This window comes from Telopea speciosissima, chromosome 5 (assembly GCF_018873765.1).
Source record: "Telopea speciosissima isolate NSW1024214 ecotype Mountain lineage chromosome 5, Tspe_v1, whole genome shotgun sequence".
Classification (NCBI taxonomy): domain Eukaryota; kingdom Viridiplantae; phylum Streptophyta; class Magnoliopsida; order Proteales; family Proteaceae; genus Telopea; species Telopea speciosissima.
In genome coordinates, this window is record NC_057920.1 from 58,411,228 (window position 1) to 58,483,139 (window position 71,912).

General features: G+C 37.8%; 5 protein-coding genes and 1 long non-coding RNA gene across 10 annotated transcripts; 4 read left to right on the plus strand and 2 right to left on the minus strand.

Moving 5' to 3' along the window:
- The first annotated feature begins 243 nt into the window (after positions 1-243).
- On the plus strand, positions 244-4,902 carry LOC122660953. Its single transcript, XM_043856218.1, has 3 exons — positions 244-260; positions 2,153-2,387; positions 4,378-4,902. Exons 2-3 carry the CDS (start codon positions 2,160-2,162, stop codon positions 4,489-4,491), a joined length of 342 nt encoding a protein of 113 aa, XP_043712153.1. The 5' UTR covers positions 244-260; positions 2,153-2,159; the 3' UTR covers positions 4,492-4,902.
- Positions 4,903-14,761: 9,859 nt separating this feature from the next.
- Positions 14,762-15,382, plus strand: LOC122663142. Its single transcript, XM_043858843.1, has 2 exons — positions 14,762-15,134; positions 15,225-15,382. Exons 1-2 carry the CDS (start codon positions 14,762-14,764, stop codon positions 15,365-15,367), a joined length of 516 nt encoding a protein of 171 aa, XP_043714778.1. The 3' UTR covers positions 15,368-15,382.
- An 8,570-nt stretch (positions 15,383-23,952) lies between these two features.
- On the plus strand, positions 23,953-34,650 carry LOC122662487 (serine/threonine-protein kinase tricornered-like). Of its 5 annotated transcripts, none has more exons than XM_043858139.1 (13): positions 23,955-24,263; positions 24,864-25,038; positions 27,205-27,288; positions 27,549-27,790; positions 28,392-28,614; positions 28,785-28,864; positions 28,952-29,036; positions 29,139-29,270; positions 29,706-29,823; positions 30,171-30,214; positions 31,268-31,346; positions 33,101-33,157; positions 34,428-34,650. In XM_043858139.1, exons 1-13 carry the CDS (start codon positions 24,028-24,030, stop codon positions 34,475-34,477), a joined length of 1,605 nt encoding a protein of 534 aa, XP_043714074.1. In that variant the 5' UTR covers positions 23,955-24,027; the 3' UTR covers positions 34,478-34,650. The 5 variants fall into 5 exon arrangements, with proteins under 5 accessions (XP_043714075.1, XP_043714076.1, XP_043714074.1 ...); XM_043858138.1 differs by having other exon boundaries at positions 23,958-24,263; positions 28,392-28,620; XM_043858137.1 differs by having other exon boundaries at positions 23,958-24,263; positions 28,392-28,620; positions 29,706-29,819; positions 30,167-30,214.
- Positions 34,651-36,495: 1,845 nt separating this feature from the next.
- Positions 36,496-37,644, minus strand: LOC122663143 (mitogen-activated protein kinase kinase kinase 20-like). The gene is made up of 2 exons (XM_043858844.1): positions 36,751-37,644; positions 36,496-36,669 (listed from the first exon to the last, which is right to left on the minus strand). Exons 1-2 carry the CDS (start codon positions 37,642-37,644, stop codon positions 36,496-36,498), a joined length of 1,068 nt encoding a protein of 355 aa, XP_043714779.1.
- Positions 37,645-48,032: 10,388 nt separating this feature from the next.
- On the plus strand, positions 48,033-50,487 carry LOC122663144 (NAC transcription factor NAM-B2-like). Its single transcript, XM_043858845.1, has 4 exons — positions 48,033-48,249; positions 48,351-48,622; positions 49,666-49,908; positions 50,047-50,487. Exons 1-4 carry the CDS (start codon positions 48,033-48,035, stop codon positions 50,485-50,487), a joined length of 1,173 nt encoding a protein of 390 aa, XP_043714780.1.
- A 1,199-nt stretch (positions 50,488-51,686) lies between these two features.
- Positions 51,687-52,479, minus strand: LOC122662699. Its single transcript, XR_006333079.1, has 2 exons — positions 52,342-52,479; positions 51,687-51,748 (listed from the first exon to the last, which is right to left on the minus strand). It is a non-coding gene; the product is annotated as an uncharacterized LOC122662699 (long non-coding RNA).
- Positions 52,480-71,912: the final 19,433 nt, after the last annotated feature.

A 71,912-nucleotide genomic window follows, 5' to 3' on the forward strand; every position in this document is an offset into this window, starting at 1 on the left:
TTTTGTCGAAGAACTGCGTTCCCAGAACGGAATCGTTACCAAAAACATGGCCTAATTGAGAGCAAAATTGTTACCAATCAGGTAACAAATAACAATCTGAGTCACTCCTCACCTCGAGTTGAATCCTCTGTGATATGTATCGCAGGGAATACTTCACGGCCCGCTCGCCTCACCCCAAGCAAAACCCTAACGTCTAGCTCTCCCATCTCGGCCTATACATTGTCTGCTACGGTTGTTGACCATATAGCCCTGCCCAGTTGGTATGTTATCTCTCTCTCTCTCTTAATAGAGATAATAGTAATGGTTGGATTTCCTTTATATACACTTTACTATCAGTTAATTTGGATAACCGAAAGAGGCTCCCTGTTTCTAAGGTTCTCGATTACATGGTTGCTGTTATTCTAATTGTTTTCTCTTGTATCGGAAATACGAATTCCATTTCAACTCATGTTCTTTTAGGAATTCACATCTCAAATCTACGGTTTGAATTTTAACTCATCGACCAACCACAAATTAATTTAATGCCTTGGGAGCTGCTCTGATTGGGATATTCTATGACCACATCTGTGTATATGTATGTTCTGAGCTCTCACGCATCGCAGTTCTAATTTTGAAATGACCCCTTTCATCTCATAACTTACTATTCTTTTTTGAAGTTTCAGTTTGTTTGGACTTCCTTTGATGCTTTTTTCCTCTCTCCCATGAATTGAATACTGACAATTGTGGCTAGCGAGACAGGTGTTCTAGTTGTTTTCTGTTGGGGTTTCCCTGTATCTACATATATATAAGTATAAATGTAAACTGCTCACATGAAAGGCATGTGTTTCCTGTTCGATGATTTGACTAAATGAGGCCCTTGCAACGGGAATGAGATCAACCTTCAGTCTTTGTTTAACCCCATTTCTCAATCATGTGGTATTGTAAGCTTATGTTATAATGTTAGCTACATAACTAGTATTTGATTACTTATCTTGTTTCCTCTCAACCTAATATGCTTGGCAGAGATGGTTTGGTTTATCACATTTTAGAAATTCTTATGTTATAAATTACTTGCAAGATGAGATAGCTTGCATGTGATGATTATTAAGTTTCATGTTCTGTTAAAAACTTAACATTCTCTTAGAATACAGATTAGCTCCATCAGAAATAGACTATTGGGTTATTTAATCTGATATAGATTAACTGTATCTGTTTTGTCTTCTGCACTGTGGCAGTGCAAAAACTGTTGGTGAACCAGATGAAGTATCATAAGGATTTATATTTTTGCTCTAATATGTACTTTCTTTCCCTTAGTTAATATCCTCATGGAGTTTTTCTATCCTGAAGGGATGTGCGTACATAATGAGCTGAATTTTCCATACTGAGTTGGAGGACGTGGTTCACAAGTTACAGGGGGCCAAGTGGTTTTGCCCTTTGACTTAAAAGAGGTATTGGAATGTCTCTCGGCACACTTGGGCATCCATCAAACACCCACCTACATTGACAAAGGAGATGCTCAATGCCATTTGTCAAATGGTTGATTTTGATTTCCACTTTCCAATCAATGTGTAAAGAAAAATTAGCCCTTGTCACTATTTGGCCCTATCTTAGCCTATTCTTCTTTTTTCTAATAACTCTAGCCTTTGCTGCTAGTTGCTCAATCCCACATGATGTACAACAGTATGAGATCATGAACTCACTTTATGGTTGTAGCATCTTACATGAGACTCCCCCACTCCCCCAATTTCCCCCCCAACATTTGTTGACAAATGGAGATCTTTCTGTTTTTCTTCCCCCCTCCAGAAACCAATTTGGATTTTAAACATAATTTATAAAACAAAATACAGGTAAACTGTTTTTACTGTTTGGAAATGGAAACGGTGTGAAGAGTATCAAAATGAGGCCTTATTGTTTTTTGCTGAGCAATTTGAGATCCAAAAACTGAGGATTTCTGCTTTGCAGGCAGTAATAAACTAATAATACTTATTTTTAGTGAACTCTGCCAGGTTTGTCGTCCCAGCATTCTTGACAGTGAACCCACAATGTTTATTGATTTAGGGTTCTATTTCCTTTCATTAAAAATTCTATTGTCTTCCTCCTTAGTTCAAAGAAGAGTTGGAGAAAGTTGTCTCTCATGATGCATCCCTGGATGAAATTTTTTCTATTGCAGTAGGGAAAAAATGGGAGGAATGGGCTCTGAAGTCATGCAAGCTGCCAAGGTGTATCGCCAACTTCTCAAATCTGTGGACAAACACATTGGTAAGGAAGAATACAAAAGACATTTCAGAGATTTCATAGCTCAAGAATTCCGGAAGAGCTCTGAATTGTCTGATCCATTGGCTGCTCAACAAAAAATAAAGCTGGCTCGTGATTACACTTATCTGCTCAACAGTGTGCACCATCAAATGGTGTGTTTCTTATATGTCCTCTTCTTGACTGGAAGTATAGGAACTCTATCAATGCAATTTCTCAATTAGTTATTTTTGGAATCAAATACATTTCTTGAAAGGTTTTTTTTCTTTTGATACAGATGTCTATTCCAACTGTAATCTTTAATATGCTATACATATATAATCAGTTTTATTTCGAAGATTTTCTTTTTTTGTTGGGGGGGGGGGGGGTGTCATGTCATGATGCCATAGCAAAAGAGGTTTCTAACTGTCATGTGATTCACGTAACCCATTGTCAAGATCCTGCTCACTGTTATGCCCTATTATCATTCTTATAGAGTCTGATCTTCGGAAGAATCCACCCACTTGAATATCATAAAAAATCCCTTTCTTCCCTTTTTTGTTGTTTTTGAGAGCAACTGGTTCATCCTTCTTTGTCATTCTTCTTCTGGGTGACTTCGCTTCAACAGTAATGATGGTGATCCTAACAGGATGGGTGGAAGGCCTCAATAAGGTTGGACTCGGAGCCTAGGGAATGTCTTTTGTGGGGGAGATTCTAGTGGCAATAGATGAGGGAAGATGGAGTAGCTGGGAATGGGAGAAGAAAAGATGGAATCTTTTACCCCCTCCCCTCCCCCAAGGGAGAGAGAGAGAGAGAGAGAGAGAGTTTTTACTCTTATGGACATTTTGGAGGGAAAACCATTACTTTTGAATTCAAGATTCTGACTGATATGGGATTCTTCCCACCACATCCGTCCTTGTGTCTCGGATATACAAAGCGAGTGCACTGGAAAAGAACGGTGTTATGTGCCTAATGGGCCCACTATAGTGTATGGGCACTAGATTGGGCCAGCCTAGTATGGGATAGGTTAAAGGGCTTGATTTAACGTGCTCCATCACCGGAGCTTTTGGCGTATTGGTCAAGTACCTAACATTTGGTATCGTAGTGGGCACCGGTCAAGGGTTCGAGTCACGGAAAGGGCTACCTAGGAGAAGGGCTACCTCGGAGTAGAGTGAAAGCCGTTAAGAAAGGGCTACTCGCCGCCAGGCAAAAACCTTGGAGCAGAGTGAAGCCGCTTGAAAAGGGCTACCTACCGCCGAGTGAAAGCTACCTAGAGTGAGAGCCGCCGAGACGGCGACTTGCGAAGCGTGGTGGTCTCATTATGTGCCTAATGGGCCCACTATAGTGTATGGGCACTAGATTGGGCCAGCCTAGTATGGGATAGGTTAAAGGGCTTGATTTAACGCTGCTCCATCACCGGAGCTTTTGGCGTATTGGTCAAGTACCTAACATTTGGTATCAAAGTGGGCACCAGGTCAAGGGTTCGAGTCACGGAAAGGGCTACCTAGGAGAAGGGCTACCCGGAGTAGAGTGAAAGCCGTTAAGAAAGGGCTACTGCCGCCGCCGGCAAAAACCTTGGAGAGCGAGTGAAGCCGCTTGAAAAGGGCTACCTACCGCCGCAGTGAAAGCTACCTAGAGTGAGAGCCGCCGAGGACGACGGCCGCGGAAGCGTGGTGGTCATTATGTGCCTAATGGGCCCACTATAGTGTATGGGCACTAGATTGGGCCAGCCTAGTATGGGATAGGTTAAAGGGCTTGATTTAACGCGTTCCATCGCTTCGGAGCTTTTGGCGTATTGGTCAAGTACCTAACAAACGGAACTGGGTTGATCTATTTTATGAATAATATACTATTAATTTTGGATGTACCTTAGCATCAATCAATGGAAGACTGAGCTATAGCCTATGTGTGTATGCTAGTTTGAGTGGCCCCTGAAGATAGTGCACCCCTGGCTGCTAGAGCATTTCCTTGGTAGGGATCTTCTGCTTATGTTGTATTACTATGTTAACTTCTTTCCTCCTGATGTTGTCCTTGTTATGCTTTCTAGTTCCTTGTATCTTACATTTTTGTGCTGGTAACTTACTTTTTTGTTACAGATGAAATGACATCATAATATTCTCAGTTCCAACTTAAACCTTATGCTTGGATTGCTAAATGATTGTGTAGGACTTGCTATTCTCGTACAATATTGCTGTGGATAGAACAGATGAGATGAAAAGAATACTGGGGAAATCTGCTGCAAGTGTTGGTCTAAGGCTTCCTGATGTCTATCAACCTTGATGGTTGCACGGTTTCATGGTCCTCAGGTGCTTTTGGTTAAGAATTGTCTCTCCTATGTATTTTGTTTTGAATTCTTGTGGAGCAGTTGTTCTTTGTTTTTTGTTGGACATGTTCATTTGACGTTGAGGCTTATACTGGTCATTGGTCTACCGGATTAGAGAATAAAGTATACAAAGTACACAACTACTCATGCAAAGAGACTTTCTTATGTTCATGAGCATTTGCATCTGCGGATATTTGTGATGTAATATTGTTACATTAATATCTGTTAGAATTATTCATTTTCGCTCCATTTGGTTGAAAGGGAAAATAAAGGGAAGGGAAGTGAAATTTTCAAATATAAAAAGGAAAATTCTGTAATCATAACCCACATAATTGTATAAACTTCTTAAATTTTTTACCATATTTAGTGATGATACTTTTTAGATGTGATTTTTATTTTTATTTTCAAATCCAAGGGATTTGGATGCAAAGTAAGTGAAATCTAAGTCATTCTTATCTACTTTGGTGGTAATACATGAATCCCTTGAAATATTACAAATTTGAAACTAGTATTGTTTTGCCTTTATTTATTTATTCACCTTGTCCATCGATTGGGAAATCCTCTCACATGGTGGACTAGGATTGTGACTCACCAGGACCCACATGTTAGGATTGTGACCCCACTGAGTTCTACTATTAGGTTCAGTTTGGGTCTTTAGAATCAAAGCTGCCATGAATCATAGGAATCAAGATCTACTTGAAATAGGTAGATTTTTCAACTCCCACAACGAAAATTCGGTTGTTGTGAATAACGTATTAAAGTCACTTTGTCCATTTGATCATAATTTTTCGTATTATTTATGTAAGTATTAGTATTCGCATTGTTCTCAGTAAAAATGATTATATGTTTGGTTTTCCTTGAACGAATCGGATCCTCTGATGATTCTTCCTGATCCATCTCTTGCTCAAAATCGTCGATTAATTTGTATGACCATCGAGGAACCCTTTTACGGATTTCTTTCATTCCAATAGATTTTTTTTCCGTTGATTTTTTGGATCAATTCTAACAGCATCAAATAAAAAGCTAAAAAATTTAGTTTGATTTTCTAAATCATTTATTTCTTGTTCTGCTAATAAAGAAAGTTCTGAGAAATATTTACCATTCGAAAAGAGGATGAAATTTGCCTATTTGTTGTTGGGATCTCAATTGCTAGCAAAAACTAGATTGAATACTGATTTGCTAAGCGAATATTTGAAACTCATGGGAGTTGAAAGTTGAAACTCCATTGATCCACCCTACTGCTTAAGGTATTCATTTTTCTTCTACACTATCATTATATCAGATGCATTTCATGACTAGATCTGACTATTATTTTCTGCTCATTATATCAAATCTCCATTTTGTATCTCTGCATGAGACCATTGATGATCTTGACTAGCCAGGCTCAAGCATCCATAATTCTACAGTCAGATCTTCCATCTATCTTTTAGAGGTGAATGCTACAGTGACTTACTGGAAGACCATTACATTTTCAGAATATGAAAAACATGAAATTTGATTAAGCTATTAAGATTGTTGTAATGGTCAGCTATCATGATTCATGTACATAATAGAGAAAACTGAACCATGGAACAAGCAGTGAAAACCAAGTACAGTTTAACAGAATGCAGTCTACCAAGATAAGAGGTTTAAGGCTGTGACATATAAAGTGGTGAATACAGTTTACAGTATCAGTATCTTATAGGCCGTATACTTATTTGTATCGCTGATACCCGATATCGATATGATACAGACCAGGAGTATCGGCCAAAAAGTGGGGTTTGTTTTTTGCATTTACATTCGATATTGGTATAAGACTGATACCTACAATCTTGAGTGTACTTACTTGTTGAAACAGAGAAAGTGACTGTTTAGAAGAAGGAAACTTGAAGACAGGAGAGAAGCAAGCTTTGAATTACACTAGAAGGGAGTGGGTTATTAGAGAGGCTTAATAGTGGCATTAGTGATTAAGCACCTCATCTTGTACCCTTATATTGAATTCAGCCCAAAAGGACTTTATAGCATGGCTAAGTAAAACCCTCCTAGCCATTTCTTTAGTTAAAAGTTATAAAAAAAAAATTAATTACAGATATTTTGCAATTAGTTGAGATGGATTACCAAACTTTAACAAGTGGTAATTCAAATAAATATCATTCATGTTCATGTGGCTGAAATTAAAAGAATGGTGAAGAAAGCTAATTGACCAACCAAAAAGAAACTTTCCTACTTGGATATCTTTGGTTAGCATTTATGATTGGTTTGACAGGTAACGATCCCTGGATTAGCATTTTCCATTCTTTGTTAGGTAGGTTTTCATTTTCTTTTGATTTGATCGTATATGTCTGATGGCTCCCACATTGCACTATGACCTTAAATCTAGTGGATGTGGCATATGTTATCTTGGCTTTCTGTTTTTTATTTTTTGGGGACCATTAAATTATTTTTTTTTTGTTAAGATTTGGACCATTGTTTATTAAAACATATTTTAAACTTTTTTTTTTCTTTAATCCTTTTCCTGTTTTCCTTGACCTCAATGGAAAAAAGCCCCCCTAAGACAGCAAAAGTTTTAAACATGTTTAAAACGGATATGTCGTTTTTTGAGTGAAAAAAATTGTCACTTCATAAAAAAATGTAAATTTTGATTTCTAAAAAAAAAGAATTTAATATTATATAAGCTTATAGTCTAAAAATCAAATATTAATGTTTACTTATGTGTATATAGTTTTTTTTTTTGGTCTATTATTTTTCAAATCTAAACGTTTAAAATCTGGGTAACCCATTTTTCCTTTTTTTACTGTTTTCGAAATGTTTGACCATATTTTTTTACCATCTTATTCGAATTTTGGACTGTTTTAAAGACATAGAAGTAGACAAAGTTTTTTGCCGTTTCCTTTTCAACTAACTATGGTCAGGTTTCTAGATATCTGATTTTGGAATTATTTTTAATAAAGGGGCTTTTGGTGGTAAGCGATATATAGAAAAATATGTTATAACCAAATTATTAAAAAATAAACCCCTCATATCTAACAATAGAATCAAGTTAGTTCCATGATTTATAATTAATAAACATAAGGGAAAAGGGAAAAAGAATGTTGCTTGATTGTGTGGATGTGTACATACACAGGAGCGAGACCGTCTAACTCCTCTTGAAATAAAAAATCCATCTATGATGCTGCCCTTGCATATGCTCTCATTGGCCCTTGTGCTGGTGTAAGGGTTGCACGATCAAACATCGATCTTTTTACCTAAACATAATATCTTTAACTTTATTAGTTAGTTTCACGATTTATAACTAATAAACATAATATATTTGAGGACGGACCTTGGTGCAATAGTAAGGTTGCTCCATTGTGACCAAATGGCAGTAGGTTTGAATCAAGAAGCCTCTCCACGAAGTAGGGGTAAGATTGCATATGTTATGACCCTCCCAAGACCTTGATCGAAGCCCCGTGCACTGGGTACACCTTTCTTTTAAACATAATATATTTAACTAGTAAGTTTTGAAGTAAGTTTCTACATTTTATTGATTATAAGAGGGAATTTAATGTATATTTGTTGGCACAATTTTTTTTCGTTTTCTTGTACCCACTTCCTCTCCCCCCCCCCCCTCCCACCCCTCTTGGGGAGAAGGAGGATAAGTCTAGTAATAGGAAAATAGAAAGTAGGCATCAAAAGAGAATATTAACCCGTACTAATCTTGCAAGCATTCATATGAACCTCTGGACAAATAAAATCCCATATTTGAATTTTATAAGCTACTTTGCCCATTATTAGCTTATTGTTTCTCTCCCTCCTTATATTTGAAGTCACAAGTGTTGGGGTATGATGGTTACTGAAAGGGGGGGGGGGGTGGTTGAGGGTCAATCAGTGGATTTAAAAAACCTTTTTCTCCATAGGTTCACGTATTGATGTCTCTCTCACTCAGTCATAGTCTCATAGTGCTGCCCAAAGCTGTTTCTATGTTGGAAGCCTCTCATTGCTGCTTAGAGCTGGCTCAGTCCATCACTATGCTGTTGGCACTACCTAATAGACATTCACTATTGTATGTTATCCCTCAACCAATCACACACAATCGTTTGCACATCCGCACTGCAACCACCAAGTGATCAAGTCTATCAGACTGTGCACACTCACTCTACATACATAGCACTTCAATATTCAATACAAGCACACATCACAATACACAAGATATATGTGTTTCAAAAAGTTGCCTACAGGCATAGAGTAATGGTCACATTGACCTCACATCTATTCATCACTATTTTATGAGTGCACCCACAACCAAGGGACGCATCCCAAGTTTTCACCCTTGATATATAAAGGCAAGGTCTTCATCCGTTTACCCAAAATCTATCTAGGAGGCCGCACCCACGACAAAGCTATGTAAGTAGCAATAGCTACCAAGGAACACCTATCCCTATGTTCGTCACCCACTGAACACCAATACAAAATTATTATGAGTTTATAGATGAAACCCCCTTCTAGCCTAGGTATTTGACAGTAGAAAACCTAGGGCTAGCATATGTATATGGATACAAAAAAATACACTTGAGACAAGCTATGAAAAATACTCACAACCCGGCTCAAATCAATTCCTGGTATCCGGAGAGATCCCTATATGGCTTCCTTGACAATGTAATCCTTCTCCTCCTCCTCTCCTTCTACTTTTCTTATTTCCTCTCTCTTCTTCTTCCTTTTCTTTTTTCCTCTAGGGTTTTCTTGTTCTCTTCTGTGGTATACACCTCTCTATATCAACATCAATGCACAACCACCATTCTCTAAGAACTTCAATGGAGCATCAAATCCCTCATGAATGGAAGGTGGATGAGGTTGGATGCAAGAAACTTCCTCTCTTTTCTTCTCTTTTTTTTTCCTTCTTGGAAGACATCTCAAACTGAGCCCTAAAATCCCTTTTAAGAACCCAATTCATGAGTTACTATTCACCAGAACTGGCTCGCCGCTTTGCTGATCCAGCCTGCTGAATGATGATTCAAATTGTGCTAGATGCTCTTACAAAGAATCCAAATGGAATGCTTGATATCCGGCTTGCCGCTTTAATGAATCGGCTAGCTGGCTCGCCGCTGTGATGAATTGGCTAGTTGGCTCGTCTATGAAGAGATGGACCTCTGTCAAAGGAAAGAAGACTCAAAGGGCTTCATTTCATATGAAAACATCTTTAACCTAGGTGGAGTGCATGATTCCCAAAATTGCTTTCAACGTGATTGATATGCAATCATTGCTATCTTCAATTATTGTGCTATGCCTGAAGATCATGCCATAACTTACCATTCCGATATCGGTTTGTCTTGATTTGAATTTTTCCAAAAAGACGAGTCAGAGATATTCACTTCTCATGTTTTTAGATTCTCCATATTCTGACTAGAAGACATCTCAAAAATTTCATGAAACTACTGCACCAACAGCAAAAGGCCTAGCTACGATGCTCATGTGGCCTTTTGTGCCCTGGTTGCCATCAAGCCAGACTTGCCAACTTGGCTTCCACCTCACCACATGCAACATATGACCTTGTACAATTCCAGTACATTGCCACAACATCAGTATTAGTCATTAACACTTGGATTCCCCCATTTTGTTCCTTTTCTGAGCAATGATATGAAAACTTCCATATCTTCTTCATCTGACCTCAGAATGAGATGATTCTAGTTCCATTGGAGGAGGACTCAAAGCACTAAAACTTTCCAATATATGTCATCTTTCAAACTTTAGTTATTTGACATGCCCAAGTTGACTCCAAACTTGACCTCTCCACAGCAACCTGTTAACTCACCATGGGAAGTTGCATGTACATTGTCCCCAATGCTGCTAAATGCTGCCAACTACTGAATAACATTGTAGTATACTGCCACTTGTCATCATGCATTGCCACATAAGTTATGAACCCTCTGAATCACTGCCATACTGCCACATGTCCTGAACTCACTACCAGTATACTATTTGCATTGTCAAGCAACTGTCTGCCACTACCAACACTACTAGAACACTTGTGATCCTGTCATATCACTTGTGATGCCTTGTCACAACAGTACACAGCCATGTGTTAACAACAACCACATGCCATGTGTTGATAACAATGACAACCATACACTAACAATAAGAACATAGGATTAGTTTCGTCTTTATATTTGTGGGAGGAAACCAATTACCACAGAAGATGCATTGTGTTGACAACAACCAACACACATGCAATGTGTTGATAACAATGACAACCATACACTAACAATAAGAACATAGGATTAGGTTTTACCTTTATATTTGTGGGAGGAAACCAACTACCACACAATGAAGTGAAAAAAACTTTAAAACGAAATCCTTTGTCTAGATTAATCGATTGAGCAACTTTCCTCCATATTAAGGTTTCCTGAACCTTCTCAAGTCACGCCACAATAGTTCTCTAAGAATATGGTTTGCAAATAGAATTGGAAATCGTGAATGCCAGTGTTGTTGGAACTAGCACATATGCATTGGCCAGATATTCCTTAATTCAACGGAATGCCTATTGATATTTTTCATTCTAGTCATTTGGCTGATCTTTCTTATGAAACTTGAATATTTGTTCACATACCACTATTAACTGAGCTAATTATCCTAAGAAATCCCTTTATCTCTTTCTTAGTATTTAGGGATGGTAGGTCTTTGTCTGCTTTTATCTGAGTACGATCCACTTCTATTCCTCTTTTATTGGCCATAAATCTTAGGAGCATTAAAGGTACGTGCTTATTACAGACAGTGTGGTTCATGATTAAACGAGTACTCTTCCTCATCTAGAATATACCCATCGATCGAATTCCAGGTGATAGAAGCAGGAGAGTTGGTAGTAATAGATCACAAGGTAGGCCAGGGTATCATCAACATACTGATTCTTAGTTGTTAGAGGTAAGTGAAGTTTATCTTCTCGAATTTCTTTTCAAGCCCCTCGTTATAGGCGTGGTGGTAAGGCCTCAACCCCTTTATCTTCCATTTACCCTGAGTTTGACAGATAATATGTAGGGAATCACCATACACCTTGAGGCATTTCACCAAATCCAAAATAAAGGACTATATCTATTATAACTATTATGACAATATAATATAGTAGAATCACTAGCACAAAATCAAAATAGATTTTCCCTGAAGTCTATTGATGAACCAATCCAATAAATCTACTACTAACAAGTTCCTATACAATTTCTGATTTTATAGAATCTGGAAGCATTAAGCACAAGCAAGATACAAATTATTCCCTTGGTTAGTAAGGGAGTCTTACTAATGAAACATGTAGGAATGGTAAGACCTATTGTTTCTTCTGGTGCTCTTCATAAGCAAAAAACATAAAAATATACAATCAAAATAGATAACTACCTTCATCTCCCATTTGATCTAATCCTTGGTGCCTCGTAATTTTTCCTCTAAAACAATAAGGAGACAACCATGCAAATAGAGAGCCCAACTCTATCTCTAGTTGTGAAAACTTTGAGATCATACACTCATACCTTTGGACACACAATTGCCTATAAAAATATAAATACAAATTAAATAAAAATAAAAAATTTATTTTGGATTTAATGGACATAATATCCAATAATACTAAACTAAATAAAATTTCTTTCATGAAAACAAAGAATTCTACGAAGTTCCCTTACCCTTGGTAAACGATTAATAACTCCCAACATTGAAAATAACTAGATGAAATTACTTAAAAGCTAAGTTTGTCACATTTATAAAAAATAAATGAGGAGAAAACAAATCCAATATATTCTCCTCTTCAACCTATTCTTTTGTTAATTGAAGGAGAGATTTATCTGATCTTGTAATTTCGTCGAGGTTCATGCCTTACCGACGTTCATGTGGATTTGAAGAATTCTGTATTAGTCCTAAGGTTTGAGTATTAGGTGATACATATCGGTTTTACTAGTCGTCGTTGCTCTCGATATTGTACCAATACCACATTGGTGACTAGGTACAAAGGGTAAAATAATCATAAAACCCATATTTTAAAGAATGTTAGAGGCAAATTTGTTCAATACATGCAACCGATTGATGCTGATACTGTATCAATATCATATCGATTTTATAGGTGGCTGATACCCGATCTGATTCTGTGCCCTAAAACCATGATTAGTCCAAGTAGTCCAAGTTCCACAATCCCTGCTTTCGTAATTTTTCTTGGGGTAATAGTGTAATACCATGCTTTCGTAATTTTACTGGATAAGCATGGGGCATTTTGTAGCAATCTTGAAAGCATCAGTAGAAAATTCTCTTTTTGATTCCAGGAATCTTCGAAAGTTCTCTTTTTGATTCCTCGAATCTTAAAAGCCAGCTGACGCCAGCTAGACCCGAGTTGGCTCGACGCCACGTTAGTTGGCTTAATATCTTTGCTGAATTGGCTTTGCCCGCAAACCTCGCTTACGTATGCTGCAATCCAACAACTTTGTTTTTAGAGATCGAATCTAAAAACTTTTTTACACTCTTATGCAAGTTTTCACAAAAACAAAAAGGAATCGGTCAATGCCGATTCCAATGCCAATTTGAATGGGTAAGAATCAGTCAAAATCGGCCAGGAACGTAGCAGCATGGGTGATAGAGATCTCTCTTTAAAAAGATAGTCTTCACGTGGCGGTGTACACGTAGCTCCATAGTGGAGTGGCTACCAGGCGATAGACCTATCGGACTTGGTAAAAAAGCACGTGAAAGAAGGACCAACGATGATCCTATCATAAAAGAGAAGGAGGAGGAGGAAGTGGGTTAAAGGCGCTTGGTTTGAAGCAAAGAAATTTTGAGTTCATGCCACGATGATCTATATGGATGAGTAAGTCTTGTTGATACATTCTTGTGAGAATGCAGAAGAAAAACTTTTGAACAGGAAAATTGGGTTACATAATTATTCGCCCGTACCAGACGATTAGGATGCCTAGGGGGCCCTCTTTGAGAATTGGGTGTTCAATCTCTTCGATGAAGGAATCTCTCCAATCTACTCCAAAAATGTCTGGGAAGCACTCCACTGTCAAGGTCCCCCTCTCCCCTTGCAATTCCGATGCCTTGCTCACAGCTTTTATTGCATAGGGCTGGCACTACTAATTAAGGCCAATTCACTAATCCGATTCTCGATTCTTAAAACCGTACTCAATGAGACCTAAAGATTCTTACACATTGCCGAACGTTTAAGATCTTGGAATCGAAAATAAGATCAGTTCTCATCAATCTAATTCAAATTCACCGGGAGTCATGGTTTGCGGTATCACAAGCATATCAACTTTGGTATTACAAGTCATAGATCTCGATACTGTATCAGTGAAATGATACGGACAAGGGGTATGACAGTAAAAAAGAAAACCCATTTTTAAAGAAAAATCAGGGTAAACTTATCTTATACGCTCGATTCGTACCGATACTATATCAGTATCTTATCGGTTTTGCAGGTACCCAATACCCAATCTGATACCATGCACTAAAACCATGTCTGGACTCTGAAGTCAATTGAAAATCCTAGGAAATTATGAACGAAAAATAAAAAGCAAATTTTGTTTCCAAAATCTATGATTTTTTCAAAATTTTGATTCAACAAACTTGGGAATTTTTTTTTAGTATAAATTGGGTAATTCACCTTACTGTATTCAGATTCCTCATAGTATAGCCTAGTTGATGTTACATGCTATAATACCTTTGTAAAGGGTAGATACCCCCTCAATCTTCTAAAAGGCCAAATTGACCCTTGAGATAGGATCTTATGTGACCTAGGATTTGATTGGTGAAACAAAAATTATTGTGGACCCGATCTTTCTTAGTGGAGAAGAGATAGTGCATCATCATCATCATCAAAACCATCACAATCACTATCATGATCATCAATTATGGTCATGATGGGCATGAGACCTAATGAGACGGGAGTGGCGGGAGAGCGGCGGCACCAATTAGGATTAATAGTATCCTTCCATCACTTCTATACTTCCAAAGGGAAAAATAGAAGAAAGAAACTGAAAACTATTATAAAAGGCAAAGAGATAAGGACAGTTCACGATGACGCGGACCAACCAAAACCATCCGAACGAACCGGGTCCATCAATTTTCCTTACATCCTCACCGTAGATTTCCACACCATCACCACAACCTAACCATACATAAAAGGCACTCATATTGCTTCTCTAAAGAGAACCACAACGGTGCAGAGCCCCAAAGACATCGGGAGAGGTCAAGCGACCTCGCTCAGCCCATCGCTTCCCCCTTGTAGAGGGGTGGAGGGGGTTGGAGCGGATGGGGGATTTGTTTATGGCGGCGCCACCAGCAGCACCACCGTCGGTACTAGCACCGCTTTATAAACAACGATCGTGGTCTGCTGATACCTATCGTGATGAGGCTTGGTTGAAAAGGAAAGGTAATCATAAGAGGAAACGAAGCAAAAGTGTCACTAACGACGACCTTGACGACCTTAAGGCATGTATTGAATTGGGTTTCGGATTCGATTCTCCAGATTTAGATCGCAAGCTTTCCAATACTTTACCAGCTTTAAGTCTATATCATGCCGTCAACAAGCAATACAGCGATAGCATTCTCAAGTCTTTACCTTCGACTCCTTCATCAGAGACATCATCTCCCCCTGGAAGTCCTCTCACCTTCATCAGCCCAGGTAAGCAAAATTATTGAATCAAACTTTTCAACCTTCCATGGATTGTTTATCTTCTTTCTCATGTTTCATGGTTTTTTCACTGATTTGAAGGTGATGATCCTCAGTTGGTTAAGACAAGATTAAGGCAGTGGGCACAGGTCGTTGCATGTTCGGTGCGGCAATCTTCTTTGATTTCATCAGGTGAACCAACCTGGTCTTCCACCGATTCTCTCAATGGATTGAACAAAGAATGACGGAAAAAAAATATTTGAAAAAAAAAGGAAGGAGAGATGAAGCCTTGACTTTATTTGGTTATTTACATTTCATATGTTTTGATAGTAAATTTCCAGATTAACTTTTGCAGTTGTATATAAAGGTAATTAATTATCTTATGTAAAATCTGTGTAATTAGGGATGTAAACGGATCGGATTCGGTTCGGATAGTGCTATATCCGCATCCGCATCCGCATCCGATTAGCTTTCGGATGGATTCGGATAGTGCTAAACGGAACGGATACGGATTAGATATTTTATCCGTTTACATGTAAATATAGTTTTTCGGATAGCTATACCTTATACTTATCCGCATCTGTTCAGCTTTTGTACGGATTCGAATAATGCTAAACGGATACGGACATGAATACGAAAACGGGTTTTGACTATTCATTTACACCCTTATGTGTAATGTGCTTTCAGCCTTTCAAAGATTAAAAAAAATAATAAAAAACAGATTTTAAGATTACTATAATTCTACTGATTGGATGATGAGAAATAGGGGGAAAGACAAAAAAAAAAAAAAATACCAAAAAAGGTAACCTCTTAAGTTTCTTTCTTTGAGTACTTTATTGCTTGTCGTCTAAGATGTCATGGCCTCGAGCAAGTATTAGGACTAGAACAGTCTGTTCCACCTCTCTCATTACAGGCTGTTTCATAGAGTTGAAGCACTCAATCTACAAAATTGGTGAGGGATGAAGCATCTTGAAATTTGGTGAGGCAGGAATGAATGTTGTTGGGATGTTTGTATTCTTCTACTAAAGACTACCAATGAAGTAGCATATTTAGTGGTGTTCCTACCCTTTCTTATTTCTTACAAAGCTACAATTTGTGAAACTTCTCTAACTCATCTCGGGGCAATATCAATGGGGATGCGGGACAAGGCATCATACAAAAGGGGTAGCTAGGGTTCCACTATATATGCCCAAGATCTTCTCCATAAGTCGATGACGGGAGTCTATTGGGACGAGAATTTGAGGCCATGACAATTTCTTCCACTAAAGCATCCTCGTTAGAGGGACCCATACCACAGTATCTTTGCACCCTTCGATATATCATTGTCATGGGACTGCCTAACCACCCCCAAAAGATGCATTTAGGGGGAGGAACCGCCCTACTATATAGGCCGGGCTGTCAATTCCAGGCCTAGCCTGATAGGCCGGACCGAGTCCGCCTGATTAAGGTGGACGAGGATTATGAACCTTCAATAATGTTTGGCTTTCCCACAACATCAGCAGTCTAATTTTTAGAGTCAGATTGCTCAATGGTACAGATGAACTAGTCAAAAGATGTCTGAGTTGGTTAAAAATGAGGGTGCAGTTGGTTCTTTAGGTATGTGTTAAGGGTGTAAGCAGCCAACTTTGGGTTTGAGAAATTATACATTATGGACCAAATTGAGCATAATTAGTCTACTTATATTGATGTGCATATTTTAGGTCTACAGTTTAGAGCCTGTCTAAAGACCGAGTAGAGTGAAACAAACCCACAACCCGGTTAAGGCCTGATTTTAATGCACCGTTTAAAGCCCGATACCCACCGAGCCTGACGAAACTCGTTCAAGCCCAACCCGAAAATGGTCGGACATGGTGCAGCCTGCAAAATTGATGAGGCTCGACTAGGCCCGATTGAATCCGACCAGTTGACACACCTACCACTATATATGTCAAGATCTTCCCCATAAGTGGACGATGTGAGACTATTGAAAAATGAGTTTAATGTCGTGAAATGGTGCTAACTTGCAGTATGCGGGCGGTGTGCCGGTGCCCAACCTTTTCCCTTACAAAATATATAAAAAAAACCTAATTCAGATCCCAACCCCACCCTTTCTCTTCCAGAATGAATAGAACGGTGGAACTCTTTCAAATCCGACAGAGAAGAGAAAAGAAGTGCATGAAAGTAGTAAACTCCGAAATTTCAAATGCTATTTGGTTGATGTAATACCTTCATTCTTCTCTTCCCTATATACAGCAAGTCAATAACAACAGCTGGAGGTGTTACATGATCCGAGATATCTTTTTGTTTCTCCCTTCAAGACTACGACATCTTGAAGCATGACACATTCCTTTATGATCAATGTAGAGTGTTGACATAATATGGTTTCCTTTTTGATTTCCCTTTCCCTTTTTTTTTTATGGGGAAACTTGTGAGTAAGGGTGTCAATGAGTAATAAGGAATCAAATATCGAATCCGGATTCTAACTGAATAACCTGAATCTATCAAGATCGGATTTAATATGATTAAGTCTTAGATCTAAAAATGTCTTTTTAATTCGGTTCGGTTTGGATCCAGATCCACCCATTAAATCGATGGATCTAATCGAATCCGAATCGAATACCCACCTTACAGGTTAACTTTAAACTTTAATAGTTTATTAGGTTTAGAGTTTTAATGGTTTAAGCTCTAAGTTGACAGTTAACTGTTAGTGCCTTAAAGCCTTAGATTCACTTACTCTTTAGTCCTTATGTTTTACTAAATATGGATTTCTTCATGATCACGACTTCTTCTATAACTCTTCAATTCTTCACCTCTTTCTCTTCACCATTTCATCTTTTCCGTCTCTAGCAGTGTTGTAACGGCTTTATAGTCGATTATCCATCTTCAACAACCTTGCAATATCAACCTCCATGCTAGTTGGAGTTAATTTCTCTATAAGCTTCTTCTGTGCTCATGAGTCTTGAACGAACACAGTGAAGACCGAAGGTAGAGCTTGTGGGATCGTTCTTTCAGTTCTACGTTTCCTCTTCTCTATTGGTCTTACTGCATTGTTCCAAGGCTACCAAAAGCTGCAACATTGTATATTGAAGGTATAAAAGTAATGGTCTCTCTCTCTTTCCATGATTTTTTTTTTTTTTTTTTTTTTTGATATAGTAATTGGATGTAAGTAACCAAATAAGAACCGAATTGTAACTAGATTCGAACCAAACCGAACAGGATCAGTTAGAGTATTCAATTTTAGAACCAATCCGGGACTTGGTCCAAATCTGGATCCCACTGCCACTACTCGAAACCAAACCGAATCTGAACCATATACCCGGTTCTGTACCGAATTGACATCCTTACTTGTGAGCTTATTTCATGGTATAATGGGAGGGCACCAATCAGTATAGTGATGCCTGTTTTTTGTGGAATATGGTAGAAGGGAGGAATGGAAGATGAGGCTATGTTTGGTTGGAAGTAAAATTATGGGAAATAATGTAAAATCTTTTAAGAAGAAAAGACTAATGACATAATAGAAAATATGACCGAGTTTTCATTCAAACACGGTGAATGGGAATCCAGTCATCGTGGGCTTTCAGATGTGTATGGGAGCGTATCGGGAGTGTATTCCCTAGGATGGCATGGTGAAGGAAAACTTTCTCCTAGAAAATTTTGGCACTTTAAAAAGTAATGGAAGCGTGAAGTAAAAATTTCTGAATTGTCATATGTTTCAACTAAATCTAAGTTATTTGTCTTAAGAGTGAGTGGTAGGAGAACCTTGCAAAATTGGCATACTTTTTTTTTTTTTGATAACTAATATGATTTTTGGGAGAGCGTTCTCTATGGGGAGTGCAGGGCCACACACGTGCAGTAGCCAATGAGAGTGTGCACTGTGGCATTTTGGGGGCGGAATTTCCTCCTTTCATGGGGGACAGAGCGGTCGCTTTGCCCCCCCCCCCCCCATTATGTCTGGGCGTGGCTTGCGCCCCCCCCCCCCCGCGCTCTCATTCACTTGCATGGGTTATACTTGAGGATCAGATCTAGCTCAGTTCTTGTATGTCGATTGCCTTAAGCCCTCCTCAGTAGCTCAATGCTAGGGCGATCGACTGTTAACTGACTGATCGTAGATTCAATTCCTACCGAGGGATTTTTGTTTCATTCTGAATTCTCTAACATTGACTCCACCTTTGTGGAACGGGAGTGGCCCTAGCGAGAAGGGATAGACGAGCTTGCTCCAACCGATCAGAAGTGGCGAACTTTTTGAACTATACTTAGACATTCATTCCAATTGATCAAAAGGGCAAACATCTAAAACAATAATGATATTTTAAAAAGAATTTGGATCAATGACCATAATCATTTATGTGTGTTTTTTTCTTCAGTCACTTATCTATTAAGATTCTTACAATAAAACTAGAACATAACAAATTATGGTCTTATAAGAAAATTACCGTTAGTATGGAATTCATAATCAAATACTTTTATTTTAGACATTTCAAAATCCTAAATAGAAAGTGGGAAAATGTTCCGAATGGTCCCGAGGGGACCACCAAGGGTCCTCTCTTCTCGAGAATCCATACACTATCATATCTTTTGTTTCATTTCTTTTAGGAACAATCACAAACACTCTTGGGGGGCCCGGGGGGCACACGGCGACATAGTTGGGGGTAAAATGATCGTCCCGTCCCCCTTGAAAAATGGAAATCCTACCTCCGAGAAGCCAATGCGTGCTCTCATTGACCGTGGTGTGCACATAGCGTACCCCTCCGGCCCTTTCCCACAAAGAATGCTTCCTCATGAAAAGTAACCAGCTAACTCTAATCCAAACAAAGACCATTGTGCTTTATAGTGGAGTCAACTCGGCCAATTGAAGGAATTGACTCGCTAGATCCAAAATTGTTGCCAAAAATAATGAAGCTAACAGCTATAGTTATGGACTTCTGGTGTAGGTAATACTTAGTTGTATGTCAGCTGTTAACAACTTATCCTCTTTACATCTCCATGCATGAACAAACAAGAACTACTGTTTCTGAAAATGACATTCATTTCCTCACTCCCTTGAATAATAGAGCTGGAAAGGTATATCTGCTTTTCTAGATTCGGTGTGATTTTGGAAAGTCTAGATGCTTTGTTTTTTTTAGCCCATGTTGACATGGTTTGAGGTATCGGTATCGGTATCGGATTGACCAATATAGTTGACACTGCACGATTTTGAAAATGATCGATACTAATATTGATACTTGACTGATATCGTATCAATGAAACGATATAGTCAAAGGGTAAAATAATCAAATAATTTATTTTTCAAGAAAAATTAAGGATAAACTTATTTGATACGGTCAATCAATATCGATACCATATCAATTTTGAAGGTGATTGACACTGATCCGATACCGTGCACTAAAACCATGTGATGCTGATGAGGTTACTCTTTACATAATTAATTGAAATGGGAAGGAATATGCGTTTCTCTAGATTCGGTGTGATTTGAGAAGTTGATGCTTTCCACATGAAGAATATGATATAACAGGTGAAAAGCAGAGAATATGCTGGATACATTGAGTAGCATTACACGTGAGCATAGTTTTTTTGTTTGTTTCTTTGTTTTGAATGGAACATGTACATGAGCATAGTATTCCAGAATGATGAATAATTGGAAAAGATCCTTTTAGGTGTGACTATGCCTAGGGAGTTATAACGTTTTACTATTTGCTTTTTGACAGAACATGAGTTAATTTATATATTTGATTGAAGACCCTTCGTACATTTGAATGATCATGTTTTAGTTTAAAGTAAGTAAGGAAAGTTACTCAAACTTTGATTTAAAGTTTTAGTAAAATTGACGAAATGTCATCAAATGGAGATGAATATAAAATACAAAATGACATCTTTTTGTAATTTTAGTTATTTTCTCTATTCGTTTTAAATTGAAATTGAACCAATGTGATGCTAGGTTGATCCTCTATGACATGGACTAACCCATATAGTGCCATGTGGTTAATACGGAAGCATTATATTTTACCATGCATAGTGGGCCTAGAAAAAACAATTAGAATTTGAAAAAATGGGAGATGTTCTCCATCTGGGAGCACACGGAGGCACAGGTTACACCGAGACACATGGGGTGGGATGAGGTGATCATATTGATCATTCAGGGGGCGGGATAGTCATTTCGCTCACCCCCATGTGTCTGGGTGCATCCTACGTCCCAGTGCAGAGAATATTGTCCTTTAAAAAAAATAAAAAATTCAAATTAATTTTCTTCTTGAAGTTGTCTGTCAAGTTATATCTTAATTGGGAAAAGCCTCTCTGAACCAAAGACGTTTTTGAAACCTATTAATATAAGTTTTTTAAAAAAATAAAAATTCTCTCTTATTAAAAATGATTAAAAATTGTTTATGTGAATAGGCAAAATGCCTTAGGTTAAAAACGATTTTCCCATCTTTATTAATATATACAATCATACCGACTATTGAGAAAATTGAGTATCCTCTAAATATATCCAGGGAAAGAACTCTGCCTGGAAGTGTGACCTACGACAACACTCCCAATAGTTTTCTCTCTCCTCCACATATGAAAAGACACCTTTGCCCCTTGTTTTGAGGAAGAGAGAGATAGACGCATGGGAGTGCTATCATAAGCCCCAGTCAAGACAGCAAACTACTTTCCATATATCAAATCTAGATGGCTCATCTAAATTTAACCATTTTTCATCAAAACATGCAATATATACATTCAATCCCCAACTTTCCCATACCAACCTCTTGCCGACCAAACAGTGCTATTGGGTTCTCATAACCCTTTTCACATAGGAGATGCACACCATTATATGATTGTGGGTTTCGACAAAGAAGAAAAAGGGTAAGTGTGGTTGCCAATAATATTACGCATAAAGGCATTGATTTGAATGTGATTTTTGATTTCACTAGTGATTAAACAGTCTTTTTGCACGCAAAAACATTGATTTATGTCTAACCACATGAACCACGCGACCAATTATAATTACCGTTCTTTTTTTCCATAGAAAAACAGAAAAAATATATTGTGGGCCTGATTGTCCGTTACTCACGACAACGTATAAGCTCAGGCCCACCCAATAGTGAATGCTGCCCTTGGGTCCACGTTATTAAACCGATTTGACAGCTCTCCAGCTCTCCAGCTCTCCAGCTCTCCAGCTCTCATGCACTCTTGAGTCTTGATGAGAGTTCTCGAGGTACGCATCCAACAGTGCTACATAATACCCAAAATAGCCGACACACAGGAGCGACCCGGATCCGGATCCTGACCCTGGCCCGGACTGTATTCCCACGGGCAATGATCTAATAAGTTGTAGGCACGTCGATGTCTGGACACGTGTCAATCCCAACACGAGTTCAAAAGCTGTGACTAGTCTGTCTTGAGGCAGTTCAGTCGTCTCGAATTTTTATCTGCAGCTGTGCCATCGTGTGGTGCAACAGCGGACATGTGTGCATAATGGGTCCCATTGTGCACACATGATTGCTGCTACGCCGTTCGATGCGCATAATAGCACCTTCAGTGCTGGAGTGGATAAACCGCATTCGTATTTGCTATAAGAAAGAGAAAAAAAAGTCTTGACATCGGACAGTTTTGAGACCAAGTGTGGGCCCAATACAAGTGTCATCCATCACTTTTGACACGTGTTCAAAATCCATATCTTGGATGTTTCACCTTTCCCGCGCACCTCTAGCTGAATGTATCCGGTGCGGTGTAGCACCAGAGCTCGATACATGGCCAAGATACTGTTCCACGAGTATGGATGCATACATCTAAACGTTGTGTACATGCGATGGGGAGAAGGATTTTCAGATCGGTAATGTACATCTAAAAAATTATTTCCTCCAACTCCTTGTCCGACCCAATTCCTCTAATAGGGGGGTGGTGGACTCCACCCAAACAGAGTGTTTGGGTAGGGGTAGGATGGTCATTCCAACCCACTTTTAACCAAGGGAACAAGTCTGGATCCTCTACTTCCGCTTGCCTCTACTTTTGTGTGCACCTGCGCACAATGAGGTATGTAAAGACCACCTTATCCCCGCTCAGAGCCTCGGGCAAGGTGTTCGATAGGATAAAACGATCTTTACCTACCTTGCTGTGTGCGATGCACAAGAAAATAAAGGCAGACAGATGGAGAGGATGTCGATACCAAGGGTATTGGAGATCTGGAGGTGATAAAGATCCATATACATCCATCTCCATTTCAAGAACATCTCGGCCACGTATCAAACTTTGGTGTCGCAGCCGACGTCTTTCCAACGCACCCTTACCGTAGAGAAGCCGAATAGGGACGTTTGAGGTCATCCAGAGTGAGAGTAAATAAATTAAGTGAACAGGAAGCAAGACACGAAGGCGTTCTCGAAATTAGTTACAATCTGATTAGAGAATAATAATAAAGAATAAAATTATGAAAAGCTTACGGTTGTCTCGGTTTCTGTTATTTTTTAATCGTTCCCTTCTTTCCTTCTGCAAATTTCGAGGAAAACTATGGCGTCGGTCACTCAGTCGAAAAAAGATCCCAAAAGAAAATAATAATAAAAAATTATTTAAAAAAACAAAAAAAAAAAAAAAAACAGGTCCTCGTAATATACGGTGGTTTCTCTTTTTCCTGTGGCTGTGAGAGTCCACAGTCGTATAATTGACAGTTCATAGTCTTCAAAAGAGTTTGAAAGCCGTCACTATCTTCTATACCTTCTTATTCTTTGCTTCTCTGTTCCACCACCACTACCACCACCACCACTTCCACCATCAATGTCTCTCAATGATAAAAATTTTAATATACAGTTTTTGATAGCCTGTAAAGCTTCACAACTGTCAGATTCCAACTCTTCTCCTTAATTACACATTTCATTTTTCGATCTTATTAATTATTGTTACACAGAGTGGTTGTTCTTTCCTGGATCTGATTTTAATCGGAACGGAGTTGGAGATGGAAGGAGGAGGTGGTGGTGGTGGTGGTGGTGAAGGTAGAATGAAATTGGGAACTCGAAGATTGAAGGACGATCGAGGTGTCGGTGTTGGACAATTTGGAACAGAGGTGTCCACTTTAGGTGTTGATGTCTCTGTTTTTTCTCCTGTAACTCGTCAGAAAGCAGCTGCTGCTAAGCAGTTTATCGAGAATCATTATAAGAACTATCTCCAAGGTCTGCAAGATCGTAAAGAGAGGTAACAATTCAAGTATTTAGAGTTGATCAGTTGTTCTTGAATGAGATACTTCTTTCGTAAGTTTATGTCGGTGAACAAGTTAAGCAAAGAACAATTGAATTCAACTGCATTTAGACCTTAAATGATGAGTTCTGATTCAGTAATTGCTCACGTTAATGACCTCCTTCACTTCCTAGCTCACTCAGAATGTAGTGATATTTGGCAGGATAAATGTTTGTAATAATCACTGCGAAACAATAACAATGGCGCTAATGTTCATCTTAGTTCTATGTATTTGTTTGAACATATGTCATTCACTCTCTCTGTTTTCTTTGGCTACAAAAGCTTAAGCTAAACAAAACCATTCAATTAATATTTCTTTTTTCTCCTAACAATTGTACAAAGAAGATCGTTGCGTCTTCAATTGGACCTTTACCCTTTGGTAGTTCATGTGGAATTGCATATTCAGTTACTTTGGCTTGGAGATACTCTTTGAGTGATACAATTCAGACCGTGTCACTCTGTAGTGTTCCCTACTCTTTCTTAAAGAGCTTGAATGATGTTGAATTTTCTGTTTCTTGATTGATGGTAATATAATAGTTTCAAACTAATTTGTTTCAGACGTTGGGCACTTCAAAGGAGAGCACAAGAAGCTCAAATCTCAAATGAAGAACAGCAAGAGATGTTGAGGAATTTGGAACGTAGAGAAACTGAGTATATGCGATTGCAAAGACATAAGATGGGAATCGATGACTTCGAGCAATTAACAGTAATTGGAAAAGGTGCATTTGGTGAGGTATTTGTGAATCATGATAGGAGGAGGACTTTTAGATGTGATGTCTTCTGATATTGTTTTAGTCTGTCTGGGCATTTTCTTATGACAACTTCCTAGAGTAACAATGGAAAACTACCCCTTGTACTGGTCTTTGAAAACACATGATAGACAATAGTAACTTAAGATGAATCCCTTTGGCAGGTATATTAAATTTATACCTGAGGAAAAGAGTGATTTCAATGTGAGCTGAAGTATGTGCAAACATCAATAAATAGGCATTAGATGTGCTAAAAACATCTATGACTTTCAATGACTTAAAAGTATTTTTAAACCACTCAGTTGCTGTAGTGTCACTCGGTACTTTTCTATTTATTTTTGTTATGTTCCATAAGGCCTCTAACGAATATTCCAAGGGTTGTAAGAGAAGCATGTACTAAGGTTCGGCATAAAAAATGCATACTTTTGAGTAGATGTTCCAAGGCTTTGAGTGTGGATGGATCTTCAGACAAGGACCTTAAAGATCTGCTGTGCAGTTCATTAAAATTTTAGCAAGTGTTCTTCACATGATTGGAGGAAAATCTACAAAACCAAAAAAATTTAGGTGATCTAGGCTAAAGATTATGGAATCTTAAGTCCTTCAGTTTGTTTTCTTTACTACATGTATGTTCCAATTGTTAGACTTGATCCAGTGCCAAGATCTCATTGAATGGGAGTTTTTTGCTATTGGATCTAACATGTGCAACGTGAAACCTAGTAGATGGTTTTTTCCTCCCTTTTTTTTTCATTTAATTTATATTTGTAGGGTTGTTTGTTATTAGTTGAACTTTAGCAAGTAGTATACTTTATTCAACAAGAAAGTATGCTTTTTGTTGGGGTTCCACGTGAAAGGAACAATCCCATGTGGGATGTTAGTATCCCGATGTGAAGGCTTATGAGGACTTCGGATCCCTCTCTTTAATGGCTAGCTTTTAAGGGTGAGTTCTACCCGAGTCTCAATAGGTGGTATCAGAGCCAAGGTGTGGCAACTCTGGTGTGCCTCTGAGGATGGAGAAAATCCCTCGGGGAAGATCTCGGTTCTCATGTGTGATCTCGCATGGAGAGGGAGATTGTGGGAGTTCCATGCGAAAGCAACGATCCCACGTCAAATGTGAGTAGCTCGATGCGAAGGCTTATGCGGACTTGGGCACCCTCTCCTTAATGGCTAGCTTTTTAAGGGTGTGTTCTACCGAGTCCCAACAGTTTTAACCAGGAATCCACTGAAAAATGGTCAACAAAGAAATATGAAACTAAAATTAAGTAAAATTGATCCAGATCTGTCTCCAGCCTGTGTTCAAACAAAACTTTCTAGTTGTTTAGTGTATAGAATTGATAGAAGAACTGACTAAAGTCCTATAAGGTCAACGATGATCTGGTGTGAGGAGAATGTATACAAGTTCTTGGTTTCAAAAACCGGAACTGGAATCAATAGTTGGTCAATCTCCTTTTGCCTCCAAAAGCCTAATGATATATCTGTGCAATCTATAAAATGGAGAAATTTCTGTGTGGGGGAGTGTACCCCCTGCGTCCAGACACATTGGGGGGGGGGGGGGAATGACGATGCCACCCATGAATGGTGGTACAGCCCTGTTGATGCCACCGCGTGCACTCCCATTGTCCTCCCCATGCACGCAGGGGCTACGCTCCCCCACAGAGAACTCTTGCCCCTATAAAATTAATTGTGAGGTATTTGTAGCGCATTGTTTGTCATTTTCTTTTGCAGAAACATTGTTATTTTTGTTAGAAGATATAGTATTCATGAGTCCCTGATGAACTTGTTCGATAATTTTTCTTTTTTAAACTTGGGAATATTCACCTGTAGGTAGGTAAAGCTGGTTTTTGTGGTTTATTCTTCCCATACTCAAATACTTAAGTTGCTCTTCTTCCTGCACAGTGTTTCATTTGCTATATTTTAAATTTTAACTGCTAGACCTGGAGAAGAATATGAATTATAAGGTTCTGATTGGCTACCTCATGGTTACTTGAATGACTGTTACGGAAAAGCTCATCAGCTCTGTTAACTTCTATTTCCTGTTATCATACTACAACAGAAAAGTTGATTATGTAATTTATTGGATAATGATTCTTATTCTTTGGCAGGTTGCTTTTCTCCTAATATTTATGTTCTCTGAATTTCTTATAAAAATGCAGGTAAGGCTTTGCCGTGCTAAAAATACAGGAGAAATTTTTGCCATGAAGAAGTTGAAGAAATCAGAAATGCTTAGTCGTGGACAGGTGACTAATTCTCTGAACTAAAACTTTAAGACTTACAGAGCTATAATGCTGCTTGCACATTATATTTTTGTGATGATATATCAACATAATATTTATATACGCCTTTATAATGAATTCCAATTTATGAATGAACATGTTCATGGTATCCTTTTGCATTTTTTAATGAACTTCTTTAGCCTGGTACATATTCAACTTATTTTGTTGTTTTTGCATCTTATCTTTATACTTTGTCATTCCTTTTATTTGTTTCTTTCTTTCAGGTTGAGCATGTTAGATCTGAGAGAAACTTACTCGCTGAGGTTGACAGCCGTTGCATTGTAAAACTATTCTATTCTTTCCAAGATTCTGAATTTCTGTACCTTATTATGGAGTATTTACCTGGCGGTGACATCATGACCCTTCTAATGAGAGCTGATGTTCTTTCTGAAGATGTTTCACAATTTTACATAGCAGAGAGCATTCTAGCTATTCATTCTATTCATCAACATAACTACATTCACAGGTATACTGCTTAAGGTGTACATAATCTGATGATATATAAGGTTTCTGTGTCGTACCATAGTTCGCTAGATTCTTGCTAGAAAGCTCTGAAGGTATTTAACCTGCTTTTAGGGGTAGAATTATCTGTAGTTGCCATAGTTCTAAGCACCTGAGTTACTGTGATAGAAACATCATCTTCTGGACATACAATACTTATCAAAAACTGTAGAATAAAAAAAGAAAAAAGAAAAAGGTTGACATAAAACTTCACCAAAGTTTCAAAAAAATCATGTGATCCCATAAAATCATTTCTCTTGCTATGAAGTGAGCAGAGTGACAATTGGATCTGGAAAACATTGTCTCCACATGGCCAGTTATGGTTTTCCTCCTTTCAGATCCCTTTTTGTATGCCTGCTGCTGCACCTTAGACCAAACTCTTTGACTTATTTTGGTCCCTTTCAGTGTATTCCGTAATATCTAGAGTTTAGGCTTTTAGAAGAACCATCTTTTGCAGTTTATGTAGTCGTGTAATTTAAATCTAAAGTTAATACATAATTTTTGAAGTATTAAAAATTTCCACATGTTAATGCAGAATTTCTCTTACAAATTTATCTTTCCTGTAGGGACATAAAGCCAGATAACTTGCTTTTGGACAGAAATGGACATTTGAAGCTCTCGGATTTTGGCTTATGTAAGCCCCTGGATGGTAAATATTCAACAATTTTATTGGAAAATGAAGGCTTCAGTATTCAGGAACATGCAAAAATTGAATCTGAAGGACATGTGGACAGAGCTCCCTGGTTAATGCCAAAAGAAAAATTACAACAATGGAAACGCAATCGACGAGTATTGGTATCATCTTTGTCATCTGTTATATCATTCTTTTTCCTTCTTGCTTAGGTGCAAGTATGTTAAGAAAATGGATTTCTTCAAATTTGCAGCGGTTATATATGTTAGAGGTTTAGAACAGCACACTAGTGTGTTAGGTTAATAAATTGAACTTCTTTAATCCGCAGGCTTATTCTACTGTCGGAACTCTTGATTACATGGCACCTGAGGTATTGCTGAAGAAAGGTTATGCAATGGAATGTGACTGGTGGGAGTTACTTCTGAAGTTATTTTAATACAGTATTTGGAATCTAATTTTTCCTGACCTTGTCTTATAAGTCAGTTTACCTTTTAGGTGGTCTTTAGGGGCGATCATGTATGAGATGCTTATAGGTTATCCTCCCTTTTGTTCTGATGATCCAAGGATCACTTGCAGAAAGGTATGATGTATTTGTTGCTTATTTGGTATTTTACTAGAGTAGTTGCCTTCTTTTTGGTCCCTTCATCCTGAAAAGTGATTTGATGTTTTGGTCGTGTATCAGATAATAAACTGGAGAAAATGCTTGAAATTCCCTGAGGAACCAAAAATATCAGATGAGGCTAGGGATTTGATTTGTCGTTTACTCTGTGATGTTGACACAAGGCTGGGGACCAGAGGAGTACAAGAAATAAAGGTATATTGTCTATTTAAAATGGAAATATAGTCTTCACTAATTCAGATTGACCCAGTGGTTGCATCTTCACTCTTATTTTCTTTTGGGTGATTGCCAATATGGTTTTTGATATCAGTGATGCTCTAGTTAAATTACAAAACAGGATTTGTGTAATTTGTTTAGCCAACCCTATTTAAGTGGATAAGGCTTAAGAGAGCCGAGTTGCATATCAGTAATGCCCTGTGTGGATCCTTCTTCAGTGATGTATTTAAAAGTTGTTTGTTATAGATTGTAAGGTTGAGTTCTCAATGATATGGTTGGGCTTGCATGCCCTTATGTATTTACTCCTAGAATGCCAAATGCACTAGGTATCTATATTTTTATTTTTCTTTCTATAGTATGTCTTGTGAGCTGGGACAGAAAAATATTTAATACAATCTGTGAATGATTATTCAGGCACATCCATGGTTTAGATGCATTCAGTGGGACATGCTATATGAGATGGAAGCTGCCCACAAGCCTACTGTGAATGGAGAATTAGACACTCAAAATTTTGAGAAGTTTGATGAGGTGAGCTCTTAAACCATCTAGTAAGTGCTCCTTTTGGCTTTTGCAAATCAGTAGTGTTAATTTTAGCTATAATTCCTGGTGTATTCAATGGATCAAATAGTATTGAAAATTTGAGGGCACACATGATTTCTGTTTCCTTTGTGTAACTAAATGGTTAATGGAAGCCATTACACTCCCAATACCAAAGGAATTACCCAGGATAGATATGCATCTTTTGTTTTTGTAGTCTTTAATTCATATTCTCATACAACGTTTCTCTCTGCTTCTTTCAGTCTTGTAGCTTGACCACTTCTGATTCTTCTCTTACGCTAAGATAATATTTGTGCTAAGTGTTTGCTCATTATTAGGCAGAAGGTCCACCATCAGCATTGCCAAGAGTAGGACCCTGGCGCAGGGTACGTTCCTTGTTCCTTTCTGTTTTGCACTTTGACTTGTTCTATTGCCAAAGTTTATCCTATCACAACCAAATTTAGTTGTCTACTTTCCATGACAAGCTACTAGTGGAGGTGGATACAAAAATACACTAAATCTTTCTTCTATTAGAGGCTAGGTTGCATTAATAGGGATAACCTTGTTAGCTTGTTATGGCCAGAGGACTAGAAGTTCCTGTTTTACAATACCTCAGACATACATGCTTGATGACATCATCCTTTGAATGGTCTTAAACTCTGCCGTATAGTATCGAACTCCATGTCAAATTATGGAGCACGGTTGTTTAATATTTTTATTTGGATTTCCCATGATGAATTACTAGAAACTAAGGGAGCCTACATGGAAATTCACATCTTGGTACAAGAAAAATTCATCTTCTTTTCTTTTTTTTTGGTGAAAATTTCATCTTCTAATACTTGGTGAATTCTTTCTCCTGTCCTATATTTCATTTCTTTTATATTTCTTTTCTATACAATTTCTTGGAATTGGACAAGCTCAAGGGAACCCTCGAACTCTGGGGTACTTATATAATCCATCATTAAGAACTTACATCAAGTAGAATCATATTGCTAGCTAGGAAGTTTGATCATCGGTCACACAAAAAATTTATGATTTAGAGTTCTTTAGTAGTAAAAGCCACCATGACTCAATTCTGTCAGTGTTATCTTATTTTTCTTCTTCAGATGAATGTGTGAATGTCTGTTGGATTTGTGATATTATGATTGCCACGTTTTTGCAAAAACCTGGATAAAAGAATATGTTGACCTCGGAGGACAGATTCTAGATAACAATGTAACATAGATTATCTAGCTTTGAATCCATGAAAACCGATACACCTTTTATGACTTAGAGACCTACCTTCATCATCTATAAACATTCTTTACCTTCCCTCCTTTTATCTTTTATAAAATGAATGAATCTATTTATCCTCAACCTTTTCAGACTAATCATCTGTATTCTACATTCTATTAGACATGGAAACATCTTCAAATTTTCTCTTATGTTGAATATTGCAGATGTTGACATCAAAAGATGCCAATTTCATAGGGTATACATACAAGAAATCAGATGTGCTAAAATCGATTGGAACTTCAGGTGGGTTGATTTTCGGATTTTGATTATGTTAAAATGTTCTGATATATTTTACTGATGGGTTGACCTGCTTCTTGCAATGCCATTTTCTTTATATATATTTTTTCTAGGCTGATTAAAATTCCTTTTTGAATTTGGACTCTATGACCAGTGTATACGAAGTAGACCTATGGAAATTTATGAGAGAGAAAAAAGGAGCACAACTATTTTGGGGGGTAGGTTGGAAACCAAGAATTTACAACATAAAAATGTAATTAAAAGAAAGGGTAGCAGGGCTGTTGACATTAAAAGACACACACGAACAACAGAATATTAAAAATAGAAATTATCCTTCTATCAGAGGGAGTAAACAATATCAGTATTGAATCTTGGAAAGGGACAAAGATCTTTTGTTGATACACTGTACTTGTAGGAGCCATACAGAGCTCCTGGCTTATACAGCTTGATGGATTTTCAGAATATCACTGATACTATCAAAAACTTACAACACTTGATACAACCGCCACCTTTGATGTCCCTTGACTCTTCTCTACTTCTTTCCTCTTGTGTGGTGTTCTTTGATGTTACCGCTTCTATTCCTGATATTGAGATAGGTAACTTGCTCCCTACAAATACACTACTACCCTAGACACTTCATCCGTGAACCTTTTCATTTCTTAGGTTCACTTCTAATCCCTAGATTCTAAATACGCCAACTCGAACTTTTTCCTCCCACACATTTTTCAGGTCCATGTATTTCATAGAATTCTAAAAGGCAACTAATCTAGACAGTAAATCAAATTTCAATTTATTAACTCCAACAGCGGCAAGGTCATTGAGATGAATGATTAGCAAGATGTAGGTTTAAGGGCAAGTCTACATATATCGTTAAAGTGAAAAGGGAAAATCTGTTCCTGGGAAACATACTTGAGATTGAGAACTCCTAATTTCTTAAGTCATTTTTAATTCCAATAGACAATATTATGTGTAGCTTTCATTTCTAGAATCTTAATACAATGAATCACTGTTTGATCAGAATTGCATCTCAACACAGTGAATCACTGTTTGATCAGCCTTGCTAATTTATGCATCTCTTAGCACAATTTCCGTCACAGAACACCCATGTATGTTTTCCTGGTGGCAATTTATACTTACAGAAATGTTATATGCTCAAGTGTGCTAGTTAAAGTTCATCAATGGTTATTTTAAAAGACGGGCAACATTTTCTGGTTTTTTACCTATAAGGGAGCGCTATGGTGCTCTCTCCTTGTGAATGGACAAATATTTAGCACAATTACCCTCACACCTCTTACACTGAGGCGACGTGGTGCAAGGCTGTTCTAGATAATGGTGATTTAGATGTCTTTGCAGAATATTCTTTGGTGACTACTACTGGACATGCTCTTTGCATCCAGTACGATTCATCAACACTCTGTTGTAGCATTAGCTAAATGCGCCCATAAAATACAGCATTTTTAAGGGCATAACACTTGAAGACTAGCGAACAGACTAACCATAAACCTCTGAGAAACAAACAAAACATCACTCCTTTTTCAGCTCATTATCTGATAAAAAATCCAACATTATAAAAAAAAAAAAAAAAAAACCTCTAAAGGAGTTGCTGAGGCCTCTTACCATGGGGAAGCACCCTGTGAGCTTTCTCTACAGGTTGTCCTTTGCTCTCCTTTTCCTAAGGGACTATTTAAGGCCATGTCCATGCATCTTGACTCTTGTCAATGGTAACAGAATATTCTCATTTATACTTGTGGGACTTGCAGGTACAGATATGAAACCAAATGGTTCCTCAAAGACACCCTCCATTGTTTCCTTGTTTGGTATGTTTGATCCAATTCAATTGCAAAGAGTTTTCTCTTTCGTTTTTTAATTTTTTCTTTTTGAAACTCTGAATGTGAAATAGCTCCAACTGTTAAGGATGACAATATGCATTAACATTGATTTTGAAATCAGTAAAGTGTAGACCACCATAAGTGAAGGTGAGGTGAACTACATGAACTGTTCAACACCCCCCCCCCCCCCCCAAAAAAAACCACCTCCAAAAAAAAAATAATAATAACTGCAACACTGTAACTATCTATGCAGCAGTAGAAGCCTTTCAAATGATTTTAGTCCATTTTTTTAAGAGAATTCATTAACCATTTCTAAATAAGAGAATATAGGCCTGTCTGTCTTGCACAAGGGTTGCTTCCATAACTTTGATGTTTCAGTCCAAATTGGTTACATTTAGATCTCTTACAATTTATAATCTTAAAAATTGGTGGTAGAAAATTTTATAAATTGCTACATTGTTGATTGTTAAAAATATTTAGATGCTATCAATTTCTGTAAAATTCTGAGTACAAGATTCTAAGATAATACTCAGAATTTTATTTGTTAATTTTGTATTTACAAAAGTGCTAAATTGATTTATTTTGTTAGTTTGAGATTCAGGACAAATTTTGTTATGATCACGAACCCTAGCCATGGGAATTGTCAATAATCATTATTTTTGTTCCAAAATTGCATAATGAAGTTAGATGTTAATTCACTTGGGAACATTTTGGTTAAGTTCAGGCATTTAGTCAACTCAACCTTTCTGGCATAGTTGTCATGGTGTTAGAGGGTGCCTGGGCGCAAGGCACATTTACTGAACTCAACCTTTCTGGTGTAGTTGTCATGGTGTTGGAGGCTGCCTGGGCGCGAGCCGACAAAGGAGCCTGCCTAGGCAACCAAGGCAACGCCTTGACAACCATGCTTTCTGGTTTTCATTTTATTGGTTGAGATTATGTTACTTGACTTGAAGTCACCACGTAACCAATTTAGCAGCCTTTTATTCTATTTTTTTTTTTGTGATTTTTTTTTGGTGGGGGGGGGGGGTTGTGGTGATGGTTAAGTTCTCCAGTCCTCTTATCTTTAAAAATGAAATTAGCCCAAACCCACAGGCTATTACATTTAATCTTCTAATCTGTATTGTTCTTTGAATAATTGATTTGACATATCTTTACATGTTTAAATTATTTTCTGCGGTTACTACAATTAGCCAGCATTCCTTTCCTCTACCCTTTTGATACTCAACTAGTCAACTGATTATCTTTTGTGCTCATGTAGGGCGAGTTGACTTGCAAGAAAGTGTGAATCCAAATGGTGATACATGTTGATCACTTCTAGTTTCTTTCCTATTAGAGTAGATCTGCCCTCGCTTTCCATGTCTGATCCGTAAAGGTCTTGTACGAGGTGACAAGACTGTATTTTCCTCTCATTCTACAAAAAATGTGAATAGCTGATCTAATCTTGATCGCCTTTTATCCCCCCCCCCCACACCCCCCCCCTCCCACAAATTTTTTATTTTATTTTATTGTGTAAATGATTTTACAGGAAGAAGATGACTTTCATTGTATCATGATGAAATGTTTTGGGAAGAGTATGAATAGGAAGTAAATTTCTCCAGCATAGCCAAATGAATAAAGATATTTCCAAAACAGGAAGGTGAATATTTTCCCTGCATTTTTTCAAGCCATCACTGATAACTTTTGCCATACCTATACATTATGGACAAAGAACTTGGGGTCAGCTTGAATATTATCTGCATGGCAAGAGTTAAATCCAACACACTTGACCGATAGGGGAATGCTTCTAGTTTGAGCAAAGTTTCTTCTCTGAGAATGCAAATACATCTTGTAGGAGTTTCTGAATGTGAGGCAAATTTTGGGCCTATTCTTTCTTTCCCCTCACTCCCTTGTTCCAACCCCCTAATACTGCAGCTGTCCGTCATTTCGCAAAATGAGAAATTGAGATGGACTCGCTTACCCCGGATCGGGTGGCAGGGTGATTTGGTGCATATGCTTGAGGCATGTCATGCAATGGGAGTTTTCTGAAATTGTTGGAGCATTCATGGATTCAGGTATCGGTATTGTAACAACTACTGGCTAGATTAGATACCTAGGGATGAATGCACCAAGTTGGAAAGCAATAAGGACCCTCCCAGTAGTTGTGGTACCTTCAGGAAGCAATAGAACTCAAGGAAAGTCATCGCATAAAGCTTTCCTCTGTATTCAGATCCTTTAAAATACATTTCTGTATCAAATGGCTTAAATACGACGAATTCCTTTCAATTTCATTTAATAAAGTAGAAATTTGGAAATAAGTTGAAGTCTAGTTAGAAATCTTAATTATTCATAGTACATGAATATCATAAGATTATTGAGAAATGCAACCGTAACAAAGATTATATGTGGTAACAGAGAGTAAGAATGTGCTTCCTAATTGCCACGGAAGAATTCTTCTGGGATGTCTTCAGCTTTTTTCACAACTTCAAGACAAAACACCATTTCTTCCCTTTCAGTTCCTTTATCCAACTCAGGAGATCAACCAACAAAGAAGACAGAGTAATGCTAAATATATATTACTACAATTCTTTCAACAGATCCTAAACTCACATGCTAACAATAAAATGATAGACCAAACACTTCATCACTCAACCTCAACCATAAAACACCACAGTCATGTATAAAGACATATTACATTAGGTGAACTCTCAAACTTTTCCTAACATTTGCCAAGAGACTCTGGCTGAGACTTAAATCTGATACTCCCTACAATCCCAACCAAACCCAAAACCTTGAAAAGAATCCATCCTTCTAAATTTTCACTAACAACGCGAACAACTTAGCCATGTACAGAGAAAGTAAAACATATGTAGAACAAAGGGATGAAAAACACTCGTTTGGAACCAGAAAGATGCAAAAATGCATTAAGGGGCATGCCCTATTCCATTTTCTGGCCATTTCAGCTTAGACAGGGCATGACTAAAAGATTTAATACTGATAGAAGAAGAACACAGACAGAACAAAGGAATCTGCAGAAAAAATGTTGCATTAAACAATGAAAGATCAAGTGTTTGTATACATGTATGAACACCAAAAGCTATACCATCTGAACCCTCATGAACTTGATTAAACAAGAATTCCCTGTGAGTATATAAATCTATATCCAAGATTACAATCTCCCAAAACCAGTGCAACCAAACAAAAAGGAACTAAATAATACAAATCCCTATGGACAAATTCCCATTGTAAAAATCAAAACCCCTCTCCATGATCATCAGTTCCTCCTACAGCTTAATACTTTTCTTTGTACACAGTCAGTCTGTTCCACTATAATACCATAGATATGGCTATCAAGAAGCTGTGGCAAATCTTCCAAGCCTTGTAGTAATTGAAGCCTTTGATACTGGCTTCAATTTGTCATCACCAATAGAAGGCTCATCAGAGCCATTGATCCTCCTTCGCTTTTGAACACTCTCTGCTTCTTTGGTATCATTGGACAACTCTGGAGCAGTTTCAACTTGAACGTTCTCTGCTTCTTTGGTATCATTGGGCAATTCTGGAGCAGTTTCAACTTGAACTTTCTCTGCTTCTTTGGTATTGTCAATATCCTCTGATACGAATGGGTGATGCAAAAGCATGGCGGCTGTCCATCTGAACAAGCTAGTCCTCACAAAACACCTCTTCAAGAAATCCTTCCCTTCTTTGGACATCTTACTTGGGGTTTCGGGCAATTCCTTGCCGGAGCCGATCAGAGAAAGAAGCTCATCAACATCCATGTCAGAATCACAATTCCAGGCAGGTTTTCCACTAATCATCTCAGCTACAACACACCCAAGAGCCCATATATCAGAAGGGGCTTCCTGTTCCTCACCTGCAACAGATTCCGGTGACATATAAAGAGGGGTTCCTCTCAAACTCAAAGACTGTCGTTTGTTCATCCTCTTCCTCTTCCTCTGTTCTATCATGGTATTCTTAGCAGAACCAAAATCAGCAATCTTCGCGACATAGTCATTACGAATTGTGTCTAAAGAAGAAGACGAGCAAAGCACGAGCAGAATATTCTGGGGTTTGATATCGCAATGAACGTAACCACGATCATGAATATGGTTAAGACCCTGAAGAATCGAGCGGGTATAGCGCCTAACTTCAGCTTCAGGCAATCCGCCATGGGAGTTCTTAATCCGAGAAGCTAAGGTACCTCCAGAGGCATATTCCAACAAGACATTGTAGGTTAACTCACCATTCTCCGTAGTCATCTCGTCACCGTAGCAGCGTAGAATGGAAGGACATCCTTCGAACCTGGTGAGTATCTCTCTTTCCTTCTGAAGGGTTCCAGAACGAGAGACCTCAGCCCATTTCACAGCCATCAATCGTGGGAGATGGTTTCGATGCTTGATGGCTTTCTGTTTTGCTGTGGCCAAAGAAACAGTACCGAAGCTCCCTTGGCCAATGGTATAGCCTCTCCTCCACATTCCTCCATGACTCTTCTGTCGTTCCATCTTGGTAGAGTGCTCTGCTCAGAATGCTAGGGTTAGGGCTTCTTTCTTTCAATGTTAGAACTTCCAATGTAGAGGGAATTAGGGTTTCCTGGCAAAGCAAGAAAGAATTAAACGATCTTTGAAGGAAAATCGAAAGTGTTTAGCGGGAGTGCAAAACTAATTAATTTATAAGTAAAAACAGAAGAAGTAGAGACGCGAGTGATCGAATAACGGACAAATGCGATGTCCTTTTCTTATAAATTACTTGAATCCCGATTTCCTGTTATGACGGTACAGGGTTAAGATCAATCTGGACCGTGAAAATGGGACCAAAAGAAAATGCTAAAAACCAGATCTGATGTTGGTTATCATTGTAAAGTACAAGAGTTTTTGTTAGCTTGTGCTGCGTGGGTTATTATTTCTTCTTAATCAAGACTGTTCATCAGGTGATTGTTTATAGATGAACCAATTAAAGCAACATAAGAGAATTTTTTTCCTATGCGGTTTCTGACCAATGCGGTTCCCTAATGCCTCTCACAAGAGGAGGATGGATCCCACCTGGGTAGAGTGTTCGGTCAGGTGCCCCGGGTGGGTCCCACCCCCTCTTGTGAGAGGAACTAGAGAACCGCATCGATCAATGAACTGTAGACGATAATTATCGTAAGAGGACCCATATGGCTTAATTCTTCCTTGTGATTAATTGTGTTGGGTGACCGTTTGCTTCCCTTGCTATTTATGGGCTAGGTTAGGTTCAGTGGAAGAAGAAGTGGAGCTCCTCGCAAATCACCGGATCATCGGAGAAGAAAGAGATGAGATAGAAGATGAAGTTTGAATGATGGAAGGTTGAGGAGATGGGTTTGAATTTTGTAACATAAGGGTAAAAGGATAAAAGTACACTAATGAAGGGAAATATGGTCATTTATGAAAGTTTTGCTTCAACTAACAATTTCAACTTAAGGGCTTACTTGAAAGCACCACTAATAGTTCAGGGGAAGTCCATGTAATTGTTCAAACAATGGGGGAGGGGGTGTTCTATAAATGGTTCAAAAATACGAGGGGAGATGAATGTAATTTTCTCCTTATAAAATTACAAAAATAAGAAAACAAAATCAAATAAGATAATTTAATTGGATAGATGAACGCAAAGATATATTTCACACATTTTATTACCATCGGATCGTTAAACGAATTAGATAATAATTAATCAGATAGGGGTGGGGATTATCATGTTCGCATTCGATTAGTTTGCGGATGGATTCGGATTCTGCTAAACGGATATAAACGCGGATCGAATACGGATTTTCGAATATCCGTTGACATCCTTACAGTCATTTCTAGTGACATTCAATGTAACGACCATATGTACAGGATGTCCGGTCCTATTCCTAGTCAAGAACTGTTTTGGATGAAAAACCATAGAACAATGTTATAAGCCCGTAAAAGAGATTCACATAATAATATAAAATTAAAATTATTTATTCAAATAAAGGAAAAAGAACTCTGTCCGGAAATGTGGCCTACGCCAACACTCCCATTTGTCTATCTTTCTCCTCCTCAAAACAAGGGGGTAGAGGTATCTTTTCATATAGGGAGGAGAGAGATAGAAGCAAATATAGGATCAATAGATACTCGATCATGGGAATCTTCATGGACTAAGTGATCGAGTACCACTGTGAGATGTTTCTTTTCATGTTGGCTTTGATTATGTGTACCGTTGTTTGGGACTGATGATTAGTAGTTGTCTAATGTTGTTTGTGGCAGTGCCATTACCTTACTCGTAAAACTTGGTCTTAAGTATGCATTAGCTACTGGTATTTTCCTTAATATTCTGTATTTATACATTGATGTGGATAAGGGAGGATGGAGCTACCATGCTTTAGAATTTTGATTAATTTCAATGTAGAATGTGAGTTTAATTGTGTGCTACCTTTAAATAACTTGATCTTTTGCTTAGGACATGTGTAACCAACTTGTTTCTTGGGCTTTAAGTAACAAGTTGGAGTCGGAATGATCGACCTTCATCCCCCGGTGCGCACAACTGGTTTATTTTCCATTATTTAGCCTTTCTAAACTTGAACTTTTGAATGTTATTTGCAGATGATTCCACATTTCTGGTCTGCTACCTTTAAATAACTTGAATGCTGGTTATTGAACTTGATTCTAGATCTATATGGGTTAGCTCTGATGCCACTTGTTGTGATTCACATCACTAATCAATCATATACAATTCTATACAGATTTGGAAGCCAATTAATAAACAAAAGAGATAAAAGATATACCCTTTTGGTTGATAGTTGAAGTCGATTCCCAAGCCTTAGAGCCTCCCAATAACCTTCCACAGTCTCTCTCCTGAATCTCCCGTGAGTAGGAATTTAGTAAAAATCAAGTAACGGTTGTGGGGACCTTGGGTTGAATATATAATATTCAACCTGACCCTAATACAATCCCACAGTGTGTTAGATCAGAAATACCCCTGACCAAAACTAGAATGAGTAACCTATAGTATGGGCCCAATAAATGAAGTGTGTATTAATGTAGCTCCAAAACCTAGACACACAGCCAGCAATAGCTTTCATCCGATAGATAATAGAGAGATATCGATGAGGAAGAGAGCAAGATGAGAGAGAAAGATATCTGCTATTGTAGGGCAGGGCCCTAAATATATGTAACCAACATATTTCTGGTGAGAATTTCTGCTTCAATGATTAAAACGTCAAAAGTGGTGGGAACCATGAGAAGAGATCAGAGGCGAGTTGTTCAGATTTCTGGTGAGAATTTCTGCCGCCCCATTCATTTTTGAATGTGTATAAATATGGTGTTTTCTACTGTTTTCCCATGAATTATTCAATTTGTTTTGATTAATTTGAGCTTCTTCTTAATCCTTTCCGTTTTCCAGGAATGAAGATGGGTGAAGAGGAAAAACCTTCACCCACCATTTCTTCAAAAAACTATTCTACACATGATCGTACCAAACCATTGTTTTTTAGTTTTTTTTTTTTTTAAATCAAAAATGGTTTTCATTCATGATTTTTGTAAAATAGACAAAAATAAAATATAAACCAAAGAGAGTCGAAGATATGGGACATCAGATTCTTTACAAGGCAGTAGGTGGATTTTTAGCCTGATATCTCTCCTATTTACCTATCTTTCTTATTTTTCAGATTTTGCAAGCCAGACTTTCTGTTGTCCTACACCTGAGATAGTCTATTTTCTGCCATGTTACAGCCAACTTCTAATTGATACATCTTATAGAGTATTGCTCAGATTAATTTGAAACTTCAAATCAAATCATTGTTTCAGTAGTTATTCGAGTAATCTGGTCACATTCTATGAGTTCCAGTTCTGAAATATGAAGTTCTAGTATGCTGGTTAAGAATCCTAATGGCATTAGGACTTCGAATCAGATCATTATTCCAGGTCTGTTTTCCACTAGAATAGACCATTCGACCTGAATGTTATCCCTATCTGATTATTTTCAAGAGAGATCTAAACTTTCTCCCTCTGCTGTTCTATTTCTTCTCTATTTTGTGATACTGTTTAGTACAGTCTCTTGCTGGTTTTTTTTTCTGGTCCAGGATTAGCCAACATTAACATTGCGCTTTAATTCTCTCTCCTATACTCTGTTTTTCTGCAAGTAAGTTACTGTTATGAATTCATCACTTCTGGTATGAATTATGTTCTGATGTTGTACATTATATTCTTTCTAGTTAGAAGGTCTGTATTTTTTCTGGGTTTTGGTATGGTGAGTGCATTCAAATGTGTTATGGACTCATGGGTTTTGTATAGGAGAAGTTCTCCTCTCCTATACTCTCTAATTTTTTCTGGGTTTTGTATCTTTCTTCTCAATACTAAAGTTCTTCCTGGTTTATATAGATTGAATACTACTTGATGGGTCTTTAGCTCAAATTGGTAGAGCACTTGGAACATGAGCATGTTCTAAGGGGATGGTAGTTTGAATCCACCAAGGTCTTTTTTATTCAAATGTTCATAGCATAGTCAGTTATGGCAATAATCTACACAAGAACCCAATTTTTAATGGCATCTTTGAAATTTAACATATTTTTATAATTACTTTGGTTATGTTAATAAGATATTTTAATTTTATGCTAAGATTGGTAAGAGAGAAAATGATTTTGCAAGTATTTCTTGGTATAATTTAGAAGGAAATGACATTATTGTAATTAATATCAAATAGTGAAGAACAAATTATACCAAAGACTATTTTCGTTCTGAACGGCGTTCTTGAGACCGTTATCAAACAGTCATTTTCGGTCTTAGAACGCCGTTCTAGACTAAGAACATTAAAGAACGTTTTTAGTCAAGAACGGACGTTCTTTGTTCAGACATTTACCAAACGTAGCCTAATGAATATCTCCACAATTCACCCAAAAAAAAAATATCTCCACGACCTAACGTCTATTCTCATCATGTGATAAAATGAATCCACATATAGGCATATATGGCCTTACAGTTTGCACTTTCCTGCTTGCCAATTGGAGTGTGGGCAAGTATTGCTTTGGATATTTGTATGGATCAGCTGTATTTTAAATTTAATTCTAATGTTTTAGTTCAAGCATAAAATAATCCTCTGACTCCATCGTTTTATCACGAAGTCACTCACCCATGTTGAAGGAAATCTCTCTTGCTATTGATTAGTTACTCTAATCCTAACAATATAATGACTGAGAGAGAGAGAGAGAGAGAGAGAGAGAGAGAGAGAGAGAAACTTCTTAGAAGCTACATTCGTTTCAACGATCGCCTTGGGCAGGCTGATCTATCTACATTCCTGGAAGATAGCTTAATTATTCTTGAATATTGCAAGATATTAATCCGACATTTGAATTGCTCAAACCATGCATGCAATTATGGTTTAACTATAGTTCTAAAACCTGTGTCTGACCATGCATGAATTTTTATCCTCTCATGTTACTGCACGATGCAATATTGCATCGTGCGGCGCTGCAGAGGCCATGTAGCATAACAGGCCCCACATGGTGCACATAACCTCTGCAGCCGCCACACAATGCATTACTGTACCATGCAATAATGGGAGAGGATAATGATTCGTCTGACCATGTAATTATCATTTGGGAAAGACATCGCTGCCTGGGTCTCTAGGGGATTTGGCTCCTGTCCTGCAGTGGCGGGAGCTGGAGTGTCCAGCCCAGCAAAACCACCGAAAAACAAGAGATGGGATAGTCATTTCACATGTGGGGCCCAAGTGGGACCCACCTGTGAAATGACCACCCACCCCTATTATTGGTGTCGTTTATCTGGGCTGGATGCTCCAGCTCCCGCCATTGCAGGACAGGAGCCAAATCTGCCTCTAGGATACGATTCGATGCCAAGAAAAGAATTTTCTTTTTTGATTGTTTTTTTTCTTTTCTTTTCTTAACATCCCCAAATGTATGCATATAGCCTTACAGTTTGCACTTTCATACTTGCCAATTGGAGTGCGGGCAAGTATTGCTTTGAGTATTTGTATGGGATCAGCCGTATTGTAAATTTAATTCTAATGTTTTAGTACAAGGGTAAAATAGTCCTTTCACATCAATAACTAACAGCAGATTAACACCGTTACTGTAGAGGGGTGATTTGAGTTTTTTTTCCCAAAAAACTAGGGAGTGATCTAAGTTTCGTTTAAAAATAAGGGGATGACCTGTAGTGTAATTTACGCAAAAAAAATTTCTTAAAATCTAATAAATACTATTTAAGTAATAATTAATGTCAAATTTCTCACTTCTATACTAAGATTTATCAACACAACACCTTATGATATTAAATTTTAATTATGATCCTCCTTTTCAATAATACCGATAAAAATTGCCGAAACATAGACAAAGAAACGAGATGATTAATTAATTATCCTATTAAAGCCTGGTGTCCAATTCTCATGGACCATTTGCATAATCATCCAATACCCCAATTTAGAATTCTTAATTGTTCCCATGGCCATGGAAACAAGTGGAGTAACCTAACTAGAAAGAAACCAATGGTTCAATTACTGCACAATTAATTAAGATTTTAATTAAGAGTGTTTCCAGATAGTACTGGAGCTGTTTTATGAACTAACAAATATGTGTAACTAACAAACTTAACGCTGTTTTATGAACTAACAAATTAATATGTAACTAACATAACTATAATAACTGTCCCCACCAGGAGTAAAGAAGTAAAGAGTTAAATTCTGCCGGGGGATCTTTATCCTCTCAATTACACTGCCCGTACTTACTTGACGTCAAGTACATCTAACAAAGGAGAGCAGAAATGACTATCCTACCCCTGCCTGAATACATTACCCGAGGTGGGATTCACATGGGGCCCACCTCCCTCTATTAGATGTATTTGACGTCACGTACCGAATAGTGTAATGGAGAGGATTCCTAAAAATGAAACTCTTGTGCTACTATATATTAATTAAACAATTTCTTCTATATATAATATAATAATATTAATACATTGTGACATTTCCCTCATTTCCCTCTCTCCCACTTTCACTCGGGGAGATTCAACCATTCGCTCGCTTAAGGTTTAGATTTCGGACAAGCCATTCAACCCCATTCGCTTTAGGGTGGGTTCAGATTTCAGACACAGCAATCTGATTTCATTTCTTAGGTAACATCATCTCTTTCCATCTACCATGCTCTGTTCTTCTTCATTCTCTGCTTCACTTTTCATATTTGTTTTGCTTTGGTTTGGTTTGCTTTGGGAAAAATAACAAAATCAGATAAAAATTAACGCCAACACTAAGGAAATTAATGTTATTTTGCACATGGATGAAGTCTTCTCTCTTCCGCCAGCCACCGGCTAGACTCTCAACTGAGGGTGAGGGAATGTGAGGTAACGTTAGGGAGGGGTTGGGAGCATTCTCCCCTATATTATTCCTTGTTGCAGAGGTGCTGCTAAGGTCGTAGGAAGCTCTTGTGGCTCTGATGGCGCTGGTTTTGAAGGTGGTGGTGATGATGAGGGTTTAGTTCGGGTAGTGAAGGGGTTTTGGGTGGGTTAGATAGTATTTATTGGTTTAAGAAAGGAATTAAGTAGGCCATTCTTGGGGAAAGATTTTATTCTGAGTTGAACGAATTGAAGGATTTTGGGGGAGATTTCTGTTATGAGATCAACAAAAGGCAAAAAGATTATGTTACTTATATCTACTAATTTCACATAAATTGAATGCTAGTGCAATCCACATGTCTTTTTTCCAGAACAATATTCATGAATCATATGCCAATCGACTCAGTATATATATATATATTCACTCATCCATTTGTCATTTTCATGGGAGTGTTGGCGTAGGCCACAGTACTCCCGGACAGAAAACTGCTTCCCACATATATATATATATATATATATATAGCTAATTCACTCATCCATTTGTCATTTCCAACTAATTTTCATGATCTAAAACATTTGTTATTAAAAGAGCTTTTAATATTTTACAAAACAAAGAAGTGAAGAACTACTAATGAATCAAATCATGCACAATAATTTCTTACTTGACTCATCATCATTGTCATTGGATGCGTTGACTGGTGAAGTTATTGAGCCAATGACGTAAGTTCAAGTATTTTTATCCTATGCAGTTATTGCACGGTGCAGTGCTATATCATGCGACGGCTGCTGCAGAGGCCATGTGCACTATGTGGGGCCCACTGTTCCACATGGCCTCTACTGTGCCGCACGATGCAGTACTACACCGTGCAGTAATAGAAGAGGATAACAATTCGAAAGTTCATAAATGATGAAGGAATAATTTTTTTTAATTATTAATCGTTATTTACCCAGATAGGGAATCTGTTGTTAAATTGAAATTCTGACCTTGAGAATGGAACAGATATGAGGGGATCAAAGAGGAGTGGTTGGATGGTGTTAAAGGAGAGGCAGGTGGGTTGTAGAAAGAAGAGGAAGAAGAAGAAGAAGAAGAAGAAGAAGTAGTGGGAACCCTAAATCGATTTAGGGTTTTCATGTTTGGAGGAGAAGAATGGGAATAAGGGTAAAATGGTACTTAAAATAACTCATTAAAGTAGAAGGGTAAAATGGTCTTTTACTAACACCATGAGATATTAGGGGGTTTTTTGAAATAGTAAAACTAGGGGGTGCATGTAATTTGCTCAAATAAAAATTATTTATTCAAATAAGGGAAAAAGAACTCTGTCTACGAGTGTGGCCTACGCCAATACTCTCATTTGTCTATCTTTCTCCTCCTCAAAACAAGGGGGTAGAGGTGTCTTTTCATATTGGGTGGGGAGAGAGACTCATGGGAGTACTGGCATAGGCCACACTCCCGGATAGAGTTCTTTTTCCCTTATTTGAATAAATAATTTTAATTTGATATTATTACGTGAATCTCATTTTTTTTTGGTAGAATACATGAATCTCTTTTACGGGCTTATAACATTGTTCTGTGGGTTTTCATCCAAAACAGTTCTTGACCTAGGGATAGGGAAAAAATCCTCTGCAATGCATTGATCTGGCGGTGCACTACAATGTGGAATTTGGCTCTCCTCTAGCCACTACGGGAGTTGGAGGATCCAGCCCAACCAAAATAGAGGTGTTTGGGTCTTTTCACAGGTGGACCCCCCTTATGAAATGATCAAACCCCCCCCCCCCCCCCCGTTTTGGCTGGGCTGGATCCTCCAACTTCTACCATGGCTGGATCCTCCAACTTCTACCATGGCTGGAGGAAATCCAGATCTTGCAGTGTGGGCTTGAGAGCTAAACACGTGGACCGGTGTGACATCGATCGTGTCGAGCTCGAGAACAAAGAAAGAAAGAAAAAAAACTGGGTCAGTCAATCTCACAGCATTGGATGAAGCATCATCCACCTGTCGAGCTCTCAAGCCCGCATTGCACAATGTACCATCAGATCGGTGCAATGCAAAAGATTTTAATCCATGGAGAAGAAGAGTGTGGGTCCCATTTGTTAAAAAAAACAAGAGAAAATTTCACGTACCTCCCTTAAGGTTTGACCTAATTATATTTTCACCCGTGAGCTTTGGAAAATTTAATTCAAACCGTGAGTGAAAGTGGGGAGACCCATGGTTCTCCAGCCATGGGTGGATTAGATAAGTATGAAGGGCGGATAATCCTCTGCTCTTGCCACACATCCATTATACAAGGGGTTTTTGACAAATGCCCCCCTTGAAAATGCCCATTTGTCCAAATGGTTCCTTACAATTTTTTTAATTGCAAACTCCCCCTACTTTCAAAACTTTGTAGCACTTTGGTCCATGCCGTTAGTTTGGAACGTTACATGTTAGTTTTAGGATATCTAATGACCAAAACACCCTTTCGATAAAAACCCACCAAAATTTATAAATAAAATGATCAAAATGCCCTCATCTTCTCCAAATGCTTTAGGGTTTGAAACTGAAAATCAAACCATAAACCATTTGGGGAAGATGAACCCTAAATCAAACCTCCAAAATTGAAGTTGCAGTGAAGAAATTTGTGGGTTAGGGTGTATTTATCGACATGGAGATTATCTCTAAGAGCACATCCATATAACATGTTCAGTTCCAATCTAACTAAAACTCCACATGCGATCCATTCGATATCTCTAGCCATCTAAGCCAGCCTCATCTCATCATATCGCACGTGGTATTACAGCTGGGCGTATCATTGTCGAACTCAACTTGTTCATATCATATGCGGTGCTCAGGATGGGCATAGATTGACTAGTTCACTTCAATCTTGTAAAATATATATTCTTCAACTGGAGAACCCTAAAGAATAACAACGAACTACCAATTCCGATAATAATAAACAAAACGGGTGTAAGATTGGAGAGCTTTCACCGCAATTGAATTGGAATAAATGTTGGGACTTGATCTGGACTCGATCCACCGAACACTTATCAGAATCCAACCGTGCCCAAGACTCCCAAGTTCAAATCGTTGGTATGGGGTCCTATTTTGCAGTCATATATACGTATCGCGTTTGTGTATGATGTAAATCTAAAAAGACTAAAAGATAGAGAAGAGAGGTATGTTGGGTGTGACATCCATCGTTTTCGTCACTAGGACAAACAATAATTGGTGACCCTAACAAATAACGACTAACGGCAGCTCTTTCTTCACTGCAACTTCAATTTTGGAGGTTTGATTTTAGGGTTCATCTTCCCCAAATGATTTAGGGTTTGATTTTCAGTTTCAAACCCTAAACCATTTGGAGAAGATGAGAGCATCCATTTTGATCATTTTCTTTTCAAATTTTGGTGGGTTTTTTTTATTAGAAGGGCATTTTGGTCATTGGATACCCTAAAACTAAAATCTAACGCTCCAAACTAACGATTTTCCATTTTTAAAACAAACCATGCTTATTAGTTCTTCTTACATGATCGATCACTACTTAATTTAAGCGGTACTATTTATATGTCAGCCCTACCTCCTGTCAGCCCTACTACCTCCGCAATGGACTTCCCTAGTGGTTACTCTCTCGACTTTGTTGATTTCAGTCCTGCCTCAATGGAATTCTTCCCCAGTGGCTACTCATTTGAACCCGACGAAGAACAACTCATCCTGGACTACCTAAACAAAAAAGTCGCAGAACCGAGTTTGAGAGTCTCTTCTTTTATCAAAGAAGTTGACATCTACTCTTTTCATCCAACCGAGTTTCTTGCATTCACAGGTATGCTTCTAACCCTAACTAATCTTCCTTTTTCTTTTTTTTCTTTTTTTTCTTCTCGCAGTTAATATGTGGGGTTTATATATATATATATATATCTGCAGATGATTGCAGCCGCAAGAATTATTACTTTTTCACACAGAGGAAGAGGAAGCATCAACAGGGCTCATCTAGGGCAAGTCGACAAGCTAAAGATGGATCCGTGTGGAAAGCTACTAGCGGACAACAGCCTGTCAATGATTCCAAATCTAATACACCTATTGGTCTTAAGACAACTCTTGTCTATTTTGAGAATAAAAATGGAATCAAGGCTAAAACCAATTGGATCATGCATGAATTCCAAACTCTTCTGGAAACACCCAATAAATGCATCCAGGTAATTAATTATCATATATATAATTAATTAGGGTTTAATTAGGGTTTCATAAATGCATGACATAATTAGGTTTTTTTACTTTTGGTACGTGTGTGTGTGTCATAAAATACAGCATTAATTGTTTTTCATTTATTATTTAACATGAATGAATAATGAAATGGATATACGTTTATGCATTTCAGGTGTATGACTGGGTAATATGTAGAATACATGAGATCAAGAAGCAAGTGAAGCACTCGTCATCCTTGCCATCATTTTGTCCTTGTCCACCCCCTTGTGTCTGGACGCAGCTTGCATCTTTGGCACCGAGAACGTACGTACATTTGGCCTTTTCTTTTTTCTTTTTTCATGCTCTATAATGGGAGAATGTTCTCTGGGCGATTGGGCCGCAGTGTAGGCTGCGCCCAAGCACATGGGCCTACCACTCAAGGGGCAGGGTGATCATTGCGCCGACCCCCATGTGCCCGGACGCAGCTGTGCTGCGACACAGAGAACAACACCCCCTCTTTAATTAATTAAACTAAAGAAGAAATTTCTAGGGTTTTGAATATGAATTGGCCTAAGTTGGAAGAGTCAAAAATGGGATTGATAATGGCGGATTCCGATATGAATTTTGGCCGATTCACCGATTCGATTCTCGATTTTTAAAACCATACTTAGTTCTTCTTCGATCAGTACTTAATTAGTTTCACTATTTTATATGTCAGGGCTGTATCGTCAATGGACTTCTTCCCTAGTGGTTTGTCATTTCAACCCAATGATGAACAACTCATCCTGGATTACCTACACAAAAAGGTCGCAGAACCGGGTTTCAGAGTTTCTTGTATCAAAGAAGTTGATATGTACAAATTTCACCCAAGAGAGCTCATCATAGGTTTGCTTTAATTCACTATTTTTCAGAGTTTCACTATTTTACATTTTTTTTTTTTTTCTTTCTTTGTTTCTTTTAATAAAAATATAAATATATATAATTAATATGCATATGGGGTTTATATATATATGCAGATGGTTGCACAAGCAAGAACCATTATTTTTTCACACAGAGGAAGAGGAAGCATCAACAGGGCTCATCTAGGGCAAGTCGACAAGCCAAAGATGGATCAGTGTGGAAGGCTACGAGTGGACAAAAGCCTTTCAAGGATTCCAAATCAAATAAAACTATTGGTCTTAAGACAACTCTTGTCTATATTGAGAAGAACAAACAAGGAATCAAGGCTAAAACCAACTGGATCATGCATGAATTCCAAACTCTTCTTCAAGAAACACCTACTACTACAACCAACAAGGTAACTAACTGGGTAGTTTAAACAATTAAAATATCTCCTTAATTTATGATTATTTTTTTTTTCATTTAAATTTTCTTCTAATTATAATTTAACATGAATGAATTAATAATCTAACGTATATTAATTTCTGCATTTCAGTTGTATGACTGGGTAATATGTAGAATACATGAGAGGGTGCAGAAGAAAGCTGCTCAACACCAAGAGAATGAAGTTCTTATAACTATTGATGATGAAGAAGATGGAGTGCAGGTAGAAGACATTAATGATCAATATGGTTTCAACAGTTCTATGGATGGATGTTTAGGGGAAAGGAAGGAAGATGAAGATCACGGAAAACAGATTGCAGAATTTTATGAAGTTCTCAATGCAAACATCAGCTCGGAACAGTATATGTCATTGGGACTTGAAGAAGAAGATGGTGAAGTTGGTCATGGTTTGAACAATTCTATGGATGGATGCATAGGGGAAAGGAAAGAACAAGATGAAGTTCATCAGAAAGAGCTCGAAGAACTACATCAACTTCTCGATGTTTATATGGAAAATCTTATGCCCTCCGATTTCATGCAATTACCCTGTTGAGAGGATGGTAGCTAGTGTGCATCTTGAGGTGGGATTTGACTCAAACAATAAGAACCCCATCTTGTCTGAATGGACGGACCGCCTATCTGTCTTGTGATTCCTCGAGCTTTTGGTTAGGAGCTGAGACCAAGTTTTGGCATGACATAAAAAAAAAATAATAATAATAAGTAAGAGTTGAATTCCTTGGAGCTAGACAGGGCATTCCGCCTCAGGAAGCGAGGTGACTTGATCGACACTCCTTGGGATAAAACTTCTGAAAAGGAACTCTAGCATCACTATCCTTGTGGATATATGTAAGAAACAAAGCTACCAAGTAACTCAGGTGTCTTGTGTAGTGACCCTGCATGGCATTTGAGGAACAGTAGTGGAGTAACAAATGGAGTTCAGAGTTGAAAGAAAAAGAGAAGAGAAAGAAAGAGTTGAATTCCTTAGAGCTAGACAGGGCACTCCGCCTCAGGAAGCGAGGTGACTTGATCGACACTCTTTGGGATAAAACTTTTGAAAAGGAACTCTAGCATCACTATCCTTGTGGATATATGTAAGAAGCAAAGCTACCAAGTAACTCGGGTGTCTTGTGTAGTGACCCTACATGGCATTTGAGGAACAGTAGTGGAGTAATAAATGGAGTTCAGAGTTGAAACAAAAAAAAAACAGAGAAGAGAAAGAAAGAAATGTCATTGCCTTGGTGTAATTGTATGGTCAAAAATGCTCAAGCCTAAGTCCTTGGTTCCCTTGACATCATGAGTGGTCTTACCTTCGTGAGACGGTGTTTGGAATATATGAGGAGATTCCCTAATTAAGATGCATACTTGTTGCTAGACTCAATGTTGGGTAATAAGACCTTAAGTCTGAGGGTACCTTAGATTAAGCTTTTTATTTTGGTCTTGTCCTCTGCTGATGGCAATGCCGAAGGTGGAGGATAAAGGCTTTTTTGAAATTTCTGTTTTGTCGTCTGGGTATGCCTAGACGTTAATCCTGTACATTTGACTTTTTATAAATAAATAATATAATTTTTACTGACATTTAGCGGAAAAAAATTGTATTGAGTTTGAGTGTCTTGTTTTGGTCTTGTCCTCTGCACTTTTTCTTTCCATTGGTTGGTTTTGTGGGTTACAACACTTTTTCTTTCAATGATTGGAGGGAAACGATTTGAATGCAACTGAGCCTTCCAATCCTCATTCAACATGGTTACTGTCTTTAAATAGTCTACTTCTTTTGGATCAACCAACAAACTGTTCTCTCCATCTTTCCATCCTATCAACTTCGACCACATTAACAACCATGTCAGTAGCTATTGTAAATTTGGATGCATTATTATTTCTAATGTTAAATTCATAATATTTAATTCTCAGATTCACTAGAAAATGTTATTAGCTTCAGTAGTGGTGTTTGGCAAGATTTTACAATGCAGATTGCTTTAGGTCAGCCTTGGGTTGTTCTTCAGACTGGTCTGTTAAATCTCCCATGTTTGGGCCTACATGATTTACCATTGCATGGGCCTGAGTGGCAATATTCTGGCCCAATAAATTACTTTGTAGTTTGTACTTTTCTGTAGGCTTGGGCTGAACAAGTTCAGTCTTATAGTGGGCATAGGCCAAATCAAAACATATGCTTGACAATATAGACTGTTCAGTCCAGTTTTGATAGGGGAACACATGGGCCGGCCCATAAAGTATTTTGGGCCTATGTAAAACATAACTTTTAGCCATTGCCATCAGTTAATGTTGGCCATCTGATGTTTGCATGCTTCTAGATACAGCCAACATGATTGTGGGCCAGGTTTGATTATTCAAGTTCAAGAAATTTGAACCAATAACGCAAATAAAAACAAAAGGAGAAGAGTATGGGGTTTACCTTAGGTGGGCCTCCATAGAATTGGTGCAATATAGCTTGGCACTATCAACTAATTGATAGTATCTGAGAAATCCATTTGCAAATCTCTTGTGGGACTTCAATTGTGATTTCACCCTCGTTGCTCTTCCCATTAGAATAGCTCTCGCAAGTACCCATTGTTATCCCTTTACTCATGTTTCTATTAGAAACAGCCATTCTCTGTTGGTCAAATGCAGTGTTGTTGTCATTGTTGGCAACATATTTGGTCATATTGAAGTTGTGGCAGTACACTTTGGTGATTTGGCCGAGCTGGAATGGTTAAACAGGCTTCTACAAAGTAACAAGGGCAGTCTGGTCCTTTGGTAGAGTTACAGTGGCATCCAAGCGTGGATGGTGACACTAGGCAATATATTGGGTCCCTAAGAAGCGTTTGGCAAAGGCTCGAAGCAGCAGGTGAAGGCTTCGTACATCAAAAGTTGTGATTTCATAGGATCGCACATTGGGGTCCACTTTGAAGCTATTTTTTGAAGTCCTAGTGGCAGAATTGGCTGAAGCACTCTTCACAAGAAATGTAGTTCGTTGAATCGTGGTTACAATGCAACTGGTTTCGTGTCATTTCAATGTCGGATGAGAAAGTAATAGATGTTTTTGTGTCGTCACATGAAAACAGAGCGAGAATCTGGAGAAGGGCGTTTTTCCCATACTTAGACAAAATTTTGGCTTAAATTTAAGAAGCAGTTCTTTGAAAGTGGATCACCATTTTTTTTTATTAAATTTACAGAATATTTTGGGCCATTGGATTGGATTCTAGTGGTTAGATTCCGTTTGGAAGACGCAAAAAGACCAAGGCGAACATGACACTGGCACTAGCACTCCTATTGGTTGGTGCCCAAGGATTTGTATACCAGCACACCAACTTATCAAGCCTTCGTTGGTGTTATGCAGGCCCCGTTTGGTTGCAAGGGGAATTAAAGGGAAGGGAAGGAAAATTTTCAAACCTAAAAAAGAAAGTTTTGTGATCATTACCCCATGTGAGTGTATAAACTACTTAATTTTCTTACCATGTATAGTAAAGATACATTTTACATGTAATATTTATTTTACATTTTAAAGCAAAGGGAATTGGAGCAAAGTAAAGTGGAATTTAGTAACCGAATATGGAATGATTTGGAGTTATTGATATTGTCATATGGTGTCACATGGGGTAATGATTATAAAAATTCCTTTTTTAAGTATGAAAATTTCCCTTCCCTTCTCTTTAATTCTCCTTGCAACCAAACGGAGCCTGCAGAAGTGTTTGGGTGTAAAAGCACTTATATAACTCTGTTTTCACGGGCAATTGATCTCTGCTTGGTTGTATAGGGTTCTTTTTTCCCTATATTCTTAAAAGTCCTTTAAGCTGAGGGTGTTTTAAAAGGGTTTCGAAATAATATAATAATGTGAGACACCTAGTCAAAAACGAGAAGTGATGTTGGGGTATTTTAGGAAGTTTATTTTTATTTTCTTCATGCATGGCATGTCCAATAACTAACTTTGGGGATTAAGTAAATATTTTCAAAATTAAAACTAATGATTAATACAGTTGGAAAATCGGGGGTCAAGTTAAAATTTTGGAAAATTTGGTTAAGAGTCATGTAGACTAGGTCAAGGTAAAAAATGACGAAATTGGGTCATAAATCGTTCAAGTCAAATAAGACTTGGTATTTTTATCGGAGTCGTGACAAATTTGACGAGTTCAGTCAATTTTTAAAAAACCATAAAACTGGTTCACTAAGAATTTGAGTTGAGTAAAATAATAAATTCGTATTCTAAAACAGTAAGAAACCCTCAACTCTTCGACTTCCTTCTCTTGTTCAATGGTATAAACTCAAAATGCATTGATATGTGATTCATTATTTTATCTGGTTTTTTCCCATATTTATTTCTGTATTTTTCTTCTTCTTCTTCTTCTTTTTTCACTAATTTATACATATTTATTGTATTAAAAATTTTAAAAATGTGACTCCCCTTGACCGGGTTTGACAAGGCCGAATCACCAGGTTTTTCTAAAAGAGGAGTCGAATCAAAAAGCTTGGTTTTCCAACTATGAGTAATGAATGTAAAACAAATTTAAAACCTACTTATCTTGTAATTAATTTTCTTATCTAAGTGGATCTAAGAAATTTCCCCTTTAAAAAATAAGTGGAAAATGAAATCGGTATCTATATTTTTTAATACACATGTGAAATCACAGTACTACCCTTATTGAAAAAAAAACGTTGTATGTCCAACTAAAACGACAAAAAAATAAGGTTACAAATCAAAAGAAATACATAAAAAATAAATAAAAATATATAAAAACTACCCTTGAAGCGTTGAAGTGTCTGGGCTCAGTTTACATATCCTTTGATGGCCGGAATTATCGCCGGAAAGCACCGAAAGCCACTTCAAGTGTGGTTGCCCCGAATGGCAAGAGTTGTGAACAAGGGGTATTTGAGTAATTTTATATGTCTATGGGAGCATGATCTGGGGATGTCTCTGGCATGGATGGACAGAGGGGAGAACGAGCTTCACGATGATAGTTTGTTCATGAATTTTTTCTATCTTTAAACCATCCAAATGGCCTGCTATTTATAGGAAAAAATCTATTCGAGGAAATGACTGAATGAGCCCTGGGGTATTGATGGCAAGGAACCAAAGGCTGATGGGCTGGCTGGGCTTGCGTGTGCCTAGGCCGGAGCAGCCTTATCTTGGGTCAGGCAAGTGGGCATGGGGCCATGTGTGGCTCAGCCTAAATGGTGGGGTTTGTCCCCTGCCTACAGTTCAGCTGGGCTTGGTCAAACTGGGTTGACCCGGTTCCGGTCAACTCAGTTTGCCCCACTTTTTTTGTTTTTTTAAGTTTACATAAACCATTTAAAGATTCCATTTTAAAGGTCCACGTTCAAATGCTAATATCTCCAAAATCGAATGGCCGATTTTGACGCGCGACATATCGCCGTGAAGGTCTCAATATGTATTTTCCATCTGCGTGGCAGATATGGCTGGATTTTGCCTAAAAGTGGCACGGATATTGAGGAAAGCACATAAATGGTGTTTCACACCGATCAAGGTCCAAATGATATCGGAATCACATGAAATTTTACATATAAGCACAATATGACCAAATAAAGTTATCCAAATGGTTTTAGGTCACATTGGGTGGCTCGGGTACTAAGAACAGTGATAGGGGCAAAATGGTCATTTTCATAAAAGTTATTTGATTTGGCCAAAACTTTTCATGAAAGCTTAATATGACCAACTGAGGTCATCCAAAGTGTTTCGGACTAAATCGGGTGGTCTAGATACTGAGAAAAGTACCAGGGGCAAAACGATCATTTTCATAAAAGTTACCCGATTTGACTGAAACTTTACATGAAAGCTTAATATGACCAAATGAGGTCATCCAAAGTATTTCGGACTAAATTGGGTGGTCCAGATGCCGAGAACCGTGCTAGGGGCAAAATGGTCATTTTTAAAAAAAGTGACCGAATTGGCCAAAACTTTACATTAAAGCTTAATATGACCAAATAAGTTCATCCAAAGTGTTTTGGGCCAAATTAGGCGGTCTAGATACCGAGAACCAGGCCAGGGGGAAAACAGTCATTTTGACAAAAGGTGTCAGATTGGAGTGAAATTTCACATGTGGGCTTAAAATGGTTAAATAAGGCTATCCTAGGGATTTGGGTTCTACTTGGGACAAGTATACTATTGTAGTCGCCTTCATGGTAATGCTATCTTTCATGGTTTCAAGGATAGCATGCTTTATGACCTTCAGGCATTTTTTATTGGCAGTGTCCCACTTCTCATGGTCAGTCTTCTCAACTTGGGTACTGGGTGAGGTGAGGTTTACTGGCTTGGGTTCTCTCAGACAAAGATCTAGGTCTCTAAGGCATAGATAGACCTCCAAATCCTTATTCCAGAAAGCTTGGGAATATCCAATAAACCATGGCCTAGAGACATCTGCAATAAGGATATAATAAAATCATACATCTATCACAGGAAAGTAAAATATAAAACCAGGTATTTTAATACCTATAACCCATGCTAGTTGTACAAACTAATGAACTAGCCCATAAAACAAGAGTACCAACCGAAACTACACCTCTAACCTTTGGGTTTTGAAATACACTGGTCCTCTCAACACTTTGCAATTACTGCGGGACAACACCAACCTTTGATAAAATTGTCATCTTTAGATAAACAATTATTCCTAGGTTAGTCTCTCCCTGTGTGTGTGTGTACCTTGTAGTCTTTGATGATGCTACCTTTGGGTGAGCATCATCTTTTTTTGCTGCCATTATAGTCAACCTTGAGTTATGGGTATTACAATAAAATTAGGTTTTACCAATTTGGTGGGTTCCAACTATGCTTAGTAAAATATCCAATAACCCATGATGCAACTATGGGATGTTTCTTCTATTCATAAATTTGAACAACTTAATTTATTAAACCTTTTCACACACAATAATTTAATGAAATAGTGCTACTATTCTGCATTACATCATCTCATAGCATTACAAGCATTTATCTCATGATCATTTGGAATCGAAGAATGCATAAACACATATTTCAAAAATTGGAAAACACACAAACCTGCTTACTGTGGGTCCCAGAAGTGATATTTAGAGCAAGTGACATATACCAATGTGTAGGTCTCGAAAAATCAGACACAACAGAAAAAACCGGGACTCAAAACTCCATCCCATGCGTCCTCATGCGTCGCTTGAAGTCGACGCGTGAGATTACTCTTTGGATAGTTGAACTGGTCAAATCGGTCTGAACCAGACCGGTCCAACCTAGTTCGGACCGGACCGGTTTAACTTCAGTCGTGTTTGGGTTGACCCGGTCAAGGGCCAATTGGGTCGATTTCGGGTTGGCCCAGTCAGATCGGGCTCAAGCTGGCCCAACTAGATCGGGTCTGGCCCAAATAGGAAAATCCGGGTTAACTCGAAAACCCTACCGAGTCGACCCTGCAATGAATCGCCAGCCGCAATAAAAACCTTTTTTTTATTATTATTATTTAATGAAAACCAATCACGTGATATGCACATGCTTTTTTTATTTTTGGTGTTCGTACACCGACGGTAGTGACCGTATAAGGTCGATCCAAAACCCAAAAAATCCAAAAAATATGTTTTATTCAAGAACATTGATTCGAGATCCATATGGGTTGGCTCTGATGCCACTTTTTGAGATTCACATCACTAATCAATCATATACAATCCCATACAGATTTGGAAGACAATGAATAAACAAAAGGGATAAAAGAAATACCCTTTTGGTTGATAGTTGAAGTCGATTCCCAAGCCTTAGAGCCTCCCAATAAACTTTCACAGTCTTTCTCTTGAACATCCCGTGAGTAGGAATTTAATAAAAATCAAGTGATGGCTATGGGGACCTTGAGTTGAATATATAATATTCAACCTAACCCTAACACACTCCCACAATGTGTTAGGTCAGAAATACCCCTGACTAAAACTAGAGTGGGTAACCTATATTATGGGCGCAATAAAGGAAGTATGTATTAATGTAACCCAAAAACCCAATAGACACACCAACTGCAATAGCTTTCATCCGACAGGTGAGAGAGAGATATAGATGAGGAAGAGAGCAAGATGAGAGAGAAAGATCTGCTCGTGTAGGGCAGGACCCTTAATATATGTAACCAACATTTTTCTGGTGAGAATTTATGCTTCAACGATGAAAACGTCAAAAGTGGTGGGAACCATGAGAAGAGATCAGTAGTGAGTTGTTCAGATTTCTGGTGAGAATTGCCCCATTCATTCTTGAATGGGTATAAATATGGTGTTTTCTACTGTTTTCCCACGAATTATTCAATTTGTTTTGATTAATTTGAGCTTCTTCTCATCCCTTGCCGTTTTCTAGGAATGAAGATGGGTGAAGAGGAAAAACCTTCACTCACCATTTCTTCAAAAAACTATTCTACATATGGTTGTACCAAACCATTTTTTCATTTTATATTCTATTATGTCTAATGTTTACCAAACGTTTTTAAGGTTTTTTTTTTTTTTTTTTTTTTTTTTTTTTTTTTTTTTTAATTTTATCAAAAATGGTTTTCATTAATGATTTTTATAAAATAGACAAAAATCAAAAATAAAAATGATACCAAAGAGAGCTGAAGATATGGGAACCTCCGTTTAAATGAATATCTCCATGACTTGTCGTCTTATTCTCATCATGTGATAAAATGAATCCAAATATAGACATATGGCCTTACAGTTTGCACTTTCGTGCTTGCAAATTGGAGGGCGGGCAAGTATTGCTTTGGGTATTTGTATGGATCAGCCGTATTATAAATTTAATTCTAATGTTTTAGTACAAGTGTAAAATAGCCCTTTCACACCAATAACTAACAGTAGAGTAACACCGTTACTGTACAGGGGTTGATTTGAGTTTTTTTCAAAAACTAGGGGGTGATCTGAGTTTCGTTTGAAAATCAGGGGGTGACATGTAATTTACCCAAAAAAAATTTCTTAATATCTAATAAATACTATTTTAATAATAATTAATGTCAAATTTCTCACTCCTACTAAGATTTATCAACACAACACCTTATGATATTAAATTTTAATTAAGGTCCTCCTTTTCAATAATACCGATAAATTGCCGAAACATAGACAAAAAAGGAGATGAGTAATTAATTTAATAATTAATTATCCTATTGATATCTACTAATTTCATCCCACAGACTTCATCACATGCAGGTGTATGCTTCAATTCATTCAGTAACCATCTTAGAGCTAGAGATAATTATTAATCTTCTTTTACAATATTATTATACCCTTATTATTTCGGGCACATCAGCAGACTCCCTCAAGTGCTGTGCAACATCTGATAAAATGGTAGGCACTTTGGCTTGTTGGTTTGCTCCAATCTCTCAGAATTGTTCAATATTCCATTTCCATAGAATTCTGATATCTAAATTTTAATATCCATATCCATAGGGAAAAGTAAGAAAAATTAACACCAAGTCTTCTCTCTTCCGCCTGCCAGCCATCGGCTAAACTCTCAACTGAGGGTGAGGGAGTGTGAGGTAATGTTAGGGAAGGGTTGGGAGCATTCTCTCCTATATTATTCCTTCTTGCAGAGGTGCTTCTAAGGTCGTAGGAAGCTTTTGTGGCTCTGATGGCGCTGGTTTCGGGTGATGAAGGGGTTTTGGGTGGGTCAGATAGTATTTATTGGTTTAAGAAAGGAATTAAGCAGGCCATTCTTGATTCTTGGGGAAAGATTTTATTCTGGGTTGAACGAATTGAAGGATTTTAGGGAGGTTTCTGTTATGAGATCAAATTAACAAACGGCAAAAAGATTATGTTACTTATATCTACTAATTAATTTCACATAAATTGAATGCTCTAATTCACTCATCCATTTGTCATTTCCAACTAATTTTCCTGATCTAAAACATTTGTTATTAAAAGCGCTTTTAATATTTTACAAAACAAAGAAGTGAACAACTACTAATGAATCAAATCTTGCACAATAATTTCTTACTTGACTCATCATCATTGTCGTTGGATGCGTTGACTGGTGAAGCTTCTGAGCCAATGCCGTAAGTTCATGAATTTTTATTCTATGCAGTTACTACACGGTGCAGTGCTACATCGTGTGGCAGCTGCAGAGGTTTGTTGTTAAATTGAAATGATGAACTTGAGAATGAAACAGATATGAGGGGACAGAGTTATTTTTCCCTTATTTATTATTAAATAATTTTAATTTGACCAAATTACATGCATCTCCCTATAGTTTGAAACATTATCAAAACACCCCCTAGTTTTACTATTTCAAAAAACCCCCTAATTTCTCATGGTGTTAGTAACCTGTTAGTTTTGTAAGTAAAAAGACCATTTTACCCTTCTACTTTAATGAGTTATTTTAAGTACCATTTTACCCTTATTCCCATTTTTCTCCTCAAAACAAGGGTGCAGAGGTGTCTTTTCATATTGGGAGGGGAGAGATAGACTCATGGGAGTGCTGGCATAGGCCACACTCCTAGACAGAGTTCTTTTTCCTTTATTTGAATAAATAATTTTAATTTTATATTATTACATGAATCTCATTTTTTTTTGGGTAGAATATAGGAATCTCTTTTACGGGTTTATAACATTGTTCTATGGGTTTTCATCCAAAACAGTTCTTGACTTAGGGATAGGGAAAAAATCCTCTGCAATGCATTGATTTGGCGGTGCACTATAGTGTGGAATTTGGCTCTCCTCTAGCCGTTGCGGGAGTTGGAGGTTCCAGCCCAGCCAAAATAGAGGTGTTTGGGTCATTTCACAGGTGGACCCCCCTTATGAAATGATCAAACCCCCTGTTTTGGCTGGGCTGGATCCTCCAACTTCTACCATGGCCGGAGGAAATCCAGATCTTGTAGTGCGGGCTTGAGAGCTAAACACGTGGACCGGTGTGACATCGATCGTGTCGAGCTCGAGAAGAAAGGAAGAAAAAAAAAACTGTGTCAATCCATCTCGAACCATTGGATGAAGCATCATCCACCTGTCGAGCTCTCAAGCCTGCATTGCAATGCACTGTCAGATCGATGCACTGCAAAAGATTTTAATCCATGGAGAAGAAGAGTGTGGATCTCATTTGTTAAAAAAAAACAAGAAAAAATTTCACGTACCTCCCCTGAGATTTGACCTAATTACACTTTCACCCATGAGCTTTGGAAAATTTAATTCAAACCGTGAGTGAAAGTGGGGAGACCCATGGTTCACCAGCCACAGGTGGATTAGATAAGTATGAAGGGCGGATAATCCTCTCCCCACATGGGGAGACCCATGGTTCTCTTGCCACACATCCATTATATAAGGGGTTTTTGACAAATGCCACCCTGAAAATGCCATTTGTCCAAAAGCCTCCTTACAATTTTTTTAATTGCAAACTCCCTCTTAGTAGTACTTTGGTCTTTGCCGTTAATTTGGAATATTAGATGTTGGTTTTAGGATATCTAATGACCAAAATGTCCTTTTGATAAAAACCCATCAGAATTTATAAATATAAATAAAATGACCAAAATGCCCTCATCTTCTCCAAATGCTTTAGGGTTTGAAATTGAAAATCAAACCTTAAACCATTTGGGGAAGATGAACCCTAAAATCAAACCTCCAAAATTGAAGTTGCAGTGAAGAAATTTGTGGGTTAGGGCGTATTGTTCGAGATGGAGATTATCCCTAAGAGCACATCCATATCACATGTTCAGTTCCAACCTAACTCAAACTCCACATGCGACCCATTCGATATCCCTAGCCATCTAAGCCAGCTTCATCTCATCATATCGCACGCGGTATTACAGCTGGGCGTATCATCGTCGAACTCAACTTCTTGATATCATATGCAGTGTTCAGGATGGGCATAGATTGACTAGTTCACTTCAATCTTGTAAAATATATATTCTTCAATTGGAGAACGCTGATGAATAACAACAAACTACCAATTTCGATAATAATAAACAAAACGGGTGTAAAGATTGGAGAGCTTTCACCGCAATTGGATTAGAATAAATGTTGGGACTTGATCTGGACTCGATCCACCGAACACTTATCAGAATCCAACCGTGCCCAAGACTCCCAAGTTCAAATCATTGGTATGGGATCCTATTTTACAGTCATATATACGGATCGCATTTGTGTATGATGTAAATCTAAAAAGACTAAAAGATAGAGACGGTTCTAAGTTACATGGAGTAGTGAGAGTTATTACAGAGTTTCAGATCCAGAGCTAGCAGCCTACTAAACAGAGAGAGAGAGAGAGAGAGAGAGAGAGAGGGAGGGTATGTTGGGTGTGACATCCATCGTTTTCGTCAGTAGGACAAATAATAATCGGCCTACAATGCTGCCCATAAAAATTAATCAAGGCATTGAAATGCATGCAATCCCTATGGGCACATCTTTCATAAGATACACAAACAAATTCTCATGGGATAAGAATGCTTTTACCAATTAAAACTTTTAATAGTAGAGATCCTTCTCTACACATGAACCCCTCAAGTGAATATTCAGTCTTAACTTGAACCTTGACTCTTGTGAAAATAAATGGAACATGTATATACATAGCCTTATAACTTCAGTCACAACCTCTTGATAGTAATACCAAATTGGCCACATATCCGGTTAAATAGGCTAACAAAGCAGCCCGTTAGACCCATAAGATAAGATGGTTAGTTATGATCCATTTATAAGATTGGTGATTGGTCCATCAAGATTTAAAAGAAACCTAAACATGGTTGAAATCCAGTGGGCCCAAAGAACTAATCAAGAGAACTAAGTCCATTCTAAAGATGGGCAGACATTTACCTATTAGACCCAATAGGAGATAGATATGTTTATGACCCATCTCAAAAGATCACATCCCTTGGAAAAGTCTGCAAAAAGTTTCAAAATCTAGTGCAGGGAATGTACATGGCACAGGCGTTCAGATGGAATTCACTCTGTGGGAATGTTCCATCTGAATGGTTGTGAGTCATTCACATACGTTCACGTACCAAATCCATACATAGTGAACTGTTGACACTATGTTATTATTAAATTAACTCAATCAAACAAATTTTTTTTTTCAAAAAACATAGGAAATGAATGCTATGTCTCAGTACTAACTACTTGATTTACTACAAAATAGAAAAGGGAAATTACATGTCACCCCCTAAAAATCAAACAAAACTCAAAACACCCCCAAAAAAAATTATTACTTGATCTAAAACAATACTTCCTCACATTGGGAGTGATTGCCGTGATAAGATTTGGTTTTAATGCCAATTATATAGGTAGGTTATGGTAGGTAGTGAAATAATGACCAATCCTGTTGTTGTAGGCATGACACATTCTATAGAGAAACACTTTCTTCAATTACCGATTAATTTTGAATGTGTTTGTCTTCGTACGTAGCAGGGGCTCAAAGAACGAGGTGTGCAAGGACGTGAGGAATAGCAAGTAAGCAGCAAGGTTCTCCAACAAGCTCGTTACTCTAACAGAAAGAAACAGTAAGAGCTCTGCTCTATTTGCTTGCAATGCTATGCCTATCAAAGTAGGTTAGTACTTACTCAAGTATTCCATAGTCTTAAGAATTGTTGGAAATATTCATTAAAAAACACATATATTTAGAACATGTAACAAGAGGAATGTAATACTTATCTGAAATGTAGAACATTCAAGGTTGATAATGGAAAATTCAATCACCAAATATAGCGTCACGAACCTAAAAAATACATGGAGAAATTTAAGGAAACAGTGGGCCTAAGTTGTGCCACCGATCACTCTCCTTACTTTAGATGTTTTATCCTATGGTGTAAATGGGATTCTTACGAATTAGTCTCCAAGAGAAAATAGTCTGCAGTTTCTTCCAATAGTTATTGAATTTGGTTACTAGATCACATCGGGACACTTAAGAGTTGTATTCAATTGGACAAAACAAAACCAAAGTATAAAGAAAGCTAAGGGAAAACAATATTTGGGATTGTTTCCAAACTATACATTTTAGAAATAAGCATAACAATAGTTACACTTTTTAACCATCAAGGATTGTCTCCAAAAGTCATGCCCAAATACCATGTCTTTTCCCACAAAACATGTTTATTGACCATTCAAACATGCTTTCCAATAGTCACTTTTCGACTACTTAAGTGTTTATTACAAAAAGACACAATCCTATAAAAATCTTTACAAAATAAAATAAAATTTTAAATAAATTATTATAAAAGCATTTCAAATTCCAATACGTTTGCTCTATGCTGCATATCTAGTTTGAAACTCTATGAGGTTACACTATTTCATGGTTGTAAGATTGAGGAATTTTCTTCATATATGCAAATGAATATAGTTGATATATCTTTTTCTTATTCAAATGTAAGTTATCAGGTGATAATGTCCCTTTAGTTTCTAAAAAAGAAAAAAGATTATGTCCTTTTAATCTTTCTTTTGATCTTGCAAAGGAGTCACACCAAAGGAAGGTGCCGAATGCACAAGGGTTTCTTTATGAATAATTATCACCTCCAATTTGCGGACACCTCCAATTCCTCCAATTCTTCTAATGGAGGGGACGGGGGAATGGACTCCACCTTGGCAGTGTTTTCAGGCAAGGGGTAGGGTGGTCATTTCTGCTCCCATGTGAGGAATTGGAGGAATTGGAGGGGGCAACGATTTGGAGGGGATAAAAATTTGTTTCTTTATTATCTTTTATTCCACTTTTTTATTTTTATATTATCATTCTTCTATTTTCCGATCAATAATTAAGGAGGGGATTTGATGTCCAACTAGACGTTCCTTGTAATTATTTTAAGGGACAAAGAACGCTATTTTTTGCATGGATATCGACCAATAGGGTGGGTGGTCTTTTCGCATGCCCATATGAGAGGGCGTTGGGAGTACAACTTGATAGAATAACCCGGGCAGAACATTCATGGAGATCAATGAGCATACAATAAAATTACAGAGGTGTTCTTGGCATACCTGGATCCATGGTTGTGGAAGTCGAACTCTTGACGATCCATGTCGCACACGAACTGTTGGTCTGGTCTGCCCTGTTTCACTCAACTTTAGGTTTTCTCAGAGTGGCCACTTAATGGGCCAGTGACAACTATTTATAGTGGTGAGGGCAGGGACCAACCCTGCATAAAAATAGGGTTTCTTTCCCGTTAAGGAAACAATACTTTAGGTGCACACATAGTAACTGGACTCATACCATTAAGGCAACTCCCATCAACACAACTAAATCGATTTTGTTAAAAATAAAGTGGGACTATGCCAGCCCACCTTATGAAAATTCTTACAATCTCCCACTTGGGCTACGTATGTGACAAGTTTTGATTTTGAAAATCTTCTAAAATGACTCTCCGGTCTAGACAAACTGATTGTGGCCACAAAAAACAGTGTTGACTGGAGTACACCTTAAACCTGATGCCTTGGTCCTAATGAAACTACAAACACCCAACAGTGCAGATCATCACATCTAAAGAGACATGGGACCTAACACGTCAAAGTGCTTATGGCCTCACCGACTTGGGCTGTACAGTATGAGAGTGTGGTATGGAAAATGCATGATGCAATGATCAACATGCCAATTTCCAAATTGGTCCAGGCTCGAAAATCGAATGAGCCACATGAGACGAATACTAGAGGTCTCATTTACCATAAGCGTCCCCCAAACGCAAACACTTCACATAAGGAAGCTCATTGAGACTGGGTCCGAATGTCCCAACATACTAATATACGTCCTCGAAACCGAATGAGGCTCTTCTAATGAACAAAATGTTCGTGTATTTACTGAAGGCCTCAAATACCATAGGAGACAAATACACTACATAGCCTCAAATATCTAAAGGAGACAAATAATCAAGTGTACACAATAGAATCTGTATGCATTTACTTAACAACTAGATGTGCGTGTATTGACTGGAACCTCGTATACCGAATGAGATAAATACACCACATATGACCTCAATTAATTCTCTATGAGGCAATTAATCAGGTGTTTACACAATAAACAAATGGCCATAAAAAAAATGCATGTATATTCTTGAGAATAAAATGTCACAAAGACAAGAATCTGAAATCAGTTGCAACTGTATACATAAGTAAAAACTCCCACTAATAAAATGCATCAAAAGAACTAACAAGTTCCATATTACTGACATACTTCTGAAAATTTTTGGAGTTAGGTTCTTAGTGAGAGGATCAACAATCATACTATCTGTAGTAATGTACCTTACTGAGTTTTATAACTCACATACTCTCTCTCTAACAAGGAAGCATGAATATCAAATTTCCTAAGTTGAAAATTTCTCATCCATAAAGTCTAAATAGTCACATCACAATAAGCCACAAATCCCTGCTTGCATAGAGAAAAGCAGTCGGTGTCTGTGAGACACCCTCTTAACATATAGCACCATCTGTCATCACAAACAGATATCCACATATGGTCTTTTAGGTCATCTTGGCAGTTTCCTAATGTGCTACTCCAAAATCATTCAAATATCAATCCATACGTATTCTTGAGGTTACATTAAACTACCAATCCTAGATGTATAAAGAGTATTATTCACCTGAGTTCACTGAGTGTTGGTAAATCTGTTTTCTTTCATAAGAAGTCTTTTAAGATAAATCAAGAATACATATAGTTCTATTACGGTGAATCTTAATGCCTAAACATAAGAGGCTTCACCAAGATTTTCTTATCAAAATGGTTATTACTGTTCTGTCTCAAGTAGAAGGGTAACATTATTACTTGCATTAAGAGTATCAACACTATAAAAAGCAAGAAAATATTATCTAACTCCCACTGATCTTCAGATAAATGTTGTCGAACTAAAACAAGAATAACTTAACAATATACCATACAAGAAAATCTATCAAGTATCTTATTTTCATATAACTCGACTTGTATGACAAATTTTATAATATATATTCACAAACACACTCATACTATTATAAGAACTGGGTATAAACAACATAAAATCCATGTAAGTGTTCTTTAAAGCTCATCATAAACAATGAGGAGAAGAATGGGAATAAGGGTAAAATGGTACTTAAAATAACACATTAAAGTGGAAGGGTAAAATGGTCTTTTTAACTTACAAAACTAACAATTTACTAACACCGTGAGATATTAGGGGGTTTTTTGAAATAGTAAAACTAGGGGGTGTTTTGATATTGTTTCAAACTACAGCGGGTGCATGTAATTTGCTCAAATTAAAATTATTTATTCAAATAAGGGAAAAAGAACTCTGTCTATGAGTGTGGCCTACGCCAACACTCTCATTTGTCTATCTTTCTCCTCCTCAAAACAAGGGGGTAGAGGTGTCTTTTCATATTGGGTGGGGAGAGATAGACTCATGGGAGTGCTGGCATAGGCCACACTCCCGGACAGAGTTCTTTTTCCCTTATTTGAATAAATAATTTTAATTTTATATTATTACATGAATCTCTTTTTTTTTTTTGGTAGAATACATGAATCTCTTTTACTGGATTATAACATTGTTCTAGGGGGTTTCATCCAAAACAGTTCTTGACCTAGGGATAGGGAAAAAAATCCTCTGCAATACATTGATTGGCGGTGCACTACAGTGTGAAATTTTGCTCTCCTCGAGCCGTTGCGGGAGTTGGAGGATCCAGCCCAACCAAAATAGAGGTGTTTGGGTCATTTCACAGGTGGACCCCCCTTATGAAATGATCAAACCCCCCCGTTTTGGCCGGGCTGGATCCTCCAACTTCTACCATGGCTGGAGGAAATCCAGATCTTGCAGTGTGGGCTTGAGAGCTAAACACGTGGACCGGTGTATGTGACATCGATCGTGTCGAGCTCGAGAAGAAAGAAAGAACAAAAAAACTGGGTCAATCGATCTCACAGCATTGGATGAAGGATCATCCACCTGTCGAGCTCTCAAGCCCGCATTGCACAATATACCATCAGATCGGTGCAATGCAAAAGATTTTAATCCATGGAGAAGAAGAGTGTGGGTCCCATTTGTTAAACAAAACAGGAGAAAATTTCACGTACCTCCCCTAAGGTTTGACCTAATTATACTTTCACCCGTGAGCTTTGGAAATTTTAATTCAAACCGTGAGTGAAAGTGGGGAGACCCATGGTTCTCCAGCCATAGGTGGATTAGATAAGTATGAAGGGCGGATAATCCTCTCCTCACATGGGGAGACCCATGGTTCTCTTGCCACACATCCATCATATAAGGGGTTTTTGACAAATGTCCCCCCTTGAAAATGCCCATTTGTCCAAATGGCTCCTTACAATTTTTTTAATTGCAAACTCCCCCTACTTTCAAAACTTTGTAGCACTTTGGTCCATGCCGTTAGTTTGGAACGTTACATGTTAATTAGTTTTAGGATATCTAATGACCAAAACACCCTTCCGATAAAAACCCACCAAAATTTATAAATAAAATGATCAAAATGCCCTCATCTTCTCCAAATGCTTTAGGGTTTGAAACTGAAAATCAAACCATAAACCATTTGGGGAAGATGAACCCTAAATCAAACCTCCAAAATTGAAGTTGCAGTGAAGAAATTTGTGGGTTAGGGTGTATTTATCGACATGGAGATTATCTCTAAGAGCACATCCATATAACATGTTCAGTTCCAATCTAACTAAAACTCCACATGCGACCCATTCGATATCTCTAGCCATCTAAGCCAGCCTCATCTCATCATATCGCACGTGGTATTACAGCTGGGTGTATCATTGTCGAACTCAACTTGTTCATATCATATGCGGTGTTCAGGATGGGCATAGATTGACTAGTTCACTTCAATCTTGTAAAATATATATTCTTCAACTGGAGAACCCTAAAGAATAACAACGAACTACCAATTCCGATAATAATAAACAAAACGGGTGTAAGATTGGAGAGCTTTCACAGCACTTGAATTGGAATAAATGTTGGGACTTGATCCGGACTCAATCCACCAAACACTTATCAGAATCCAACCGTGCCCAAGACTCCCAAGTTCAAATCTTTGGTATGGGGTCCTATTTTGCAGTCATATATACGTATCGCGTTTGTGTATGATGTAAATCTAAAAAGACTAAAAGATAGAGAAGAGAGGTATGTTGGGTGTGACATCCATCGTTTTCGTCACTAGGACAAACAATAATTGGTGACCCTAACAAATAACGACTAACGGCAGCTCTTTCTTCACTGCAACTTCAATTTTGGAGGTTTGATTTTAGGGTTCATCTTCCCCAAATGATTTAGGGTTTGATTTTCAGTTTCAAACCCTAAACCATTTGGAGAAGATGGGAGCATCCATTTTGATCATTTTATTTTCAAATTTTGGTGGGTTTTTTTATTAGAAGGGCATTTTGGTCATTGGATACCCTAAAACTAAAATCTAACGCTCCAAACTAACGATTTTCCATTTTTAAAACAAGCCATGCTTATTATTTCTTCTTACATGATCGATCACTACTTAATTTAAGCGGTACTATTTATATGTCAGCCCTACCTCCTGTCAGCCCTACTACCTCCGCAATGGACTTCCCTAGTGGTTACTCTCTCGACTTTGTTGATTTCAGTCCTGCCTCAATGGAATTCTCCCCAGTGGCTACTCATTTGAACCCGACGAAGAACAACTCATCCTGGACTACCTAAACAAAAAAGTCGCAGAACCGAGTTTGAGAGTCTCTTCTTTTATCAAAGAAGTTGACATCTACTCTTTTCATCCAACCGAGTTTCTTACATTCACAGGTATGCTTCTAACCCTAACTAATCTTCTTTTTTTTCTTCTCGCAGTTATATATATATATATATATGTCTGCAGATGATTGCAGCAGCAAGAATTATTACTTTTTCACACAGAGGAAGAGGAAGCATCAACAGGGCTCATCTAGGGCAAATCGACAAGCTAAAGATGGATCCGTGTGGAAAGCTACTAGCGGACAACAGCCTGTCAATGATTCCAAATCTAATACACCTATTGGTCTTAAGACAACTCTTGTCTATTTTGAGAATAAAAATGGAATCAAGGCTAAAACCAATTGGATCATGCATGAATTCCAAACTCTTCTGGAAACACCCAATAAATGCATCCAGGTAATTAATTATCATATATATAATTAATTAGGGTTTAATTAGGGTTTCATAAATGCATGACATAATTAGGTTTTTTTACTTTTGGTACGTGTGTGTGTCATAAAATAGAGCATTAATTGTTTTTCATTTATTATTTAACATGAATGAATAATGAAATGGATATACGTTTATCCATTTCAGGTGTATGACTGGGTAATATGTAGAATACATGAGATCAAGAAGCAAGTGAAGCACTCGTCATCCTTGCCATCATTTTGTCCTTGTCCACCCCCTTGTGTCTGGACGCAGCTTGCACCTTTGGCACCGAGAACGTACGTACATTTGGCCTTTTTCTTTTTTCTTTTTTCATGCTCTATAATGGGAGAATGTTCTCTGGGCAATTGGGCCGCAGTGTAGGCTGCGCCCAAGCACATGGGCCTACCACTCAAGGGGGCAGGGTGATCATTGCGCCGACCCCCATGTGCCCGGACGCAGCCTGTGCTGCAACACAGAGAACAACACCCCCTCTTTAATTAATTAAACTAAAGAAGAAATTTCTAGGGTTTTGAATATGAATTGGCCTAAGTTGGAAGAGTCAAAAATGGGATTGATAATGGCGGATTCCGATATGAATTTTGGCCGATTCACCGATTCGATTCTCGATTTTTAAAACCATACTTAGTTCTTCTTCGATCAGTACTTAATTAGTTTCACTATTTTATATGTCAGGGCTGTATCGTCAATGGACTTCTTCCCTAGTGGTTTGTCATTTCAACCCAATGATGAACAACTCATCCTGGATTACCTACACAAAAAGGTCGCAGAACCGGGTTTCAGAGTTTCTTGTATCAAAGAAGTTGATATATACAAATTTCACCCAAGAGAGCTCATCATAGGTTTGCTTTAATTCACTATTTTTCAGAGTTTCACTATTTTACATTTTTTTTTTTTTTTTCTTTCTTTGTTTCTTTTAATAAAAATATAAATATATATAATTAATATGCATGTGGGGTTTATATATATATGCAGATGGTTGCACAAGCAAGAACCATTATTTTTTCACACAGAGGAAGAAGAAGCATCAACAGGGCTCATCTAGGGCAAGTCGACAAGCCAAAGATGGATCAGTATGGAAGGCTACTAGTGGACAAAAGCCTTTCAAGGATTCCAAATCAAATAAAACTATTGGTCTTAAGACAACTCTTGTCTATATTGAGAAGAACAAACAAGGAATCAAGGCTAAAACCAACTGGATCATGCATGAATTCCAAACTCTTCTTCAAGAAACACCTACTACTACAACCAACAAGGTAACTAACTGGGTAGTTTAAACAATTAAAATATCTCCTTAATTTATGATTATTTTTTTTTCATTTAAATTTTCTTCTAATTATAATTTAACATGAATGAATTAATAATCTAACGTATATTAATTTCTGCATTTCAGTTGTATGACTGGGTAATATGTAGAATACATGAGAGGGTGCAGAAGAAAGCTGCTCAACACCACGAAAATGAAGTTCTTATAACTATTGATGATGAAGAAGATGGAGTGCAGGTAGAAGACATTAATGATCAATATGGTTTCAACACTTCTATGGATGGATGTATAGGGGAAAGGAAGGAAGATGAAGATCACGGAAAACAGATTGCAGAATTTTATGAAGTTCTCAATGCAAACATCAGCTCGGAACAGTATATGTCATTGGGACTTGAAGAAGAAGATGGTGAAGTTGGTCATGGTTTGAACAATTCTATGGATGGATGCATAGGGGAAAGGAAAGAACAAGATGAAGTTCATCAGAAAGAGCTCGAAGAACTACATCAACTTCTCGATGTTTATATGGAAAATCTTATGCCCTCCGATTTCATGCAATTACCCTGTTGAGAGGATGGTAGCTAGTGTGCATCTTGAGGTGGGATTTGACTCAAACAATAAGAAACCCATCTTGTCTGAATGGACGGACCGCCTATTTGTCTTGTGATTCCTCGAGCTTTTGGTTAGGAGCTGAGACCAAGTTTTGGCATGACATAAAAAAAA

Bases quoted from the DNA above. Each gene is read 5' to 3' on its own strand.
- LOC122663144 (XM_043858845.1), top strand. From the start codon at position 48,033: ATGGACTTCCCTAGTGGTTACTCTCTCGACTTTGTTGATTTCAGTCCT. The intron at 48,250-48,350 runs GTATGCTTCTAA...ATATATCTGCAG, and splicing joins CGAGTTTCTTGCATTCACAG to ATGATTGCAGCCGCAAGAAT. The intron at 49,909-50,046 runs GTAACTAACTGG...TCTGCATTTCAG, and splicing joins CTACTACTACAACCAACAAG to TTGTATGACTGGGTAATATG.
- LOC122660953 (XM_043856218.1), top strand. From the start codon at position 2,160: ATGGGAGGAATGGGCTCTGAAGTCATGCAAGCTGCCAAGGTGTATCGC. The intron at 2,388-4,377 runs GTGTGTTTCTTA...ATGATTGTGTAG, and splicing joins ACAGTGTGCACCATCAAATG to GACTTGCTATTCTCGTACAA.
- LOC122663143 (XM_043858844.1), bottom strand. From the start codon at position 37,644: ATGGAACGACAGAAGAGTCATGGAGGAATGTGGAGGAGAGGCTATACC. The intron at 36,670-36,750 runs ATTGACAATACC...GAAGCAGAGAAC, and splicing joins ACCCATTCGTATCAGAGGAT to GTTCAAGTTGAAACTGCTCC.
- LOC122662487 (XM_043858138.1), top strand. From the start codon at position 24,028: ATGGAAGGAGGAGGTGGTGGTGGTGGTGGTGGTGAAGGTAGAATGAAA. The intron at 24,264-24,863 runs GTAACAATTCAA...AATTTGTTTCAG, and splicing joins CTGCAAGATCGTAAAGAGAG to ACGTTGGGCACTTCAAAGGA. The intron at 27,791-28,391 runs GTATACTGCTTA...TCTTTCCTGTAG, and splicing joins CAACATAACTACATTCACAG to GGACATAAAGCCAGATAACT.
- LOC122663142 (XM_043858843.1), top strand. From the start codon at position 14,762: ATGGGGGATTTGTTTATGGCGGCGCCACCAGCAGCACCACCGTCGGTA. The intron at 15,135-15,224 runs GTAAGCAAAATT...ACTGATTTGAAG, and splicing joins TCTCACCTTCATCAGCCCAG to GTGATGATCCTCAGTTGGTT.